Raw genomic sequence first — 62,897 nt, 5'->3', positions numbered from 1 at the left:
GACCTCTTCACATTCACAATAGTTTTAAATAACAAAATCTGCTGTAACCTCTTCATATTCACAACAGATTCACAATAAAGTTTACATAACTAAATCTATTGTGATCTCTTTATTTTCACAAAAGTGAATTTATCATGTAAAATTGATATTCTAGTCAGTGTTCAAAACATAAATTTAACAAAAACTTATCGTAAGCACAACAATTACTCGAAGCACTTTCATTTCTCACAAAATACCTAATTATATTAATAACACCAACTACTACTACAACCCTACTTGTTCTTAGTATTATGTTTCAACAACATATTTTAATTCACTCAAAACTTACTTATTATATTCAGCCATCGCTTTTATTAGGATACTATTACTTCTGGAGATGACGTAAATTTGACATTACTTTATCAAATAATTTGTCTAATACAAACATCATTGTCAGTCATTGGTAACCGATAAAATCGATACAATAATTTCCTTACATTCAATTTCATTACAATAAAGATATTGATAAGAATCAATTCTGTTGAACGATATTTTTATCATCAGACATAAATAAAAGTATTTCATATCCACTATTAAGACCAATAATAAAAAGAAAACTATTGTTAGTGTAAGTCAAGTATTTATTATGCACAGGGAAAATATATATGTAAAAAAGTCATATGTAATTTGACTATAAACATACTACTTTTAATATAAAAATTATAACAGTCCTAACAAGCAAGCTAAATTGTCGACATGACATAACATCGAAGTTTCAGATTTGTTACTTAAATTGAGACATATTGCGTTTTATGCTGTGCCAAAACGCAATCTTTTGTATTATGATAAACCCAAAGTGAATTACAGTCAAATACGACCCCCAAAAAAAAGCCATGAACAACTAGGCTCTGCTGAATGTTAACATACTGCAGAGTCCAATTCATCTGTAGTAAATCAAGTTTTTTTATCAGCAGTGCCAACTTTAAGTGCTGGGAGCAATATGTATGTAAAATTAGACTTCGGGAGGTTTTAGGTTTTAAGGGAAAATTATTCCCTTAAAACCTAAACTTGCGAATGCTTGCTTCCTTTTTAGTTTAAATCTCTAAGCACCACAAACAAAAAATGATAATAATAGTAATACCTCTTTTTGCAGTCTTACGGTGCCGTTGTCCTATAAGGTCATTTTTACATGTCATTTTAATCACCTTTGCAACCCTTGCTCACTTAAAACCACAAATACCATCAGCTTTCTAATAGTAACCTCTTGCAAGGTCCAGTGTAATGCAACACCCTTGGCCGAAGTATTGTCCACTTATTAATTCGCGGTAGAGGGCAAAGTGCACAGCCTATGACAGTAGGACAGTGCACAAATTACCAGGCCTTTAGTTCTGGTTTTTTTTTTGTTTTACCGTTCCCAGTTTGATCTTCTTTCAGGCCGTATTACGGGTAAAAACCTGTCGCTTAGCTCTATCTTAATTTCTGTACATGTTTTAAAACCAATCGCTAAACTTATTTGAAGAACCCAGCTACAAATAAGTATCTATATTTTCATTCCATTTCCTTATTAATGTTAATCTTTAATTAGATTTACAAATGAACGACTATTGAACGGTCAACTACTTTATGGACGTGTAATAACAAGTTCTATTAACGGTTGCCTATAATGAAAATAACTCCTCTTAATTTTCAAAACCAGAAAAATCTTTGAGACACTTAAAATATTTTCATTTTCCTTTTGAGGTTCTAGACATCAACTTTGATCTGAATCTTTATTCAAAGGAACACTACATTTGTCCAATCGGTTTTAAGAAATATGTTTTACGTTTTGACTAACGATCTGCTAGTTGTCTCGCCACGGATTTAATTTTGTAGCCTCTCCGTGAGATATACGTAAACAATAATTTATACCGTACACCGATGCTATTTTGCGGGAATGAAAATAATCGTGATATGCGTATGTCGTATAATGTCGTAGAGTCGTAATATCACTTAGTGACTTACTATAGACGACGTGATTGCGACGAGCACACATTCTTTGACAAATTGTCATAATTTTGTCCGGATTGAATTCTGGGACCAAGATCATATTTTAAAACTTCAATCTGTTATATTGTTTAAAATTTAATTTAAATAGAAAATCTTAACAATAAATATTAGTTTCCATCCATACTTGCCGAAATAACAACTAAATTCATATCTCGTATTCAAATTTCTCATCCACAAGACTTAAAAATCTTGATCGAAGTTCACTTACTACAGTCTAACCCATTGCAACAACTTAAATAGATTCTATCTTCATTTAGTTTAATAAACAATAAAATTAAAAAATATCTAATGACAAACTACTTAAACCAATTTCTTTTTGACACTGGAAGGAACTAGCGTCTAAGTTATAGGCTAGGCCTAATTTAAACGCTAGTGCTCATAGAAGCATATTATGTGTTAGGTTAACCAAAATGAATATTGTAGCTCAACGTTTCGTAGCCTATTGTATGTTTACAACCTTTAAAATGTAAGTACAAAATGTAATGTTTTTTTGTCTAATAAAGTAATTGTAATACTTAAAAAAAATGAATCAGCCGTTTGCTGTATTTTCACGGCTTGCATTATTCATGCAATCGTCGTTCGCGTGCCTTACTTTTGTGGCAACGCCTGCGTAATTATTCGATCTACTGCGGCTTTTGTGGTAAGGTTAACTTACGACTGCCCTATAGTCTGGCTCCTACTGCATTGGGAAGCGAGCTGCTTTAGTCTCACCAATGAAATAACCATGAGGTTCGACTCCTATGTGTCTCATCCTTAAAACCATTTCGTAACTCAGGACTAAAACCCTAGATTCTTTTTGCGTCTAGTCATACTACTGGAAACAAACGTTACACATAAGAAAAGCTACACCCGCCATCTGAATCTTAAAAGGATTGGCATCGATTCTAACAAAGATATTTTCTATTTAAATCAAACTATACTGTATTATGTTTCAATGTAATTTTCGTCTAACATAGTCATAATTTGATATTAATCTGACCTTGAAATCCTAAAAATGGTGAAAACTACTTACTGTTTAAAGTAGCTTATTATCCTAAGATTTTATAAAATTTGTAAAAAAAAATTAAAACAATTAATATAATTAAAAAAACTATAAAAATATTCACCTCGCCTAAAAACCTCTAAAAATGGTAAAATTATTATTATACACAAAAAATATAAATAAATGACTTCTGTAAGAACCTTGTTATAATATTAAAGAGACTTGTAACTTCTAAAAATAAAATATTATAGATTTAATTAAGGTAATGGTTAAATTTCATTAAATAAATTAAAGTCAATTATTTCTGTAATAAAAATAAACTTTATAAAAAATTTCAACTCACCCAAGAAGCTCTAAAAATGGTAAAAGTATTATTATAAAAAAAAATTAAAAGAAATTAGTCCGGTAAGAACCTTATTATAATATTAAACTGACTTTGTACTTAAAATTATTATATATTTAATTAAGGTCAGTATACAATAATGGTTAATATTAATAATAAATTAATTCTGTAAAAAAAATAAACTTTATAAAAATATATAACTCACCTAAGAGGCTCTAAAATGGTAAAATTAATATTAAAACACAATAAGTCCTGTAAGAACCTTATTATAATATTAAACTGACTTAGGACTTCTAAAATAATAAAAATATTATAGATTTAATTAAGCTAAATTTTAAAATAATGGTTAAAATTAATAATAAATTAAAATCCATTATTTCTGAAAAAAGTTTTATTATATTTTTACAAATTACTATGGCATTCAGTTCACACCCAAGGCGTGAAAAATACTATATATTAGTTCACATAACGCCTTTATGACTAGCTAAATAAACGCTTCACTACACTAGTAACCTCTTATAAATAAAGATTATAAACTTTCCTATAGACTTATTAAATTTATTTCGACTTCAAACAAATGGTAAGTATTGTAAAAATATATACCTAATGTAACAGCTCTTAAAAATAAAAAATAACGTAAAATGTTCTTTGCGTTCTAGAGCGTTAAAAGGAAATCGGACAATTAAAGATCATATCTACAATTAAACAAGAAATTGTACTAGTATACGACTTATTTTCTTTCATATATGTTAGGTAGGTATCAAGGCCTGCCGGCCTGTTGGGAAGCTTTGATTTTTATCGATATAATTAATACGACAAGACAGGGCCGAGAGGTTATAAAGGAAAAGGTTTAGAAATCCTAAAACATAGTACAGCTCCACGCTTCCTACGCAATAGCACAGTCTTAATAAATTAACAGAACTTTATACTCGTAAGCTACTTTTGATAGCATAACAAATGTATAGAGAAAACCTAAAATACGAAACCAACGTTACTTCGTAAAATAATTTCCTTCCTTAATATACTTCTGTACCACAAAGAACGGTTCTGTGGCAGTCGCTACACAATCTTATACTAGAATAATAAGTCCTGAGTACATACCTCGTTACAATATCTTCTTCCCAGGAAGAAAGGCACACAATATTATCAATAGTAAGGATTAGGAGAAATTCTATTAATTTTGGAACAAAGAGAGGTTAGACTGATGCTAATACCTTGCCTCTCGATAGTTCTCAAAAACGCACTAAACACTCACTATACAATTCTAAATAGTGGACGTAGCTATTATCAATTATAATTAACAAAAAGATATATCAAAATAAAAATCTGTCTAACGTAGCCCGAGTAAATCTCAACAATGACTCAACTAACAAATGTGACGGTCGGCCGAGAAAATATATTTGGGATCACCTTCATCAAAAATTATTAAATTTAAATTATGTATTTCGAACAACTTAAATTACCTATTTTACGGAATAATGAAGTCATACAATTGAATGATTTATGTATTAATTTAGATAATATTGCGATAAATAGCTAAAAGTTAATTCCTTTGTTCACTTTTTATACATACGGGTAGATAAAAAAAGATGCAATTTTGCATTAAATAACAAATTTACGTGCATAAAACTTGTCTAATAACACTTAATTTACTCAAATGTCGAACGATTTTGAATATTATAAAAAAAATAGTACCTACATCTTTAGGTTATAAAAATGGGGAAAAAAATATATTTCGCATACCTCGTGGGCGTAAATCTTTTACAACAAGGATATGATATACCGTATCAGTTTCTTCGCTGCATCCCGTTCTTGAATCTCTGAATTGTTAGCGGTAGTTGATTTAGTTCTTAGGGTAGGAAATTAAATACTTCAATGATGACTTAATTCACTATAATTTACTTCACTGATTTTACGTGAACTGTATAACTTCAAACTTGTACGAAGAAAAAGCCCGTGCGCATGTGTCACAACCTCTTTTATAATCACAACTCCCTCCTCCGACTCGACCATCCCACTTCGGGAAAATGGTCGAGTCAATTCGTAAGAACTCGTAAACAACCGAACGAGTCAAATGAGTAACTATTGCACATGCGCACTTGTAGCAAGATTCTTAAGAATAAGTTTCATGAAAAAGTTTAGAATTTAATTAAATTAATATTAGAAGCTAACAATAGTGTTGCAATAATCAAATTATTTTTCTTAGTAACATTTATAGTATTGAAAAACAAAGTCCATTTAAACGACAAGATATATAAACATGCCCTGTATTCTTTACTCTAAGCGTGTCGGTCATTGCGTAAATATTTTAATTGCATTCCAAATCATTTAATAGGATTTTACAAAACGAATCTTTCAATCACGTCACTTTCAATTATGCTTGTTGTTGTTGTGAAGATCATTTTAACAGAGTTACGCTATATCTATAAACATATTAGTCTGAAGTAGAAGTTTTGTATTTGCAGTTATGCAGTTAAGAAAATCGGATTATACCTACACAAAACACATCTAATGTTGTGTCAACTGTCAATTGACGTCACATTTCGTTTCAATCAATGGCGGCTCGATATATGAATATGATGATAAAAAGATTTGGAGGAACTCGAGGAATCTTACAGGTTTTTAATAAAAACAATTTTAGTTCGATATATTTATTTCAACAACATTAAAATACGTAATTTATTAACACGAAACTACAAACTATATTGAATTACGTAATTATTTTTTTGGTGACTGATGACCACCAGAAACATATAGAACCTCTCCATATATATCTCCATGCTCATTTTCAGCTTTACATCCGTAGTAGCCTGTGTCACTCTGCCTCAGCCCGACAATTGACAGATCTGAAGTGGTACTATTCCCGGCTGTTGTAGTTGCAATCTTTATATGCTCCGATGAAGATATAGGCTTAGAATTGAATGTCCACGATATTTTCGGAGCTGGAACACCTGTTGCGTTGCATGGGATAGTAACTTTTTCCCCGGTGGCTTTTACTTCCCCGGATGGAATGAGCTCAGGATGAGGGGCAGCTGTAAAAAAAAACAAAATTAACTGATAATTACTAGGAAAGGTTGGTTGAATAGTTATTTATGGATAGATCTTGGCAGAGTTATTAAACGCGTAGATGCTTTTTTAAATATGTATATAGAAATATATAGAGCAGTGTTGGCCTAGTGGATTCAGCGTGGCTCTCATTCCTGAGGTCGTAGGTTCGATCCCCGGCTGTGCACCAATGTATTTTCTATCTATGTGAGCATTTAACATACGCTCGAACGGTGAAGGAAAACATCGTGAGGATACCGGCTTGCCTTAGATCCAAAAAGTCGACGGTGTGTGACAGGCAAAGGAGGCTGATCACCTACTTGCCTATTCAATTCACAAACGATCATGAAACAGATACAGAAATCTGAGGCCCAGACCTAAAAGGTTGTAGCGCCATTTATTGTTTTTTTTTATATAGAATTATAAATACTTTGTATATATAAAAAATATCAAATTTTATTTTGAACATACGATTTAAAATCGGTATTAATCTTCGTCTTAAAAAAATATGTTTATTGATGTTTTTAAGTACAAATATATCTGGACGATTTTATTGACGCGAAAACTATTTCGCTCCCAGCGATGATTTCGTGGTAAGATTTTGCGATCTCAAAAAAACTTTTCCATCTTACTTAAAAATCTCACTATCTGGTATAGAAAAACTCCCAAATATTTGGTACTTTATAAGCTATATCGCGAGTATAAAACCAGTGGCGTAACTGTACCATCTTTGCCCGTGGCAATTTCTCTTGATTCCCTATCAGTAAAAATCGTCATGTTGTACTCAGTTTAATTTTAATTAACTTCGAGATTTTCATCGTACTCAATTACGTGTAAACGTTGTATATGTCCCACTACCATGGGAATGGTCTTTAGCCCGCCCGTTAGCCCAATGCGTATTGCATTCATCCATAGAACATAATTTATTCATAGACATAGACTTAACATTTATTACTAACAAAACACACACACAGAAACACATAAAATAACAATAATGAAAAAATAAAAAAGAATAATAATCGAGAGATAACAATTGTTTTTTAAGAAAAAGGTTGAATTGTAAAATGCGTGTGTGCTGTGGTCGTAATTGGTTCTGGCTCAGCATTATGCTGAGGGGCAGAGTTGTTCCACAGCGCTGGTAATTCTGCTCTGGCAGACCACAGCAGCTAGTTTGCGCCTCAGTCGCAAAAAACAAATAAGAATCTAATTGCAACGAAAATTTGATTTTAGTTGAAGATTTTTCAACGGAGGAGGAATATTATTCCAACATTTTGACGCGCTATATTTAAAACTCTTTCTGAGAACTCCTGAGAATACTCTTCACTTTATTCTTGTTACCATTACTACGCCAAAGGAGCTTTTTGTAAAGATATTCAGGTTGTTTAGTATATACTACATCAAATAAAACACATGGCAAATACGATTTTTGTCGACCTTTCATTGTTTAAATGTTTAGGTTGTTCAAATTTACATCATCTATTCGCTAGCTTTTCGGTGAAGGGAACGTGAGGGAACCTGCATACATTTACAACGAAAAAAAAAAAAATTGAGCTTGCGGCCTCTTGGGTCGGGGGCTTGAGGCATTTTGCCAGCCCTGCCACACTATTGTGACGCCACTGCATACAACCGTTATAGCGGAAGAAAGCTCTTTCTCCAACCTAAAGTGACATCGACTACTCTAACCAGTGACTGACTCGAAACCCTAGTGGCTAATGTCGAGAGGTCAAAATAACTTTGTTACAAGGTGTTATTTGAACTTTTACTTACCCACGACATTGAGTTTCATACTGTGTTCTTTCGATGCGCTAGCATTGTTGTGTGATACGCAAAGATAAGTTCCGGCATCTGTTAACCATGTGTCGCGAATGAGGAGGCGTTTCCCCCTGCTTCGGTTGTATGGGGTCACGCGAGATTTCGGAGGTCCATTACTATCTTCGCCGTCTTTGTAATAGTCCTGCATTGGTTGAGGGCTGCAAAAAATAACAAATTTATAAGCAGTTCGCTGTTCAGATTTCAATGGAATATTGACTGCTGACACGGCTCCGGTGGTTATTCCAAATTTTCACAGCTGACAGCTCACTAGAATAATATAATGTATATTTTTATGTAATAGGAGGCAAACGGCTTGTCTGATATTAAGTGATACTGCAGCCTATGATCACTCAAAAGTCCATTGGTGCATAGACAGGGATCGAACCTACGACCTCAGGGATGAGGGTCGGACGCTGAAGCCACTAGGCCAACACTGCTCAGCCAGAAAACCCAATATAAAAATGACACATTCTAAATTTAAATGTATTTCGTTAATTTTCAATTATAACAGTATTTATGGCCAGAATCAGTGAAATGCTGACGACAAAAAAAAATACTGAAAAGAAAAACCAGTGTACAGCTGGAGCATAAACTTTTATGTTCAGAATGACACGCAAAGTCTTATTTCATAGCTAATATATATATTTGAATCTATAAGATTTATTAATACTCCGTGAAATGTACATAGAAATTTCCGCTTTGAATACTTTAGATAAGAAGCAGCGATAATAGATATATGTTTATAAATACTTAACCATTACTTTCATATCAATGGTTTGGTATTTATTTCCTTGGAATGTTTAGTTTCCAACTAATATACCGAATAATAATGTAAGCTGCCATACGGAAAATTAGCTCGTGGTTAAAGCCGTCCGGTAAACTATTTTTTTTTATTTATCGCCAAGTTACAGTACTACCATGATTTTGACAAAACTTAACTAGTCTCGTTCAAGTATTTGTGTAAGAATCCGGACGTTGCGTAAAAAAGTATGGCGCGTAATAGACAAGAATTCTTTACAGAAATTTGACACATCTTGATGTGACGTGTCAGCTGTCAAACTGATAGACTGTCATTTTACCAATGCATGTCAATATACGTGACATCATCTATATACATATAAAATTAAGAAAATTGCGCGGAAAATTAGAAAATTTAAGAATACTTTTATTACAATAGCAATTTTTTGTTTCAGCGAATGGCGTCTTTACAATTCAAACGTCAATCGTCAAATCGTCAAAGAGGATGTAAGAAAAATGAATATCGTTTAAAACAAATGCTTCGATCAGAGTTATTATATTGATAAAATACATATAAAATAATTACAGTCGCTGATTGTTTGTGGCATTAATCTTAAAAATCCATGATTTTTACATGGCCAGTTATATGTCGGAACTATTTATATACGCGCCAGAAAAACCGACAAAGAATGTTGTATATCATAAAGCAGTTTTAGTTAATTATAATTTCGAACTCAATATTCATAGTTAACACCGCTAGTCTCATATAAAATGTCTACAAAAACTGTACTTCCTAGATCCTGCCTACTAGACTCTTAATTATGATTTGTTTCTCACATCAACAACTATGTTTACGAAAACCTGAGTTTTGTATCGAGCAGCTCGGTCATACGATCTCTATTAAAGCTCAGACTTGCTTAAGCTTTCGCGGAATATGCTTTATAATTTAGTCAAAGTCAAATCATTTATTTCAATTACACCTAATAAAAGGCACTTTTGAAAGCCAAAATTACAAGTACTAGCCCTCCAAAAGTAGTTTCATATAGAGAAGAATGGGCAAAAACTTCTTACTCCTTGTAAAAAGAATATCCACAGCGTTAAATCTTACATCATGAGCACACCTCACGTACAGATACCGGCAAACTTCTTGAGCATTAAATAAGGGAGGGGGAGAAAGTTTGCGCATGGCACACAGCGCGGGACGCAAACGTCAACTGATTTACCAATCACGCGATCGACACGTCACTCTAACAAGGCCCTTCCCAGTGATATCTAAAAATCGCTCCTGCGCAGGCAAGGGACATTTGTTCGATATGTTGGCCGGTATTAGGTATTACGTATTTATACATTTTTATTGATTTTTCCTTTCGTAGATGTTTGAACCGATTTTGAATATATGTATTCCATCTTTTTTTTATGTAGAAGGCAGACGGACAGGAGGCTCACCTGATGTTAAGTCATACCGCCGCCCATGGACACTGGCACTGTCAGAAGCCAGAAATTGCCTTATGAAACGCTCAGTTGTGAAACGACGGACGTCAAGGTGATACGTATGGTATTTTGTATTCTGCCTTGACGTGTTTTGGTATATTATATTATATATGTTTAGTATATCATTTCGTTAGCTGTAGGGTTTAAATAAATGTGTCATCCAAGTACTCACTCGCCACCAAAGATGCAGTGAATAAATACACGGTCGCCAACTTTCACAGTCATATCCTTGCTAGTGTAAAGTTCAACTATTTCACTCTCGCCCTTGTTGGGTGTTACTTGCTGTATAACATATTCAGCTATAGGAACATCTTTATCAGGAGAAGCCGGCGTTCGAGCCAGACACACATACTTGAAGTTCTTGTTTGCATCTTCCTTTTCGACACTGGTTATATATAGTGTGCCTAAAATGTAAAGAAATGTATAATTTAGCGGGAATAAGCGCCAATTATATGATATGTCAAAATCCAATCCCGTGTGTCAAATTTTGACGTTTCAAAATGTTTTTGACACATGCGAGTCACATCGTAAATTAATAGCTAATTATAAAACATAGTCAGTCATCCATCGTTATCAAGACACTTTTTGTTTAACGTTTATTTTGTAAATTGTATTGAGGTAAAATTATATTGAATAACAGTCCACAACGAAACTCAAGACAGTATAAGGATTCGACAGGCGAAAATGAGAGGGACTGTTATTTACTATATACGAGACTTCGGGACGCCCAAAAAGGGCATTTATCGCCCATGGACACATTTTAGTTGATGCGTTGCCCGCCTTTGAGAGAGGAGGTGGACAGTTGGAGGTGGCCCTCCAACGATTTAAAAAAATAGCACGCTTCTGTCAGTGGGTCCTGCCCTGGAATCATCAGGGAAGACCCCCGCCGGGAAGTGATTCCACAGTTCACTAGTTCGCAAAAGAAAATGTCTTGAAAAAGGTGAATCGACAAAATTTTCAGTGTCACGTGACCCACGTATAATCAGGTCCATTCTAATTCGTAGCTCATCTCATCTAGAGCGCGGTCAAATAAGCCGAACTAACATCTCGAACTCAACAATCTAGAGATTACATACGCCCCCAAATGGGCAGGAGGCTCACCTGATGTTAAGTGATACCCATGGACACTCTCAATGCCAGAGGGCTTGCGAGTGCATTGCCGGCCTTTTAAGAATTAGTAAGCTATTTTCTTGAAGGACCCTAAGTCGAATTGGTTCGGAAATACTTCAGTGGACAGCTGGTTCCACATAGTGGTGGTGTGCTGCAAAAACTGGTTTGAAAAACGCTCAGTTGTGATTAAAGTTTTAGAATATGGCCATTAGTATTTATCACGTCTTATACATATTCTTCACAATAACAGTGTCTTAATAATAGTAAATAATAGTTTCTTTTTACTACACTTTTCATCTCTATTCATCACAGCATTAACAACAATTGTACAGAAAGAACCAATCTGAACCCAAGGTTATATAATACATACCTTCAGGAGCGAACGTCATCCTCACATCGGAAACCTCAGTCGAAATCAACGGGTCGAAGATAGATGTTAATCTCCAAGAGATCTCGGGCTTCGGGTAGGAGTTCGACGCGTCGCAATTCAGTTTAAACGGCTTACCCTCAACTGCCTTGACATATTGGATAATGGGAGCCTCATTGTTAATGTATGCCTGATTCACATTTATAACTCTTGTACTGGCGATCCCGTATGGTGTTGAAGCAAAGCATTGGTAGCGACCGGCGGTCTCTGGTGTGGGCTTCAGGAAGACCAAGCTGCCTTCGTTAGGACGCTGGACAGCGTTGACATCGTTCAATGGCTGACCATTTTTGTGCCATTTAAATCTGTGACAAATAGGCCACAACTTAATTATGATATCTTAACAATTAACACTAATACGATAGAACTTCACTATACTACCTACCTATAATTCTACAAATAAAATACAATATAATGAAAGGCCGGCAACGCACTTGCGAGCTTTCTGGCAATGTGAGTGTCCATGGGCGGCGGTATCACTTAACATTAGGTGAGCCTCCTGCCCGTTTTACCTCCTATTACATAATATATATATATATATATAAACAAATAAATGAATCAATGGCGCTCCAACCTTTTTAGGTCTGGCCTCAGATTCTGTATCTGTTTCATGATCGTTTGTAAATGAATAGGCAAGTAGGTGATCAGCCTTCTCTGCCTGACACACACCGTCGACTTTTTGGGTCTAAGGCAACCCGATTTCCTCACGATGTTTTCCATCATCGTTCGAGCTAATGTTAAATACGCACATAGAAAGAAAGTCCATTGGTGCACAGCTTACCACCTCAGGGAGGAGAGTCACACGCTGAAGCCACTAGGCCAACACTATTCTATATATGTATACAGTTGTATATATATAAATAAGTCTACATCGATAGTTTTCTTTTTATATATGTATTTCGTAAGTGGCGCTTCGACAAGTTGGAGTATCCACGCGGTAGGTACATCCAAAAGTTGTGACTTCCACTTCAGGTTCTTGCTTGGAACCCGGACACCCAGTCTCTCCATAATGTACCCGACCCGAAGTAGGACAGAGACAAAGCAGCATCTCTTCTGATGCGTAGCTAGTAGCCCACCATACCCTACCTCATGAATCATTCCGCAATGGATTCCGCGCAGTAGTTTTTGGGTTTGACTTGTTTTTCATATAAAAGTTAGTCATGTCAATTTTGTAGACATAATCAAGCTCTCCAACTCGTGGCAATCTTAAATCTCTCATCGTTAAGGCAGCGTTCGTAAGAAACGTTTTCCTTCGACTGTCTGCAAATCAGACTATCACGAAAGTCGTTTCTTTCTGGTTAATATACAGACACAAAATGTGTGCGTGTACTAGTGTACACACGTTAGAAGTGAAACTTATTTATAATCTTATTTTTCGAAAAAAGATCTACTATATGCAACTTTACTGAAATTGGTTAAATAAGTTATTATATTGTAGACATAATGTATATAATAATACAATTATTTCATTTTACCTTACTACTACTAAGATTATTACAGAATTTCATTAATTGTAATAGATTTATTACAATCATTGTTATCGTAATTATATATTTTTGTTATTAATTGCTTCGAATCTCTTCGAATCAACCGTGGTAGGGACAGGAAAAAAAAGCACGTAACGGAAAAATGTGACGGTATTTTTTTCCAACGCCGATAAAGAAGTTTCACTTCAATTATATTGTAAAATAAATATAATATATAATATTGTATTATCTATACAGGGTATAGAAGTCAGAGTAATATTGAAAAGGTTTTGATTTTTATCAAGGTGACTTACGTGGTATTTCCATCTGGGTTCTCCGTAACACACTCCAATAAAAATGGTACCGACACACGGAACAACACTTCCTCCGGTGCTGGCTTCAAGATGGGATAGGCTTGATCTTCTGCTGAACCGCAACCTTACAAAGTAATATAAATATGAATTACTGTTCGTTTGCCTCGCTAAATCGAGAATGGCTGGACCGATTTGGCCAATTATGATCGGGGAAGGTTTGATCGGAAACATTATAATACTGTGAAAAATAAATAAAATCAGTTGCTACAACATTTCTAGGTCTATCGCTTTTCTGTATCTGTTTCATGATTTGTCAATCTAATAGGCAAGTAGGTGGTCAGCCTCCTGTGCCTGACACACTGTGGTTTGCGTCTAAGCCAAGCCGGTTTTCTCGCGATGTTTTCCTTCACCGTTCAAGAGAATTTTAAATGCGCAATAGAAAGTCCATTGGTTGGTACACAGCCCGGGATCGAACCTACGACCTCATGGATGAGAGTCGCACGCTGAAGCCTCTAGGTTGACACTGCTGAAAATCAGCTAACACAAATATAATTCCAAAAAAATTTCCATTTGTCGACATTACAGGAGACCAAAAGAATCTCTATCTTCGGAACCTTGTCTAAAGAGACTCCATTTAACATATGTTTTTCTAAAGATAGCATGTAACTTTTAATGTAGCTATAGCATTATGTATGCAATTAAATAACTAGCACGACTGAAAATAATATTTTGGAAATAAACAGGAAAATAAGAATGTTGAAAATGTTCCTCTCAAACAAAACAGAATCATTTAAAACATATATGTAGAGACATATATGTACAAAATACAAAAATATTAAGAATTAAAAGTGATAATTTTTGAGTGTGTTCCGATCCGATCTTGCCATAACTAGAGAAGCATATTCAGATCTATATCTTTTTATATATGCGTTTATACGTAAAGAACGTTGACTTACCAAATATGGCGCCGACGAAGCAGATTCCTAACACCGCTCTTAAACTAATCAGCATTGTGCCTGAAATTATTTTAAGTTGTTTATTTCTGAAAATCAAAAATACAAAATTATTTGTTTATTTTCAGAAAAAGGTTTGTATAAAAAAAATTGATTACGTGTGATTGAGATGACCAAAGAATATGCAGACAAATTGTATATGCATTGAGGTAAGTTATATGACATTCGAATGAAATAGCAGGGCACAACTGATTTATATCGTAATTCACGTTTATTTTATTAAAATTGCTGTATAACCTAGTAGGTACTCAAAGACTCCGGTTAATAAAAAACAATATTAAAATAAATTAATCAAATTTCTTATTAAAATACTATTTATCGAACTTATCTAATTTTATTGATAAATACAACTACCAAAGGGGATTTATTTTAATTTAATTAGTAAGAAAAAATATCTATAACGAAATTATAGATATTTTTTCTTATTATTGTAAATATTAATATCAAATATACTCTATGGGAAATTTTGATAATAATCGAAAATAATTATAATCTGTGACTTACCGTCTCCGTATTGGCGCGAAATGTAATAAACAATCGCACACATTCGCTGTATTTATATTTCACGATGCATCATCTTGTGAATTACCGCGGCAGGTGACACATATGTGTATAAAATAAGGCTTTTTATACATATTTAGTTAAGACGTTTTCCTGTATTGTATTTTTTACTTCGTTTTAAAATATTTGTTAAGTCGTTATGTAAAAATAATTTATTTTTAAAGTATTTTACAATTTATTTACCCGAGTTATAAACACGCTACTAAGCGCACGCTACGTAGTCAGGGCATGTAGCAAGATTGTCAGACGAGCGATGGATGGAAGAAACAATACAGAGGTAGACCGCTTACGAGATGCGGTTTGTCCATGACAGAGATACCTGGAGATCCTTGAACTCCTTACCTATGGAGGGGTTCTTGCAAACCAATTAGAAATTACATATTATTTAGAACAGATAAAAATATTGTATTTTTTTAAATTATAATCAGATTTACTTTACATTATTTTGTAAAATTTATTTTTTTATTTTATTGAAGTGATAACTACATATGGGAACGAAGCTTCGTTACGGAACGGCGCCAGTCTCTCACCCATACATTTTCAGTTTATTCCTACATTTAGATAGTGAAAAAAGTTTTTGAACTTTTAACATCACAACCAACTATCATTTCGATCTTTGTCCTTTCATTAAAGGAAAATAGTGTCTATCTACCCTTACGTTAATCTAGTTATTGCTTATTCACATTAGAAATGATTAGGTAAATTCAATTTTGTATTTTTATTTTCCTTTGAAGTCACTTTTCCGTAAGGATAAAGTAACAATGTCCGTTAAAATACCAGCGGTAATATATTACTGTATCTCTTACTTGTATGAAGTTTAGCTTCGTAAGATATTAGGCATAGTTGAGGAAAAACAAAAAAAGACAAAGACAAACACAAAGACAAAAAGAAAAAAAAACGAAACGAATTTGTATGGAAATGGTCTCGTTACTAAACGTAAGCTATACATTTTTTTATAGTTATTATTAAGTTCGGTGGAGGTTCTAGAGATTAAAAAAAATTAACTTATTTTTTAAAACTGGGTAACAACTGACTTTAATGGCTTAATAAATAAAATTATTAGGGTTCATAAATCTAAATTACACCTATGTTATTGAATAATATCGGGAATGTTAAAATACAATTTCTAAGTGTGGAAAAAACTACAACATTGCGTTCAGATGTATGGGTTATTTACATTTGGTTTACGCTTCTAATTATTGCCTAAAATAACTATGTTAACTTATATATATATACTATAAAATGTTAATTTAACTACAAGAAATAAAGATAGTAAATTTAGGTTAAGTAAAGTGCTCTGATCCCACTAGGATTCCCTGTGTTGTGGAGAGCCAGTCTATTCCTTTTAACATGTAAACTGTATTTACCTTTATGATCCTTTATAACACAAATTTATATTTAAAGTATTTGTGCACGATAAGAATATTTTCTTTATCAGCATAGGACAGGTTGAAATGATATTCTTTGAGATTTTTAGTAAGTGTACAGATACCGGCAAACTTCTTGAGCTTTAAACAAGGCAGTGGGGAAAGTTTGCGCATCGTACACAGCGCGGGACACAAACGTCAACTGATTTACCAATCACGCGATCGACACGTCACTTTCCCATGTGATACCTAAAACTGCTTCTGCGCAGTCAAGGACATTTGTTCAAAATGTTTGCCGGTATTAATGGAATTTTAAATAGAACTTTTTTTATAAAACTTCGCGGACACGGAATCGCGGACTTCATTGAAGATATTGATATCTTCTACAAAAAATTTATAATTTTGCTATATTGCCAATAGTTTCCGCATTCCATACCTTGCGTTACACTATAGTAATTTCATAAGGTACCCTCACTTTTTAAAAAATATTGCTGATAGTATTTTTCAATCTTTTTTCTAGTTATGGAGCATTTGCAAATAAACAATCAAATCGTGAATTTTGATTCAGTTTTGTCTTCGAAAGGGAAATACTTTAAAATCTTGGTCTTTTTTAGTAATAATATGATATTTGTTCTTTTTTAATCAGTTATTATTAAATAAAAATATTGAACAAACTTAAGTGCTCTGGTATGCCAGCGGCCGGAACAGTCAATGCCAAAATCATTTCCCATCCAAATCAAACCTAATTAATATATACCTAAAGCTTAATAATAATAGGGCGCAACTGTTTTATTATTACAAACCTAGGGAACAAGCAATCGAATTGGATATGAGACCTATTCCGATACCGACTGTTACTCTGAATGCTAGAGGGATCGCGAGTGCGTTGCCGGCCTTTAATAGTAAGTAGGTTATTGTTCATATATTGTTTATGATTGAATAGTCATAATATCGGTGACTTGTTTTCCATTGAAGTACATGATAATATAAGGAAAGTGATAGTTTTCCTTAAAGTACATAACTGCTAAGTAACAGTGATAATTAATTACAATTTATTAGATTATACCTATTAGTGCAAACATTGCGAAATCAGGGTAAAATTAACGACTGCCTTCTCCATTTTATACGAAATTAGGGTATGATTCAGAAATCAGACTTAACGAACAATGACATTCGTATATCAAAATAACATTTTGCAGTGCCTCGGGCGCGAACGAACTTACTTAGAGAAGCACCATTTACGCGTGTCTTGCGCACCCTAAGTATTATTGCTTGTGAGACAGATGTTTTTATTTTCACACTAGCTGAATTCACAAGAGTTGCATTACTTATAATTAGTTATGAAATGGTTTAGATTTTAAGTTTTTACTTATGTTTAAATAATGTTTTTAGTTTAGTTTTCTATTGCATTAGTATTAAGTTACTGTAAAAATAGGAAATAATTTTTTTTGACAAGTGACAGCGCTAAGTCTCGTTGTACTTTTGCTACACAAACTCTAACTGTATACATTTAAAAATTAATAAAAAGTGAGTGTACTTATGTACACGCGTTACCAGTTATACTTCTTTGACGTAAACAGATTAAAGTCTTTTCAAAATGTTTAGCTTTCGCCTTTGTAGAAAAATCGACACTAACTATAGAAAAAAGGTAATTTTTATTTGCATTATCTAGCTAAATAAAGTTTATTTAAATATCACAATATAAAATGTTGACTATAGATAACTTCAGGATGTCGTTTTTTGTGACTGTGCGCGCGCATCGTAAAAATTTACTCTCATCATCTTTGCCTAAGGCGCCAAAAGTATAACTTCAAAAACTAAAATGTTGACTATAGCTAACTTCAGGGTGTCGTTTTTTGTGACAGTGTGCGCACGCATCGTAAAAATTTACTCTCATTATTTTTCCCTAATAATAATTAAAAATTGAGACAGAAAATTATTAAAACATATTTAAAAAGTTTGGTCCCTTTGTCAGTCAGTGTCTTAATGCTGGCAACTTTTCCTCGCTGTATTACGAAAGTAACAAACGGATTATAAATAAGTCTTTCTCCCAACTTTCACTTTGGAGTAGGGACTCTAGGGCCATAGGGTTCAGGTGAGCAGGCGCTAATTAAAGTTTAGTTGGCGCCTGGCCAATGTTAAAGGTTTGCCACAGGGACCTAACTTTTTAAATTTGTTTTAATTTTCTATTTATCAATTTTTAATTGTTATTACTATTAGGTTAAGAATATTGTGAATACTGTATGTTTTTGTGTTGTAAATAAATACTTTAGTATTGTCTTTTGTCAAAATAGCTTTTACACATTAAGAAAACACTTTTTAAACGGATTGAAGCTATGTATTATTATTATAAACTTAATATAATTAACATAATTTATATATAATATAATTTAATTTATATATAATAATAAATAATTATAAGTTTATAGTAATAATACATAGCTTCAATCCGTTTAAAAAGTGTTTTCTTAATAAATGCTTTATTATATTATAGTCATGGTAAGAATGTCAAAATATTCAGAAATTATCTTATCGAAGGACAAGAACAAAATTCATATACCAACAAAGCGGGAAAATCTCAACACTAAACACAAGCCACATTCATCTATGACTTCAATTAAATTGTGTTATTGATATGTAAATTTCAAAGGACAATTTTCCTTATTTACGATTTGTAATCTTAACTGATATTCTAAACGCATGACACTCGTCACGTGGATGAGACTCCGAGTATTTGTGATGAAAATTATGATTGTTTCGACGCAAGCAAGAACAAAAACTCATCTGCATTTTAGCCTATTTTTGTATTATTCAACATAGAATTCTTGTTTTATCTTGTGATATTTTTTTACTCGAAAAATGTTGCTCAAATTTTTCAACGTATAAAAAGACATTTACAATGATTTTTAAAAAAGTAGTGGATTCTGACATTTACATTTGTCATTGTGCAATGTGCAAATTGTCGAGCAATTTGGGCGCGTCAGCTGTTATAAACAAAGACATCAGTTACTTGACCGTTGTATAAAACTTGACTGAAGTTTCCTTTTGTATCATACGATTGATCTTATATTCCTCGACAGTGGCAATTCTCAAATATTTATGGACTTCGGCATTTCGTGTTAACCACGGCGCACCGCTCATATATTAATGTTTGTTGTTTTAGTGGAGGGTGAATATTTTTTATATATTTCTTGCATAATAGGAAAAACCTCAGGTTGCCAGCGTCATTTACTATTGTATTTAAACTATGGCTGGCGCACGGTAACTTAAAAAACGCGGAGACTTAGATCCAGCAATTTTTTTTATGACCATTATTCTTACCGCGCATATTTGACCCATTATCATAGCCTTGTCCACTTAAGTTGTTTATGTCCAATTCTAATTCGTTTAGTTTTTCTATTTTAAATGACGTTAATCCAGCGCCAGTTTTATATATAATTGGACAGTTAGCACTACTCTCTTATTTCCTTCTCTTATTATCCTACTTATTTGCTCTATCAATGAAACGTCAGGAGTAGAATCTAGTATTATTGGAAATATTTATTATGTCCACATAAATTTAAAACACAGTGTTGAATTTGTTTTAACCCCGTATGTAAATTATTTCATTTTGGATTTTATCAAGGTATGTCGCAATATTATTAAAATCATAAGACATAAAATAGAATAAGAAATTGACATAAAAGTGTAACATAAATAATATCGATGGCGGCGTGGCCCCATTGATTTAGCGCCTATGTGCACCGCACATTTCACACGCATGAGCGATGTGGCCGTGATAATGGAATCACTACTTATATGGACTATCAAATAGTAGTTAATTTGTCAATATATTGGCTAATAGAATAAACAACAAGCTTTAACAGTTATAAACTGATTAGACTTTGACGTAGTTAATTTACGAGCTCTGTGACATATAGTGACAGTGGCAGCTGATAGTTGATATCAACACCTTTGAACTGAGTCTGACATATTATACATAACTAACCGCATCTAATAGTTAATTATACCTACTAAGTATTGTTTTGGGTTAAACTTTCCAATATGGACCGTCGATATTTGAGGTTTATTTTGTGTTTGAACTAAGGTTTGTTTGTTTGTGTTGGAAAGAAATTGTATTTTAATGTTAACACTTTTCTCAGTCCTTTTTTAATGTAGGGTCTGCAATGCCACTTGGTATTAACTGAAGTTTTAAAGTATCCTTAATAAAGAGAATAATACACACACCCATATACTATAATAATACATATTCATAGATGTAATCAAAGGATTTTAAGACTACATACACCCATTGTTTATGTGCCCACAGCCCAAGTTCTCTTTTCCATTTATTACCCATGGTTAATGTTTTTCGTTCTCCATCTTGCTTGTTAAGCATTTGTGGCTTTATCTGCTGATCTCTCTCGATCAATTGAATCTCTTGAGGATGGCATTACCTAGTCAAGTGTATCTAGAAGGGTAATTATAGGCTTTGGTGGTTTCAGTTTGATACAGAAGCCTGACAGACTTCTAAGTCCATCCTTAAAGTCCCTACAGAAAAGAACAACAAATTTATTTTTTAGGTGGAATTGTGAATTTAAGATTTGGTAGACAAATATCCACCAAGGTACATGGTAAATGTTTCAAACAGTTTTTTGAGAATAAGTAGTTTTACTGTTACAACTAATTAAACACAAATTGATTGACATTTTGTGCATTTATCAGTAAAGATTCAGCCGTTCCTCCCCATGCAGGTAGACAGTATGTTAGAATGGACTGACAAAATGTTAAATAAATTATTCAAATAACTTCGTCCTCATACTTGCTTTAGTCAATTGAAGATATACATTAGCTTTCAGATCCTAGAAGACTGTGCATGAATGTGCATTTCCCAAGTGAGCTTTTTTATCCATATAGTATTTTCCGTGTATCCATTGGCGTAGATGTTGATAATATGTGTGGAGTTTAATGACTGGTAGGATCATTGGATAGTAGCTATCTGTTATGCTTAAAACTAGAGATGTAACGGAAGTGTCTCAGCGGAACTAGAAACTGAAACAAGCTCACAAATAGATGCATAACAGTAAATTTTTTGTTTTATTTTTTATTACATTTTTAATTTTACTTTAATAACCTTTTAAGTTTTCGTGCTTTTTAGTATCTTCTTTCTTTTTTCCTTTCCTGAGCCCTTCTTTTTTTCTCATTCTCTAATTCAGCCCTTTTCGTCTCTTTGTTTTCATGTTATCTTTGCCATTCTAAAGATGATACAACAGATGGCACTTTTTCTTTCCTTCTTCCTTTTGAGTTTTGTTTAGGAGTTGGCAAAACAATGCTCTTTTAAATGGACTAGGTATTACCATATTATCTGAATTCTTTGAACAACTTTCTTGTGGTCTATAATGACTTGATATAGGTGGTTCTATCAATGATCCTGTGTTTATTGTGCCTTCGATATTTTGAATCGTGCTTTCTTGGACTTCTTTGCAGGGAGTTTAAGGGTCTTCTTAGGGAAACTCCAAAGTTGTAGCTTGTGATGTGGATGGCATTGTCAATAAATCGCTACTGGGGACTGTATTAAGTGGTGGTAATATTGAGTTGTACTGCCTTATTCTGATGCAGAATTATTCAAGGTAGAGAGATTTTCAGTTGTTTGATTTGCGTGATTTTTGTTACTAAGTCTGTAATATTTTTATAAAATTGAAACAATCCAATTTTTTTCGTCAATTTTTTCTGAAGCAATATATTTGTTCAGGAATCTAAGGCCCATTTCCAGTTCTTTAATTTTCGCCCACAGCACACTGCACAGCACACTTCATCAGGATTCCAGGATGAGAGTCCACACTTACGAAACCCGTTTTGAAACATCTCAGGTGATAATGTGTTTTTAAGTACTTTGTTTAGCAAAGGACAACTTTTCTCAAAATGGGGAAATCTATGTGTTCTTAAAGCCAAGACTGCACAGCAGTTTTCCAGGCGCTCTTTATGCTTCTGAAAATAGCTGCATCTATGGGCTGTGAAAGATGAGTGGCATTAGGAAAGAGAGCAATTAGGTCTATCCCAGTTTCCGAATAAAACTTGCTCACGTGGAATGACATATTATGTGGTGTGCCCAACCATAAACAGTATGACTGGTTTTTGAATACCATTGTCATTCAACCATTTATCAAATATATTGGAGATAAATGTCTCCATCGTCATCCAACCATTGTCGGGCCGTCCAATACCCCAAGTCACAGGAATAGACAAGCTCAATTCTCTGGGTATTCTTAAATACTTAAAAATAACCATGGGTGGTAGAACTTGACCAGCAGTATTACCACCTAAAAGAACTGTGAAACATTCTTTTTCGTCCAAGTTAACTTGCTGGTAGAGATTTTTCGCCTTTAGCTGTTAGTACCTGTTAGTACCTAGCTGTTCCCTTTCGGGTTCAAAAAATGCAGTCTCATCCATATGAAAAATTCGATGAGATTCAACGAAAATATTTGTGTAATAGTTTTCTTCAAGATAAGTGCTGCCTTCTTTAAACCAATTCTTTAACTGTGACGTTGTGACTGAAGCTCTGGATAAAGTTAAATTATGCGGCTGTCCAGGGATAAGCCCTGTGTGCCGTTTTAAAGAACTGCTGTACCATCTTTTACCAGAATCTTTAAAAGAAGTTCTCAATCCAAATAATCAATAATTTTTTCACACTATCTTGTAAATTCTCTTTGCCTATTGGGAATCCTTGCTTCACAATTGCTTTAGCCCACTTTACAAGCAAAGCTTCAGTATCCTTTGAGATGTAGCATGTTCCTCCCATTTTTCGTTTCATTGGTATCTTACCCTTTACTTGACTCAGCAGAGGTACCCCAATTTTTTGCCGCAGTTGACGTCGGAACTACTCGTCTGCATTTTTCAAAAGCGGCTTCCATATCAGCCTCAAAGTAACGAAACATCTTTTATTGGCGGCAAGATTATCAGTCTAGAGGTATGGTGAACTCAATTTCCGCACTTAGACGCGTAGTTGGTCCGTTGTGCGTCATCAGTGTAGAACAATAGAACCAATAATTGGCGTTATGTATACGCGGCGTTGTGGCAGATTTAGGCAACTCGTGGGCGTTTCGCGTGCGATCAGCTGTACGGTTTACGTTATTCAACGAGTTGAATGCTTAATGATGATGGTTTCTTGTGCATAGAACCAGAGGATACGGTTTTATCCGACAAAGGTTTTCCTTAGATCTGAACTGCTCAAACGCAATGCCCTCTTGGTGACGGAGGTACCGTTCGTGTTCGAACAGTTTATTAACTCCGAAATAGACGAAACGTACAAAATCGCTTCAGTTAGAATACGTGTCGAACGTGCTATTCAAAGAATAAAACTCTGCAATATTATAAAATTAATTCCCATTAGACTTTAACCATATATTGATGCAATTATGCACATGTCCTGCGTTATTGCCAATAATGTTTAAGGAACTTTATTTCTCATTACCAAATTATATTTTATTTACATGAGAAACTAAATAATATATATACACGTCCCAATTTCAGTCCACTACATTCACTCTGACATGCAATGCCCCTTTGAATCTGTCAAACACGCTAATATTGTAATAGCAAGTGGTGACTTATAAAAAATACTGCAGCGTCCAATTAAGCAACGGAAATTTTCAGGAATTTTGGGGAGAGACGGGTTGTAAAAAAGTAAAGGACGCTGTACGTGAAACAAATACGTTTATAAATAAAAATACTGAAGCAGATACAAGTGTATTATTCTATTGAATGCCTAGGATATTAGTGGAAGATAATGTTGAAAATAAAACCACTCAATTTTGGTAATTAACTCTTCCAAAAAATGTTCATCCCTTTCAACTATGAGCTCTACGTTATGGTGGTTCGTAAACAAAGAAATGACACTTTAACGTTGAGTGTATACATCGATACCTGAATTTGGGTTTAATAATTGTCGCTTTTCTTCAAATAAATTTCATTATTGTCGTCTTTTTTCAAATACGCGACATTCGAAACTTTATAGTCACGGTTCACGATTTGCTGACTCTTACAGGTAAATGGGCATTTAATTTCCAGTAAACTTGAATCGCTTAATATTGTTACGAGCTAGGGGATCGGATAGAAAATGCCGTAGATTTATTCAAGGGTTTATTTCTTGGTAAATCAATGAGGAGTTTATGGGCACAAATTAATTGCAGAAATGCACTTATAGCACACAAAAACAATCACTTATTACTTCACTTATACACACTTCACACAGTACTTTATCACTTGTATTCACTTTATTCGCACTTTATCGCTTCGGTGTTTCACTCTTGTTATCGCATTCAAAACTAAAGTAACAGGTCGTTTCCGTAAATATTCTGAAATCCACACTTAATAATAGTTTGGCTCATGATATCGATAATTATGTTATAATAAACAAACATCCAAAACGTGCAGGGACTTATGCGAATCATATGTTCACGTCTATGAGAAAAACAACCTCGAGTTGCCGCCGTTAACCAACAGATGGCGTAACGTAGCTTCGTCACGATGTTCAAGAGGCGTATAAACACCATGTCTACCTTTACATATATATATATATATATATATATATATATATATATATATCTATAGAATTATGGGGGTGTAGTATTGGTAGAAATGAAACCCCATATATTTAAACACACATGTATTTTTATACTTATTAAATCAATACAATGTATCGTTTAAGACTAGGTCTAGCATTAACTCGTGTCGCGATACGTGGCATAGGTGCGATCGTACGACCTGCCAGCGACGAAGCTAGGTAATGACTAACGTCTCCCGCGCAGTGTTGCCCCCACAGAATAGAGTTCAAAATCGTACCGAACCTAACATAAAAGTTTAATATCATGAAAGACCAATGGATGACACGCCTGTCATCTATCATATATTATTTATTTTTGGAACTAATAGTAGACAAATATCAGAAAAAATATTAGGCAAACACGAGAAAAGCACGTTTATCACGTTACCTGATTCACAACGACTGATAGCCCAGTCATATTAGGGGTTTCACCTCGGAATGAAAGATAATAAGCTGTAAATTGGTATACACCTTTGTTTTGTCGTTCTAAATGTTGTCACAACTGCTTTTTCGTGAATATCTCGCTTTCTATTGTTAAAATGAGATTTGCACTTGTAGAGTATAAAATTCTCTACAACTTTAGTTTGAATTTTTTTTTCATACGATCAACCGCAAGATTGCGTCGCGTACATATATGGCAAGGTCAAGCGTGTAAAGTTGCGGTAATCAGTACGTAGTATAAAGTTAATTATTTACTAAAAAAATATAATACCAAACAATTATTTTAATAACTGGAATGTATATTTTAAATTAAAAGACAGTAAGGCAATATATTTTATACATATGTGTATTTATCATTAAATAAAGCATTTATTGAAACGTGAGTTCAAATATTAGACGTTTTTTGTTGATTTTAATTATAATAAAATTGTAAATGGCAGCTAGTTTTCTTCTTCGTCGTCGTCGAAAATGTTCAATTCATTGACATCATCCTCATTATAGGTCTCCAAATCTTCCAGAATTTGGGTTGAGTTATCATTGAAATGTAAGAAACGTTTCTTCAAATCGATTACAGGACATAAACGAATTCACTTTAGGATGTCCTAATACCGGACTCCAATGATCTCTGGTCGAAGGTTGAATAATGGACATCATCAGGCATATACCAACAAACTGTTTTATATCCGCACTAACTATCATTAGCTTTACCGGGCGTTTTTCAACTGCATACTAGAGCGTTTCTTGTGTAATGTAGAGAAACATATCATCGGTGAACAAATATTTGAAAAAATCGTTCACAGTGTCTCTAATTCCATTATATCAGCAGGCAACTGGTATGGCCTAAGAACTGAATTTCTGTTTTCTCTAAAAAACCGTCCCTACATCTAGGTTTTGCGTTTCTGTTAGCACGTGAACTGGTAATTATAATGGATTGTCGTCTTTCGTGTCAGAATCTGATTCAGGTGGTATTATAGGTGGCCAATTTCTAGCCCGTTTTCTGTAGTTATCATCATCAGAAAAGCTCTTCATCTGTGCTTCCGTTAGGAAATTCTTGAATGATGGTATGTAGAAGTAGTGGGTATATCCGGAAATATATTTTCAAAAAAAATCTCAAATATTTTCACGCTCAAGGGTGACCAAACCTAAAAATCATGACTGAACAAAACTAAAAAAAAAGTTTGTACTCTATTCCCACTAAACAGGGTGTGCCGATAGCACTCACAGCCGAACTGATATCTCTAACCGTTTCAAAGTTATCTTTCCCAAAACCATAGCTAATTACTTATCACCACCTTATCAGCTCCTATTTCCTGCACGAAATTCCCAGTCATTATCTTTTGAATGCCTCAGTACGAATGCATCGCGTTATCTACTTTCCTACATTCACTAACCCAATCTATGGCTCTAAAAGAAAAATAATAAAACTATATCTACCCTAACCTATATTAACACCAGTACCTATAATATAATTAGATGTAAGGGTTACATGGTAAAATAAAACATTTTTATTCCGGGTATCATTTTTTATTTATATGTTCATTATATTTCTATACAAATTTACTAGCACCATATCATTATTCACTGAGTCACATATGAAATTTCTAAGGAAGTATTCTAATCTCCTCCCCCTGAACTTGAAATATACATATACCAAACAGTACTCTCCCCACACCGCCGATAGTCCTGAACCGTAACGCTATTGTACCTCCACATGCAAAAAAACCTCCTTAAAAACCCTTCTATTACCTCAAAAGGTTTACGTCCAAATGAATCAAAATATTCACCAACTCTTTCGACGATTATATGAATAGCCACCCAATGAGACCCCGGCTGTGAATCAGGGTCAAGATTGCATATGATAAGTGCTGGCACCTGAGCATACATCGGCAATCGATTTGAAGGATATACGTTGCTCTGGAGGCTGGGATGTATTCTACGAAGACTCATTTGCACTTCTAGTGTGTTCATACTTTAATACGCGTTTACTCCGCTACTCTTTTGCTCTTTAACTGACTACATTAACTATCAATTCATATTTGTACCAATGAATTCATTTAAACCCACATAATATCTCAACAGAAGTAATGAGTCTTTTTATAAAACAAGTAATGAAGGTTAAACCATGTCATATTCGTTTAGGTTATATTTTATTATTCTTAATATCATAATTACATAAGTGATTGCTCAACCACATTTTCACAGTATTTCAATATTTTCTGATAGTTTTGTTGCTATTCAATAAAATTAAGTTAATTTATAATAAACCTATTTATCTCGGATTTTGTATATTAGATATATCTAAAACGCTGATGTATGATTTCCACTATAATTACATGCAAGAGAAATTTACTTCCAATCTGAAACTACTGTACACAGATACCGACAGTCTCATTTATCAAATATTTCTGACTATGATGAAAATAATATTTTTGATTTCCCAAAATTAAACAAAAAAGTTAGGGTACTGTAAAGATGAGAATATCGGAAGAATTTTACAGAGTTCGTAGAGTTAAGATCTATAATGTATGCATTACAAGTTGACGACAAGGTGGTGACGAAAGCGAAGGGAATTACGAATTTGACAGCCCGGACTCCCAAAAAAAAACCAATAATTATATAACTACTTTATTAATTAACTTATAATTAGGTTACAAAAACTACATCCGTTATCGATGCTAGATACGAAAATAATGCTAACATATTTTATTGAATTATAATTTATAAAATGCGGTAAATGTTGAAACAGCAGAATGATTCCTCGAAGCCGGCACATTGATCATACACGTGCCGCGACGTCAGCGATATTCTTTAGGGTACCGTATGTAATTCCTCCATCCTCAGAACAGCAACTATTTGAGCACTTTGAGGGAAAAAGTTGCTGGTACTCCAGGGTTTTCAGAACAATCAGGAACAGCATATATAGGGTTGCTTCTTGGTTCTCCTTCTGGTGTAGTAAGGTTCTTTCGTAGGTATCGTCGGAGAATATAGACAAGGAAAATTATAACTATACCAGATACAAGTGCATAGAGAGGCAACGTTGTATGGTATAGTGAAGAATCAAAGCGGGCAAGACGTATGGGATTCTGTAGCATAATTCTATTTTCCAGGTGATGTAACTTATCAAGATTTAAAGAATTTAGAGTAATATGTGATATCTCATCATTTTGAATTTCAGTGAAATTACTTTGTATCTCGGTAATCTTCAGCGGCTGTCCCTTGACTTCATCTTCACTATTGGTTATCTTAAAGATATCTGTTCGTAGTGAACATTCATGGGGAATGGTTGCTAGGTAGCTGCCTGATAAAGATACATATTCGCGCCGTTCACATCGAAGTTCGACTTTCGTAGGCTTTGGGAAGACAATAGTATAGTGTCTATCATCTAGTTGTTCCATAGCTTGTCTTGTGATGGAGACTTCAGTATGGCTACATGATTTATCTAAAGATTGATGAATGATGATACTCTGGATACAATCTGCGTGCTCTCGTGGCTGATAATAATTTGAACTTTCCTCACAGAGAAGGTATTCGCCAATCTTCGATCATTCGGTTTGCAAGTACATGAAAAATTTCCCATTGGTTGCTATGAAAGGATGTATAGGTATAAAGGTCTGGTGGAATTTATTAGGAACAATGGAAAGCCTAAATAAGTCGTAACTATCTTTAGATATTATAGGAATTCTAAAAATTATAACAATTCTCTTACCTATAAAATAACTACCTGGTTTTATAAGATTATAATATTCTCTCAAATCAATATCTAAAATTTCATTGTTACTATATATTTCTCGTAATCTACTAATCATATATTCTAAGTTATCTATGCTTATCATACTATGATGCGTGCTCGCTGCACGTATAAATCCTAAGATATTCTCTATTCTGATTAACTCTAAATATAAATCATCTGTATTTTCAGTAATAATATCTAATAAGCGAGCGAATTTAGCAAACTTAGCTTCCAAAAAATAATGCTTATCCACAACTAATCGCAATGTTTCATTAATTTTAATTTGGTTTTCAGCTAAATTACTAATAAGTTGCGAATATTGGGTCGTCCAATTTTTATTAATACTGATATGGTTATTTAACTCCGAAACTAATTTATTTTCATTTGGTTCTAACAATTGTATAGCTTTATTAAATCTTTCAGCATCTGCATGATCCAAGTTTCCTGTAAGACCTTTAATTAGTGATCCTAATCCATTAATAAGTCCTCTTTTTACCCTAGACGGTTCCAAAGTATTTAATTGAGAATCTATTTTTGACAATTTAGTATAAAGATAATCAATCTGAATTTCATATATAGGCAAAGTAGTATTGTCTAGTTGAATTTTAAAATAGTCTAACTGCTCATTTATAGAATTAATACGATTTTCTAGTTCCGAAAGTTCTAAATATTGTATAAAGGTATGATAATGGGATATTAACTTAGCTTGACCAAGTTTAAAAGGTAAAAGTCCAGGTCCATTGTCAAGAGTCTCAAGCTTTATGTCTGCTGCCTTCGTCATTGTCAGTATCAGTATTAGTCGGTACCTGTAACAATTTCGATGACTTTGGTACTCGTTTCAAACGAGATTTAGCAACAGGTCCCTTTTTCTTTGAAGTGTAAATGTGTATGGGAAGGTCTGCAAGGACTGTGTCGTGAGTGTATCGCGGTGCTAATTTCTGTCTACTAGCTAGGGGGTTCTTAATAAAAACTTGCTGATCGGGTACATATTCAGTTTCTGGCTCGCGATTTTTATTTCTATTAGTCATTAAATTCGTACGGTCAGTATTTGTAGCTTCACTAATTATTTCATATACTGTCTTCATTTGGTCTCTATGCGTTATAATGTACTGTTGCATAAGGTGTTCGGCTAAATTAAGATCTAAAGGGTCTCTAGGATCAAAATGACCTCTAATAATATCGTGTGGTCTACATTTGGTGAAACTATGTACTGAACTGTTATAAGCTAGGATTGCATAAGGTATTTGATTGTCCGTTGTCATTAGGCGAATGAGCTAGTGTTCTATGATGATTAATTTTATGTAGCCTAACAAATTCTGCAAAGAGTTGATTAGTGAACTCAGTCCCGTTATCTGTCACAATAGTCAAAGGTAGTCCATGATGAGTGCTGAAATTTAATAGACCTTGGATGATACTTATAGCTGTACCATCTCGTAAGTGGTATGCTTGGCCGTATTTTGAGAAGGAATCTACAAAGTTAAGGTATTTTTCAGCTTGCGCTGTGAATAGGTCCATATGAACTATCTCAAAGGGCTTTGTTGCAGGTGGTACTACGTTAAACTGTGGTCTAATTGGATTTCTGTCATATTTAGTCTGTCCGCAAATTGTACATTCATTTATGTATTTAGTAATTTCTTCCCTCATTTTAGGCCAGTAATAACGACGTGACAAGGCCTCATTGACGTCATTGATGCCTCTATGGTTAGTTTTTCCTTCATGATAGTGTTTAATTATTTCTTGCTGCCGTAAGTACTCCTTAACATCTTCTAGCTCGGTTTTTACTAAAACCAGATGCATAGAATTACATTTAAAGTTATTTTGTAAAATTGGAATTATCGAATACATACCTAATGGTGGAGTTATTTTAATGGCAGTCTTTATTTTAGGATTGATGAATTCTTTTACTGCATTTATAACGTCTTGTTCTAATGAAGATTCTGAAACTTATATATAACTTATATACGTATATGTGTACGTGTGTGAGTATCAAAAGGTTTCGTTACATGCGGTCTTCTTTTAATGTCACCTACTATAGTCAAGCAAACCTGTCTATGGAATTTGTTCAGAGGTTCATCTGTGATGGGTATTTCAAGAATAGGATTTTCAGCGAATGTATGTGCTGTTGCAGTAGTAGATCCTAGTGGTTCAGGTCTTACAGACACATCTATACCACATTCTTTGAGAAGTGATTCTATTTCCTCATTATTAATTTGTACACGGGATAAAGCGTCAGCGTTATTATTAAACTTTCCTTTTTTATAAATCACAGTATAGTCAAATTCACTCAATTTTAGTCGCCATTGTGTCAGTCTCGAGTTCGGTTCCTTCAAATTCATAATCCACTGGAGTGGTTTATGGTCAGTTATAATTTTGAATTTCCTACCAAACAAATAGGGTCTAAAATACTTAGTTGCCCATACTATTGCCAAAAGTTCTTTCTCAATTGTACTGTAATTTGATTCACTATCACTTAATGTTCTAGAAGCATAGCAGATCGGTTTGTCAGAGCCTACTGTGCCTTGTGAGAGTACTGCTCCTAAAGCTACGTTGGAGGCGTCTGTTGTCAGAATGAACTCTTTATTGAAGTCAGGATATTGTAGTATATCCTATACTTAATTAATAAGGATTTGCATTTCTCAAAACATTTTATATATTCAGAATCTAAAGTTATTTTGTTAGTCTTTTTAAGACATTTTGTCATTGGTTTCGTCAGTCGTGCAAAATCAGGTATGAATTTCCTATAATAACCTAATAGTCCTAAATTTTTTAAATTTCTTTTGTTGTTTTAGGTAAAGGATAATTTTCTATGGCTCTAATTTTATCAGGATTCGGTTTAATACCTTCATTACTGATAATATGACCAAGGTAAGCTGTTTCAAGTTTCAAAAATTCCGATTTGTCCATCTGGATCTTGAAATTGGAGTCTCTCAATCTATCAAATACTTTTTCTAAATTAATTATGTGTTCTTGCAAAGATGTACTAAAGACTATGATGTCATCAAGATACACTAGACATATCTCATTTTGTAAACCCTTAAGGATGTTATCCATTACACGTTGAAATGTCGAAGGTGAATTCTTAGGTCCCATTGGCATACGTAGTAATTCAAAATGACCGTGTTCTACGTTAAATGCTGTCTTCGATATGCCTTCGGGATTCATTTCGACTTGGTAAAAGCCAGATGCAAGGTCAAGAGTCGTGAAATACTGACATCTACCTAATTTATCTAAAACGTCCGTGATATTTGGTATTGGGTATTTATCGTCAATAGTCTTGTCATTTAACTTTCTAAAGTCCACTACAAATCGCCATTTCTGTCTACCAGAAGCATCAGCTTTCTTTGGGACTACCCAAATGGGTGAGCTCCAAGCAGAGTCAGAGGGTCGTATGATACTTGTTCAAGCATTTTACCTATCTGTTCCCTAACTACTTGACGGTGTACAAAAGGATATCGATAACTTTTGGTGTATACTGGGGTTTCGTCATAAGTCCTAATGCTATGTTTGATTTTATTAGTGAAAGTTAGTGGTTCACCTTCAATGTAAAATAAGTCAGCGTAGCGCTTGCAAAGAGTTTCTAAATTTACTCGTTCTTCGCTATTCAAATGGTCAGTTCTAAGTCTGTCTAAAACTTGGTTTACTCTGTCTGAGTCTGGTTCACTGTAAGAACTTTCAAAGTTAAATAAGTCAAGTTGTAATGGTCTGTCAATTGGAATAACTGTGTCTTCGTCCGTCATGTTTTCGACTTCTACTATACCATTTTGATCAGTCACATTAGTAATACATTCATGGATAATACAATTACTTATTAATTGTTCTAGTATAAATACGTCACCATCGTCATTATGTATCGGAATACCAACTAAACGAGATGATTTTGCTGGTATTATTTGATATTTGTATTTCTTACATTGATAACGTAATAAAGGAATTTTTGCATTCTAAGTAATTAATACATCATCTCTGAAATCAATTCTACAATTTTCTAACAAATCTAACCCTATTAAACCATCAAAATAATTATGAAATTTATAGATAAATAGTTTAATATTTTTACAATCATTAAATTCAGAAAAACTAGGAATAGATATTGAATGTTCATGAATGCTTGTTACTCTAGAATTAGTTACTTCAAAAGGATCATGAGTTTTCGGAATATTTGGAGAGGATTGCCAAATTTCTGCCAATCATGACCAGGAATTTTAGGTGGTAATGGTTTTGTCACAAAATGACTCACCCCACTCATAGGCTTAGGGCCAGAATTATTTTGTGAAGGATATCTGTAAGGTATCCTAAAACCACTGTTATGGTTAGGCAACGGTGCTCAGAAAATTTGCTGAGTACGTGTTGGATGCATAGGCATGCGCTGATGATTATTAAATTGAGGATTAAAATTAGGTTTTTGCCAACTTGGTCCTGGTAAAAATTTAGAAGGATTAAAATTATTATTTATAGGAGGAAATCTAGGCTGTGTAAGTTGTTGGTGTGAGTTGTATGGTGTCAATGATGATGATGGTTTTCTTAGATCTGTTGCTAAATTATTTCGCTGTTCGCTTGAACAAATTCCAAAGCCTTCTCAATTGTTTCAGGTCTCATACATCTTATGCGGGACCCGAGAGGATCTTTTAAACCTCTTACAAATGCTTGTAAAGTTAACTTACGATATAAAACTCTTTTAGCTTCTATAGTTGTCTCTAATGTCTCGTGTAACGATACATAAGACATTATAGTGCTAAAAAGATTTTGGCATTTGTCATAAAATTCCTGCGGAGTCTCGCTAGATTGTGTCGCTAATGCTAAGTCATTGCAAAGAGCGGTCTCATCCCTTTGGTCAGAAAAATTATTAATTAAAGTATTCCTAATTCCTAACCAATTTTCAGGAATTCCGTTTGAGTTTATTGTACGAGCTGCTGGACCAGTAATTTTATTTAAGATGCCATTAATGACACATAAATTCGATAATTTGTATCCTAACTCGTCTTTCACGCATTGGATTACGATCTGATCACAAATTCTAATAAATCTAGGAAGAATATGTGGGTTGCCATCAAATTTAGGAACTGGGCGAAGGGCCTTATACACTGTATCAGGATCCATTTTATATTCTAAATTACTTAAATTTAACTTTAAACTTTGAGGGCAATTCAAGCTCTCAGGAAAATTATTTAAACCTACTGAAGGGCGATTCGAGCCTTCACTTAATTGACGATTCAAGTCTACTAAACTACCCCTACGAATTTTATGCCTGGAGGACACAGGACTATTTTTCATAGGATGGAAAATTGTGACGAGGAGAAAGCAACACTGATGGAAAAATAATTCAATATACTTACATAACTGACTGAAGTTTGAGTACGCCCCGGCTGCTTCTTAGAGATCTTTGATGCTTCGGTGAACGCTTGAGAGCGACAGCTAGAACGACCGCGCGCGGTGTCGAATCTAGACCCCGGATATCTTCTTTATAACGATCGTAGTAGCCCCGAAACTATCCTACCGACTGCGCCAATTACGAATTCGACAGTCCGGACTCCCAAAAAAAAACAAATAATTATATAACTACTTTATTAATTAACTTATAATTAGGTTACAAAAACTATATCCGTTATCGATGCTAGATACGAATATAATGCTAACATATTTTATTGAATTATAATTTATAAAATGCGGTAAATGTTGAAACAGCAGAATGATTCGAAGCCGGCACATTGATCATACACGTGCCGCGATGTCAGCGATATTCTTTAGGGTACCGTATGTAATTAGGGTGTAAATAAATGTATTACAAAAAAATTAACATTAAATAATTATAAGTCGTGCAACGTACAGCATTGTAAAATGTATCGGTTTAGATCATTAAAACATACAGTTTTTGCACAGGAAATAAATAAGCTGTTTATCTTTTAATGACACTAAGCGGTACATTTTACCAAACAAACTCGATACGTTACATAATGGCCATATACGCTACGAGAAATCGTTACGATCAGACTGTACAGTTCGAACGGTAGCAATAAATCGCTACGTGTATGTTATAAAACTGTACAGTTTCGTCCGGTTTTTTAAGACTCTGCAGTCGAACGGAACAATACGAAAATTTCAATTGATTTATCGGAATCGGGCGAACTGTGCCGACTGATCGAAACGTGTATGCGCTCGTTCCGTTTTCGTGTTCAGTTTTATCGTCGATCGACATTCGGGTAGACGTGCGCACGCGTCATGGCGTCTCAAACTAATCGCGAATGACTTGAAGAATTTATTGAGTTATATCGCAGTGAACCTTGTCTTTGGAATATTAAAGGCAAAGAGTATCACAATCGTGACTTAAAACGTTCAGCATATACTAAGCTGGTTGAAAAATTGAAAACAGTAGACCCTAAACATTCGCTCTACTTACAAAAAAGAGCGTAAGAAGATCGCTGATTCAAAAAAATCAGGAGCAGGAACCCAAGAAGTGTATAAACCAAAACTATGGTATTACTCTATGTTGCTGTTTTTGGATGACCAAGAAGAACCAAGGCGTTCATGCTCAATATGGACGACGAATCAACAGACAACGAGGTAAGTCATTTGCGTGTTATTATACTGTGGTGCCAGCAGAGTAGAATAGCACTAATATGGTTATGTGAATATGATAAGTAAATCCGGCCATATTGAGAATGCTTCATAGTTATTTATATTATAACATGAATTAATAATAAATAAAAGTAATTAACTTTTTTTATCAAATCGTTTATTCTCAAAGAGTTAACGTATAAAATTATTTTGCCACGGAACGCTGCCTTCACTTGCAAAATATTCCATGTACTCTTCTCTGACTTTTTTGCGGCAATCGAAGTATTACCAAGATTTCTTCGTTGCAAATTAACTATCGCTGAATTCATTGTATCAAATCCTTGGGTTATTGACCCGTCATCAACATTTTCTACGTCGAAGCATTCTTGTTGACAGTAAGAACTTTCTGAAGTCTTCATTAAATAATTATGTAAAGCACAACTGGCCATCACGACAGACTCTATTCTTTTCGGATCAATAATAATTTTTGTGTGAAAAATTCTAAATCGAGATACAAAGATCCCAAACGCATTTTCGGTCAAGTCTGCTTGTCGAAATGGCTTAATTAAATCTGTTCTAAGTGGAAACGCATCGTCAGCCACAAACACATAAGGCAACTTTCTAGTGCTATTTGCGACAACTGTGTCGGTTGGAATACACAACTGATTATTATCAAATTTTTCAAAAAACTTAGTGTTTGTGAGTACGCCACCATCTGAAATTCTTCCATTTGTTACAAAATCACATAAAAGAAATCGATAATTTCCATCAACGATTGCCAATAACACCATGCTATGATGGTTTTTATAGTTGAAATACTCTGAGCCACATCCATCAGGAAGAAAAATTGCTATATGCTTTCCATCCATCGCGCCTAGACAGTGCGGAAAGTTCCATCTCTTTTCGAACACTTTGGTCACATCCTTTCATTCTTTTTCCGAGCGTGGGAACAGTAAAAAATATTAATTGTTTCAGGAAATTGAAAGTGAAGCATCTCCAGCCGCCCAGTCAACTCCACACTCACCTCCAGCCACGCAGTCAACTCAACAGTCACCTCCAGCCACACAAACAACTTCACAGTCAACTCCCGATACTCGTTCCATTACAAACACATTGTTTAATAGGAGTCGGCCAAAAAGGAATGCAAATGAAAACCTAACTACTCAAGTTTTACAGTCTGTTCAAAACCATTTTAAAAGGCCTGCAATTACTAATGATCGATTTGATATTTATGGAGCAAACGTCGCAGCTAAGCTGAGAGACCTCACAAAACGTATTTTGGCCGAAAAAATAATTAACGAAACATTATTTCTGGCAGAGATGGAAAATTTGACTATTTCACACCAAGTGATGGATTCAACCAGTTTGCGTTTTAATAATTATGGTTACAACGTTCCCAGCCCCGTTGCACATACTCCCAGCCCTGTAGGAAACAATCCTAGCCCAGTACCTTATCAGAATTCAAATTATGATTTCCAAACACATCCAGGCTCCCAGTCAATTCTCCAAACACCAATAATGCAAACTTCTCAACAAGATCAGTCCCCACAAGTGCAAAATTCAGCGGCTACTTTTTTGTCTAATTTTACTTTACTTATTTTTATACCATATCCACCATAATTATAAGTACAAATTAATAAACATTACATTCTAAGTAATTAGTAGTTTTTTATTTCTTACCTTAAAATAGTCTTTGCGGAGAACCTTATATATTGCTTTACAGGTTTCCGGTATTATGCGACCCAAGGCTTGAGATGAAATTATGCTAGAGAATTTTAAATCTTCATAATTTCTTCCTGTTGATAAAAACCTCAAAGTAGCTACAAGCCTGTCGTGGGGTGGAACAGTATTTATCATAATAGTGTCTTGCTTCTCGATAATTGGTGCTACCAAATTCAGTAGATGTAAGTACGTATCGTGATCCATTCTTAGAAAATTATGCCAGTCTTTTGGAAAAAACTTTAATTCCGACAACAAATTGACATGAGAATGAACTCTTCTTTTCATTAGCCATTCTTTACACCAAATGCTACGATTTTTCCGCTTCACATTTTTTTCCTTCAGGGCGAATATTATTAATCCAATAATTGCTAAACCGTCGTCCGTCGAAGCCACCACTGACACGTGTGCGTCGGCGCCGCTTATTGTACCGTCTGATCGCAACGATTTCTCGTAGCGTGTATAGCTTGTATGAATATTTTAAAATTCCCGCCACTCTGAAGTTAGTCGTAGAATGCGGTGTGGTATGTAAAGAAAGACTGTCAACGTTGACAATTGACAATGCCTAGTCTGTGTGATCTACCAAATGTCAGTGGCGCGACTGTTTCGTGGCAGTAATTGAATTCTTTAGCCACTTGAGTTTCGAACGTCGCCTGCGCCGGACGTGCGCACTGACTGTGTTTAAATATTAAGTTATAATGTCGGACGATGGTAGTACCACCAATTATGCAATTATTATGCAATTATCTGCGACATATATATATACTACAAAACATAAATATGTTGCACCGTGCTCTGTTATCCCGATGTCTAGAAGCGTAGGTTTGGCTAATCCGTCCGTTCGCGATTTCATGGAAAACTATTATGAAATTCTTAAAGTAACTGAAGTATATAATATATAGCTTTATCTATAAAACTTAAAGAGGTGTTGGTGGACTCAGCTTAACTAATTAATATTAATTAATAATCATTAAAATGTCAAATAATATCGCTAAAAAATTATCGCTAACAAAGCAAAATGTAGCTATTGCTTGAACATTATATGTTTCAGTGGCGGTGCTTCTGGTAATTCAATGCGACATTGAAATACAAAGCACCCTACTTTACTAACGGAAAAGACGCATTATCAAAAAGAGAGTTGAAATCCCAATGAACTATACCTACAATTACTAAGTTCATCCCACATTATGACTGAAACTGAAGCCGCTTTATCAACTCCAACCACTTCAACCGTCCCACACAGTGTCGTTCATTCTAAATCGATATTGGTAATTTCAGTACTGTGAAAAGGCAATTAACGAGCAGTTAGTGGCTTTACTTGTTAAAGCCTATTTGCCTTTTAATATAGTAGAAAATCCCAAGTTTAAGAAGGTCGTCCATTTATTAAATATATGTCGGAGGAAGCCATTCAACGAGTTGCTTGTTGATTGTACAATAACACATTAAATTCTCTTTATCATTTAAACACGTTGCATTAATCTTAATTTAACTTAATACGCGATTTTACGATATTGTAAAACCTAAAACATATTTCTATTAACAAATTAGTGATTTTAGTTAAAATTAGTTACGTTTTTCTAATTTATAAGATTGTAATCGTTATTAAACAAACGACCAATGAGAGCAGAGCACTTTGCTCGAGTGGGGTCGAAGCGCCATCTATATATAGGCCAGGCCGTTGGTTGTTACGGGGCCTTTTTTGAAGTGGAGACGGATCGAGTTGAATCCCTGAGTTTTGGTCGCTAGATTGGTGCATTGAACTCACTGCTCGGTCTTAAATCTTATAATTTATTATTAATAACTACCATAAAATATCAGTGTATCATCAGTGTAAATAAAATATTGTGAAAACTACAATCGTCGTGTTTTGTGCTCGCGCTTTATTTATTTATTTTTATTTATTTACACTTCGTTACACTACAAAATAAAAATAAAAAATTAACATAATTAAATCAAAAGGAGGGCAACTGGCGGCCTTATCGCTTACGAGCGATCTCTTCCAGGCAACCACTGTGAGTAAAGAAAAAAGAAATGTATTAAATAAGATAGGCAAGTAGTGCAAAATACATGTAATAAACAGTTATTAAAACAAAAACTAAACAGGAATAAAATATTAAAGATACATTAAAGATGAGAGAAGTAAAAAGACACATAAATCACGATAATTTAAGATAAGTCTCACGTCAGTTAGTAGTTAGTAAGAAAGTTAGGGATACGATGTGGACAGGTAATGTTTGTACAGAAGAAATTTAAAGGAAGATAAAGAAGGAGCTGAGCCAATAGGGACGGGAAGTGAATTCCATAGCCTAACTGCGGAGACCTTAAAGGAACCGCCAAGAAAGAAGGAGTTATGAGATGGGATTTCAAGGGTATAGTTTTCGGAAGAGCGTAAGCTATAGTTATGGGCTCCCAAAAAATTGAAATCATTTTTGAGATAGGAAGGAGTTTTAGGGTTGAACAGGATGGAATATAGGAGATGAAGAACATGAGCATCACGTCGCTGACGAATTGGCAACCAGCCTAGCCGCTTACGGAACGCAGAGATATCGTACTTTCTTAGACCGAATATAAATCTGATACAGAAATTTTGGAGACGATCCAGTCTATTTAGCAATTCCTCGTTAAGATCGGAGGAGCAAGAATCGGCGTAATCCAGTAAAGGCAGGAGGAGAGCTTGCGCCAGTGAGGTCTTGGTACTAAAGGGAAGAAAATTACTAAGACGTCGAAGGATACTGGAGGCACCGTATAATTTTCGGCTAACTTCTTTAACATGCTGCTCCCAGGATAAATTTTGATCAAATAAAACCCCCAATTTTTTTACTGTACGGCTAAAAATTAAAATTACACCATCGATATGGATAGGGGGTATCCTGGCCCAATCAATTCTCGTCGTGAAATAGGGGCTGCAAATAATTAATACCTTACTCTTTTTGGGATTGATTAGAAGACCAAAATTTTTACTCCAGTCAAATCCAGTCCATCTTTGCCAGCTCATTGTTAGTAGAATGTATGGCTTGCGGGAGATCATCGAGACTTGATTGTACGTAGATTTGAAGATCGTCAGCGTATAAATGAAAATTAGTTGAAAGTCGGAAAGTTAAGGAGTTAATATATATAGCAAAAAGAAGAGGAGAAAGTACGCTACCTTGCGGAACGCCAGATTCAATCAAACTCCACTGAGATATGCAATCGCTTGTCTTAATACACTGGCGGCGCCCATTAAGATAGTTAGAGAACCAGTTAACAGCATGAGAAGAAATATTAATAGATCTAAGCAACCCCATTAGAATTTTAAAATTAAAAGCGTTGCTGAAATCTAGCAGTGTGAGAATTGTGAGTTTTTTGTGGTCCATGCCTTCGCGAATATCATCGGCTACTCTGACCAGAGCAGTAGTCGTGCTATGTCCAGGTCGAAACCCAGACTGAAGTGGATTCAGTATGGAATTTTTGTTTAGGAAATAATTTAATTGCTCATGTATGAGGCGTTCAAGTACCTTGGATAGAAATGGCAGAATCGAGATGGGTCGAAAATCAGAAAAAGTACTAGGATTAGCCTTTTTGGGGATAGGGATGATAAGTCCATCCTTCCAGCAAGAAGGAAATTCACCTATAGAAATGGAAAAATTAAAAATATGTGTGATTACAGGAAGTATAAGAGAGAGAATAGGTATGATCATAGCACGACCAATCAGGTCAGAAACAACAGCATTGGAATGAATAGACGAAATACTCGATTCAACTTTCTGACTAGAGAATTCAGCGAAAGAGAAAGATGGAAAACTAGGACGAGGGAGAGATGATATATACTCAAGTGTTAAGTCCAGATCGATATTACTTTAAGTGGAGTGAGAGGTAAAATGGGCGTTTAGCTGTTTACGTCGATATCGGGAGTCATGGCAGTACGTGGTGGCTTACCGATACCCAGAGATTTTAAAAATTTCCATATTTTTGAGGGATCCCCATTAGACACTGAATCGTGAATGTGTCGTCTCTGCGCATCCCGACAACGCGTGTTGCAACGGTTGCGCAAGGTTTTGTAAAATACATGTTCCTTATCCGTTTTGGCTGTTCTCATCCTCAGCCTTAGCACGGTTTTTTTGTTTAATCAAAGATTTGATTTCATCGTTGAGCCAAGGAGCAGGTAAATGCTTGAGTTTAGCGGGCCTCAAAGGAGCATGTATATCAAAAAGATTAGTGATGGAGGCATTTAGTAAATCAACTTTACCATTGAGGGTGGGAGACTCGTAAATCGTGCTAAAGTCAATTCTGGCCGCATCTATAAGCAGACGCTCGGTGTCGATCCCAGCAAAATTGCGCCTAAGGACTACGGTGGGTTTTAGTTTAGGAGGTTTAAGATTGAGAGACAAATAAATGAGGTCGTGATGAGAAAAAGCAACAGCAGGAAGTTGGCCATGGTTGGTAACTAGGTCAGGAGAAGAGGTAAATATAAGGTCCAATAAGGAAGGAGTGGAGCCTGGGACTTTGTGCGTGGCATTAAGTGGCAGGTTAGGCATTAACACTCCAAGGAGAATTTTAGTCTTACTGAGCATGACCTCGACCAGAAGATGCTCGCATTCATTAGGTGTTGGTGGTTGAGGAGACATAATGATAATAGTGTAAGGGATGTGCGATCGTAGGTAAATATCGACGCCACCTCCACGCATTCCAATTCGATCATTTCTTATTAAGTTGAAGCCGGGGATAGAATAGCTGAGGGAGGACAGGGTTGGACACAGCCAAGATTGATACAAATGTTGTCAACAAGTCCAAATGGTGAGTAGGAACGCTTTGAGCATTAATATGGATGACATTAAAGTGTCGCGATTGGTCTTTGAATAAAGCTGTGATGATACTATGCAAGGGAGGGAGGATATCTCAGCGCTATGGAATGATTCGAAATCTGACGAAGAGACCGATGCAAATTCAAGAGCTTCACTATCGTGATTCATGTGTTAGCCAATAATATTTATGTATAAGTCTACTAAGTATATAAATTTTTAATTTATGTACAAAAATGATCCTGTGTTCACACTCAATCGCTAATATTAGTGAACAGATAATATAGTCACACACTTTAAGAAAATAATAACAAATTAACTTAAAGGGGTTCAATAAACTAATTGTAACTATTTCTAAAAAAACAATTTAACAAGGGAATTTATATATCGTTTGCAGTGATAAATTACTGTAGAAGCTTATTATAAGAGAATAATTTTATGAACTGTGGAAATAGATACAATCTATCATTAATTGACAATCACAACCTTTGTCAGTGTCACATCACTTTTGCTAGTTATTAGTTATAATCTGTCAGTGGGCTTTAAAAACACTAAGTAAACAAAAGTTAAGGTTATGAGATACTAAATAATCATTTTTTAAAACAAAAGGAAAACAAAAAAGAACTGTTTAACACTTAAAATTAATGACATCAAACCAGTTGACAACAAAGTCGATTATAACCCCGGAACCATGGAACACCTACACTGAAGTTAATGACCCTTCTTTGGAACCTTCTTATTACGGGTCATGTCTCTTGTTCGCTTTGCATCATCAGCTGCGGTCGATGACGGGATGCTGCCCGGGACTGAATCAAGTTCCTTCAACGAAGAGATGCGGCGAAGTTTCCCATCAGCCCCAATCACTTGTACACGTCCATCCTGGGTCCAACATTTTGAGACACCAAACCGCTTTCTCGCCTCCATAAATAGTGAGTGCCTTGTTTTTGTTAGGAACTCAGACAAGGTTATACCAGTGCCTTTAAGGCTAGTCTTGGCAGCCCAGATCCTTAACTTATCTGCATGTTGACGAAACTTTAATAATATAGGCCTAGGCTTTTCATTGGATCTTAATCCTACTCCATGGCAACGGGTAAGGCACTGCTCCGTGACATTTGGACACTTTAAAAGGATGGATATCATATTTGCAATGGAGACCGGGCTTTCATCCTTCGCTTCATTTACTCCATGCAGCAACAGACACTTTCGCCTACTACGCATCTCTTGCTCATCCTGCACTCTAAACAGAATCGCCATCTGAGACTGGAGATTCTCTAGGCAGAATAGAACAGAACTTTTAAACGTTTCAAACTCCCTAGCAATTGGAGTTTGTTCCAGCAATGGGGACCTATTCTGAGCTGCAATAAGGCGCTGCTGGAACTCATCCATTCTGGTAGACACCATTTCGGATACATCCCTTAAAGACTTTTTAAGATCCTCCATAATAAGGTGCAAGTGAAAAATTAATAGTTCAAATGAAGGTACTTGTGAAGAAGTGATTATCAAACTTTAAGTTAATTTTAGTTAAATAAAGGATATTATTAAGGAAAAATTGCGATTAATGTGTAGTGGAACATTAATTCATCAATGGAACTGTAAGTAACAAAGTTCAAACCCAAATACTATTTTATTTTAGTACAAATCACAAGACACACTAATACACGTTGCACTACCCACTTTTTGAGAGGCGCTTTACCCTCATGACGCCCACCAAATCTGCAACGACTGTTGATGACGGCGGTCTGCTTGACGACCGATTGCTGAATTTCAGTAACCAACCAAAGTTACGTCGCTATAACAGCGCATTTTATAAATAAAGATTGAGACCGCAGAGTTGGAGACCAATACCTTCCAATAGATGAACGATACAACAAAATCGAAATCTTGCCGATTTAATGATGGAAGAAGTCGATGGGACTTAATTCATAAGGTATCCGCTATTGTAAAGGACATGACAATGCGGCCAATATTGTGGCTCCTATTAAGATGACTAACTAGAGGCACTTTCCATGTTTTGACCATACATTAAATCTTATTGTGCAAGACAGTCTGAAAAGTTTATCAGAGCAATTGAAAAAAGTGAAGACTATTGTTGAATATTTTATACTTTAAGCTTTAGCTAGGCTTCGTGAGATGCAAAGTCAATTAAGCATTCCAGTAATAAAATTGAAACAACTTGGAATATTATATGCTTCGGAGGATAAGCGATATAAAAGACGCTGTTGAGAGTACCTTTGCTATTGTTAAGATTCATATAACAGAGAACGGGAACGGGCTAAACTCAGAAAACAATATGTGTACTTTAAATTATTGTCATTTTTACAACCTTTGACCGAAATCAGACCGCCAAGTCGACCTACAGTTACCGAGGAAAACGACTCTGAAGACTGTTTGGAATCTTTCGTAATACCAAAACCAAAGAAGCTTAAGACACATGATGATGCCCAAAACAAATTATACGAAATTCTGACTGAAAAATTCAACAAAGTCACGTTATAAACCTGTTCATGATTAATTATTTTTAATGTGGACAACACCACATACGGTTAATAAGTTTTTTTTGTGATAAAAATTCTTATCGTGATTATCACAACTTTCAGTACAACTGTGCAAGAATCATTAAAAGATATTAATATAATATTTGGTTTTTCTTACCTTAAAGTTATGGTTAGTCGTTCCTCAGCTGATATACAGTCTCATCATTGTATTTCTGGGCGTCAACTATGGTTATACAATGGAAAACAATACACAAAACGTCAAATACGACATTCTATAACAACTTCTGAATTTAAGATTATAGTTTTTGAGTATTCTGAATGTTGCTACATGATGTCCACAAAGTAATATCTGGTTATTTAATGGATGCAACCAATATTGACGCTGCTTCCGTTGCCTACGCTTCGGTTGCTTACGTAAAAGCAGCACTAAAGACAACGTAACTAATGTTGCCTCAACGGAGTCCATCTTGCAACTGTACTAATCCGAGGTATTTTTGTATCGTAACTGTATTCGTGACTGAATCGCGTTAGCATCGCGACAGAATCTGGTTCCCGTTGCCGTGGGTACACAGCTTGCGACCGCATCGCGTCTGTATCGATGCTACGCGCGACAGTATCGCGACTGCACCGCTACAAAAAGACGCCCGTGGGCGAGGGGCTTTAAATACAATAAACAACGGTGATTGGATAATAATTCAACATGCAATACATATACTGAATTTTTTTAATGAAATTACTATAGAAATAAGCGCAGAAAAACACGTTACGTTTTCTAAAATTATCCTTTTTGTAAAAGCTATGACTATGATCATATAAATAGCTCACAAAATACAGAATCGAATGCAATTAATTACAGAAATACGGGAATTACTTACAACATTGAACAATGGCATCGTTTCAAAAAGTATGAGATAAGATCTCAACTTATATAGACGCAGGATTAGAAACTACCACATCAACCTGAAAGCGAATCTTGTAGTGGCTCGATGATTTGGAACTCTTTTGATTCCAAAGTTAAGCAGCATTTAGAAGTCAGCGGTTGCTAACATAGAGACAGACAAATACCTCAATGAACCATCATTAAAAAGAACGGTAAATGGTGGAATGCGCGCAAGCATATATATCCTCGCCTTTTTACTTTGATGAACTTCGCAGTAGGCTCAAACCCGAAAAGGAAGCTCAACTGATATTTCTAAATATTATTTTAAAAAGTAAACATAATTATTTCATTGATATTTCTAATGATTAATTGAATATAAATCTATTTTTATAAGCATGGCTGAGTTATATAACCTAATGTTGGTTAAGTTACATATATATATATGTAATTTATGTATATATATGTAACTAGCTAGGGCTTGAGACTGGGCTCGAGTCGCGATTCGAGCTCTGTTTTAAAGGCTCTCTACACAACATTGTGCTCCAAAATAAATCTAATAAATATGTTAATAAAATAATGTATTTTTATTTACTTCACTGCTTAATAACATATTTTTATTACAATTTTGTACCTCGTCCTATATTTTATTAGAACAACCCACATTACTATTAATATTATTGTAATAATTACTTGTTTACGCCATTAGTGTCAAAATCCGTGTGCAGTTTAAATAAAAGCCCGGTTTAAATGAAAATACGTTTCTATCGAAATTTTTACCGGTAAAAGATTGTTAAATATACAAAATGACTGAAAAAGATCAGAAACCATCGAGTTTAATACTACTAATACTTCGCTTTCAGAAAAGGATGCTTTACCTTAACTAGTGACGTGTAGTCTCACAGACGTCACGTGTTTTGCAAATTCTCAGAATTGACCACTTCCCCTCACTTGCCGCGACCCCGCGTCTCAGTAGCTTTTGTTTTAGTGCTTTAACGACCGCGGAAGGAAGCAGATGTATCGTCCGTTGTTTAATAGGTAAGTAATACTAATTAGAAAATCGGCCGTAGCCTGTAAGGCTACATGTCCCTAGTTGTCATACAAATATTTTTTTCATTTTAGGGCAAAATGACTGAAAACGCTAAGAAACATCAACTCCAGCCCACGAATTCATTAAAGAGAAAAATATTACGATTAGACAGTCCATCATTTGAAGAGGAATTCAATGCCCTCATGCTGGCTTCAGACCAATCTGCCAGTGAAGATGATATTGACGAGTTGTTGGTTTCTGATCGTGATCTACAGTTTCGTGACCAAGATGAAGATTTAGAGGAGAATATTACAGAAGTGGATAGCAGCAATGAGAGTGGCACTGATAGTTCAGATGAAGGTAGCATCGATAGTTCTGATGATGCCAGGCCTCTTTCGGAATTACTACGGTCAAATTTTTATTACGGAAAAAATCGTTATAAATGGTCAAAGACTCCTCCTAATGCGAGGGTTCACTTCAACATAATATCATAACTCATGCATGTGCCTCGAAATTGACAGACGCGGATGCTATCCCTATCAGCATTTGGCATAAATTATTTGACGAAGAAATGCTTCAACAAATATTAACTTGGGCAAACAAAAAAATCTCCAGTTATAGAATAAAGTTTGCTCGTCAGAATAAACCTGAACTGAAAGACATAGATATGACTGAGCTGAAGGCTTTTGTTGGTCTTTTACTATATTCAGCTGTTTTGAAATCTAACCACGAACGCACAAGTTACTTATTTGCTGGGGATGGCACAGGCTGTGAAATATTTAGATGCGGCATGTCAGAAAATAGATTTGTCATTTTGTTACTGTGTTTGCGTTTCGATAATCCAGATGATCGCACTGAAAGGCAAAACTTTTATTTTCAACAAGTTTGTCAACAATTCTCAACAGCTATACGAATTGAGTGAATGCGTCACCATAGATGAAATGTTAGTGAAGTTTCGAGGAAGAAGTCACATGATTTCTTATATGCCGAAAAAAGCAGGTAAATATGGACTGGTCATACTTAATATGGGCCTTATGTGATGCAAAAAATGCTTATTTTTATAATGGATATATTGTTGTAAATCTTGTTAGGGCACGAAAATATACACACAGTATCCGTAATAAAGAAATATATTCACTGTTTAACTTGGAAGTGATATGTCTGCTTCCTACCACGATACAAATTGGAATGAATCAGAAATAACCTGGAGCAGAGTGAGGTAAAGATAATTTGGCGCCTCGACAAGATGGCGGCTCGATCGCTCATTCAAATGACAGGAAATAGTCAATACAATGATTAATTTTTGCAATCTTACTCAAATAAATCAACATATATTTATAGCGGCAAAGGCTCTGATGGTATTGGTTTGACCACACAAGATCAAAAACTTCTCGTGCCAACTCAGTGTGTCCTACGGTTGATACGACCAATTGAAGGAAGCAATAAAAATGTGACGGCTGATAACTGGTTTTCTTCTATAGAACTGATTGATGAGCTGGCAAAACGTAAGCTTACTTATGTGGGCACTATGAAAAAAAAATAAACGCGAAATACCAAGCGAATTTTAACCGCATTAAAATAGAGATGTCCAGTCAACTTTGTTTGGATTTACAAACCAAAAAACTATTTGCTCATATGTGCCTAAGAAGAACAGAGCTGTGATACTTGTGTCCTCAATGCATCATGGAAAAGTAATTGATGAGGATACTAAAAAGCCAGAATTTATTCTGTATTATAACACAACAAAAGGAGGCGTTGATGAAGCAGATAAAAAATGCTCCTTTTTTCCAGCAGCCGCCGAACGAGAAGGTGGCCAATGGTGATATTCTACCGCACTGTGGACTTGAGTGGCATAAATGCCTATATATTATACAATATGCATCAGTCTCAGATTATAGACAGAGGAGAATTTTAAAGCCGTTAGCCCGTTCGCTAGTGCTACCCCAAATGCAAAGACGTGTTTTGTGCAGTCAATTACCAAGGGAGCTACGGCTAGTGATAAAGCGAGTACTGGATGAAGATATGGTTGAAGAAGATATCCAAAGTCCTGAAACTAGTCAGGGCAAGCGAAGGGCATGCAGTATTTGTCCGCCCAAACTGCACAGAATGACAGTGTACACATGTGTCGGGTGTTGCAATCCCATATGTCTGCAATGTTCTCGCCCCTTGTGCAAAAATTGCCAATGATTTATGCCAAATTGAGTAGGTGTTAGAATTTTTATTTTTTGATTTCAGAAGTAGCTTATGTGATTTTTTTTGTTTTTTCTTGATTAGATTTTAAGTAAAAAATGTTAAATTTGTGATATTATTTATGAAAGGTCTATTAAAATGCTAAACAAGGATCTCATGTCAACTAAGGCTGAAAAGTACCACAAATTATTAATTAATATATAAAAAAAACTGATTAAATTCATTTAAATTTGTTTCATTACATTACAATAGTAATCATCAACACAATTTTAAATCATTTAGATTCAATTTTATGAAAAAAAATTAGTTTGAAAGTAGTAGCCTGTGAGACGTCATATCCCTTATAGTGTTATAAATTTATCATGTCACTAGTTAAAGGTTTAGCATCTTCTATGGTGTCGAAAAAGCCGCGTATTAGTTGGAAATGGTGTCATTTTAAGAAAGAAACCAACAAACTAGATTGTTCTGCAAGGTATGCCGTCATACATTATCTATTAAAACATCGGACCCCATTTTGAAAAGGCATCAATCACGTCATGGTGATGGTGATTTTATACACAGTGAAACGAAAAGGCGTCATCTAGGTCCTTATTAAAACATAAAATTTAACAAGTGTACATGGCCAGCATTCTTTCCGAATAGTGGTAGAGTTTGTAAAAAAATTATCAGCACTTAATAACACTTATCGTTTTCCAAGTAGAATTCAAATTACATCTTCCATACAAAAAATATACAAAGAAAAAAAAGCAGCAAATTGTAAATACGATCAAGACGATGAAGCATAAGATCGCTTTGACATTTGATTTTTGGACATCTATAACTAACAAGCCATTGCTAATTGTAACTGCCCACTATACATCGAATATATGAAACATGCCTATGTACCTGGTGCCTCGAATCAACGGAGATTTATGAATTAAATGTTTTAATAATTTTGCTAACATAGTTATAAGTATTACTCTACAAACAGTATATGGACTTATAATGGTCTGAATTAAATGATTTTTATTCATAAATAGCATTTGAAGTTTTGTCTATACTAGCGACAAGCGTTCAATTTAATAACAAAAAAAAGACACAGACTAAGCAACAAAAATATCTACGCATCAATGTACTTATCGTTATGGTTAAAAATCGAATAATCCTTCATTATATAATAAAGTTTTCTTATTTTATATCTTTTTTATTTCATTTTATACGTACTTACCACAATTAAATAGTATTTTTGAAGGTTGTCTTTTGTTTTCCAAACATTCTAAACGGGGTAGTATTTCGCTGCTTGCTTGACAACCTTATGTAATTCTGAATTATTAATTATTTACCACTTTAGCCTTTTACTTTATAAGATTCAGTTTGTTGAGTTATACAAAATAACGGCAACGTTTTCTTAGGTTTATTTTTTTGATCAAAATCCTTTTTCACTTTAATAGCTTAAGAGCATTGTTTCTCCGTCAGAGTCTATCGTGTAACTATGTAGTACACTATGATTCTCTAACCTAGCGACAGCAGTACGGCAGAAGCGCTGGAAACGCGCGGCACTTTGCAGAAAATTTGAAGGCGCCCCCAATCCAAGACAAGTCGTAACAAGAGGTGGCGGCGCAAAGGGATTTTAAAATAAAACTTCAGTTCGTCTCTAAGCACTACTACCATCCTACACGCAAGAGCAATGAATATTCTGGAGGTAAATCAGAAAAACCAATCCTAAAGAAAAAAAGGAATATAACGTTCAGATTATTTTGTTTAGTTTATTGTAAAAACAACTTGTAGAGAGCTAAAGTAAAGGATATAATTGAGGAGGCGATATTAGTGAACTTTAAATGTATTTTACGAGAGATTTAAGAATAATTGTCATAGTTACAACAATAATTATTATTGTAACATTGTCATGATAAATAAAACAAATCTTTGCATTTTCAGAGAAACAATTTGTGGTTTATGTTCAAAATCTATATCTGCAAAAACAACTCAACTATATTCGAGAGCCCATACAACTATTTCAATCAACATCGAGAACCGGCAGCAGAACTACGACAAACTTCGACGGGATGTTTATATTATCTATACTCAAAGTAATAAATATTCTGTACGTATTTGGTCACATTTACATTAACTTGATTATTCGGTTTTGTAGGTTCAATCTATATTTTCCTTTGTGTGTACCTATAACATATAAATATTAAAATGGAAAGCCGACCACCAACCCCGGGTGGTACCAAACCCGAAGTCTGCATTACAGATAAGGAAGATGAAAACCTTCTACTTCTCCCTGTTGGACTACATAAAAAAGAGACTCTTACCCAAAATTACAAAGTAGAACTGAATTAGAAACATAAATTTCAAAAATCAAATCATTCGATGGCTCCAAAAATAAACTAAACTCAGTTTTATCACATTGTGAACGCAAGTGAAGCCACCCAAGTCACAAGAGTTCTTTTTAAAAGAAACAATAAGGAATAATATTAAACTTATTCTTGAGAATTCTGGTACCTCTCATAAAGATAAACAACTGCGAGTAATGACACCTTGGAATGCAACAATAAGTCAAGTATAATGGAGCATCGAAGCATTATGGAAATGACACCAGTGACCACCGGCATCTTACCCCGCAGACGTCGCATCCTCAGTATATAACCAGGAGACTCGCGATAGAGATTCATTCACGTCACTACATAGCATTAAGCTCTAGTTGATTAACACAATATTGATTTACAAAGATCTGAACTCACGTAGTAAAATGGATGTGCTAAAAGGCCACGAAATAATCATTAAACGATTACTGAGCCTCCAAACGCTTACTCCTTCAGCAGATCTACCTACACCGCGTTCTTCTAGGTCCAGTAAATCAATTGAGCAGTCTGGAACTTCTAGACTCAGCCATTTCCTAACAAAAATACCCAGACTTAACCGAAAACGTTCCTCTGGTTGCTACAAAATTTTAATTGAATCAGGCCGTACACCAAAGGAAGCAGCTAAAAACTAAAAAAACAGATATGGAGTGTCTAGCGTGCCAAAAAGCTTTTGTCTTAATTGTTTCAATAGTTCCCATTTAATTAAATATAATAAAATAAACCAAGCCAACCCGTGGGTCATGCACGTACGATGAGCAACTCGGTATGACCCACCGGTGAGGCAAGCACAGTGAACGTGTTAAGATCAATCACAATCTTTCAGCTTGTGACTTTTAACAACATCAAACACTCATATGTTTCAATTTCAGGCAAAGTTATACAGCAATATGTTTATAATCAATACGAATCAATGGCAGAATTGTTGGTTATTGGGAGATCCATGAGATTTAGTAGCAAAATTACCATATGAACGAGGAGCTTTTAGGCATATTTCCAAAATACAATAGAGTTAAATTATTTTTCATAAAGCATTTTTTATTTATTATGATAATCAATATGATAATTATCACAATAATTATATTTCATTTTAAAGAGGTATTTAGCTAAACCCATTACTTCAATGACTGACCCACTGTGTTAACCACAAAACACATACCAAAGGTAAACAAATATACTAGTCTTCGACAAGTGAGACAGCGGATGGCAAATCTGATTAGTTCACTTTTGCAGAAAAGGTGGGTACTTGCAATAAAATATTTTTATTACCAGTATTATTTGTTAGTTTTACCAGACATGGATTTACAATTTTTTTTTTATATTATACCTAAACCAAGGGTAAAAGTGATGTGCAAGTGATGCCAGAGAGTGATGAAAAGGAGTCAACTAAACATACAAAGAATCAAACGGAAAATAAATACAGGAATAAGGGAAACAACATAAATAATAGACGCTTTAGAATATTCTCAAAAACAAAAATTGAACTGGGCGGGTCATATTGCACTCATAGACAAGAACCAACAAATAAAAGACTAAGAGGTAGACCAAATGAAATCGTATTGATGAAATAAAAAGAAAAGCTGGATCACCAATAAAAGACAGACGGATGTGGAGCAAAACGGAGGAGGCCTTTACCATGCCATGATTTATGAATTTTGATACTTTTTAATTTATTTATCATTTAAAATTTATATACATTGAAATTATATAATAATTAATCATATGATATACTTATTTAGAATAAATTATTCATTATGGAAGTACAGAGGCTAAAATAATAATTAGTTGTTAGTGGTTTCAACTAACATCCTCCATTTCCTCACAGCTTTATTGTCGACACATTGTTTGTTTCTCGATTTATTGTTCTATCCGATGTGTTACGTAGCCCTATACCATGGAATCTGCATTTCGCAATATATAGAGAATAACACGTCCCTAACATGTTGTCAGCGGAATTCGTATGTCGCAACTTACACGAGCCTCACGTTGCATAGTGTCAGCAATTGGTGCCTCTTCGAGCCTTATTATTTCCACATTTACTGTGCATTCAATTTTCTTACTTCGGGTTGTTTAGCCGTATTTTAATTATAGTTTAAATCGTAATTTTATTTTTAAATAAATTAGTTTAAAACATTTGGTTTTTTTTAAACCTTCGGCTGTGGCCTTCGTAATTGGCGCAGTCGGTAGGATTAGTTCGTAGAATCAGTGAATCGATCATAGACCGGGAAATCCAGAAACCTACAAGAGCCTGCAGCCAGAGGGAAATCAAGACATAGATTTATCAAAGAGATGTGGTGAGTACCTAGTTTTTATCTAGACTTGCCAAATAATCATATAATTTTTCTTTATAATCCCATACCAAGATTTTCCATCCTAGAGAATCACGGACCCCTAGGTTAGGTATTACACGTAGAAATTTAGATTTTGATTTAGGTAGAGACTTAACAGGAAATATGTCGGAGCTTCTAGTTGACAACATATTTAAAGCCTTACGTTTAGTTCCCGAGTTTGATGGTAACCCAAATGTCCTCACTGGGTTCATTAATTTATGTGATCAATTGGTGGCAAAATTTATAACAGCGGAACCGGGTTATGAATTAAGTAATCTATCACTTATTAATGGCATTCTCAATAACGTACTATTACTCTAAGCTCTAATGGAATTTCTGAGAATTGGATCAGTATACGTAGTTCTTTAATAAACAATTTTGCAGACCACCGTGATGAGACCTCTCTGTATAATGATTTATCACTCATAAGTAAAGATTGAGGGACACCTCAAGAGTTTTATGAGCGTTGCCAAAATCTTTTTAGTATAAATGACTTATGTTAATTTGCACGATTCGGTACAGAGTACAGTCGAGGCCAAAAGAGCGCTATATAAAAAGTTAACTTTACAAGCATACTTGCGTGGCCTTCGTGATCCACTTGGGTCTCGAATTCGATGTTTGCGACCCGAATCAATAGAACAAGCCCTCGAATGGGAAACATGAGTACATGTACATTGTACATGAGAAACAAAATACTTTATACATTCAGCAGCGTAATCAAAGCTGTCTCGATAGAAAATTATATAATAACAGTAATAATCAACATAATATGACCAATGCTCAACGTTTATACCTAATTTTAATCCAGGCCCCTCTAGATTTTTAAATCCGCAACCTAATAGGCCTATGCCCATGCCTATGGCTGTTTGGAAGCCTCAATTGCCTTTAAATCGTGTTCCTTCTAGAACACAACAGATGTTTGGTGCTCCTCCACCAAATTACCGTCCATAAAGTAATGTATTTAGAGTGCCTCATGATTGGTCAAGATATGGGAACCCACCACCTTCAAACTATTTCAAATTTAAGGATGTAAATTTTAATGAGGTCCAAGACCAATACGACTATGACTATGACCCATATTACCAACATTACTATTCTGAGCCAGTTTATGACATGACAGAGTAGAAAGTCGTTAACGAAGACTCACCTCCTAGTATTGAAGGGACACAAGAGAGTTCAACTTCAAATCAGGATTTTCAGACAACTCACAAACAGACAAGCAAAAATAGAAATAAATTTACAAACACAAATAAAACTTCCGTACATACAGATTACAAATCAACCCTTAAAATTATTGGTTGATACAGGGGCGAATCAATCATTTATAAGCCCCGAGGCAGTAGAAAAATTGTATCCCAATACACAGTGTAATTACGACCCTTTTGAGGTTACTAATATTCATGCGACCACTCGAAATAATTATTCCATAACTATACCATGTTTTCGCGAATTTGGTGAAGATTGTGATATTACCTTGTTCATATATAAATTTCACAATTATTTCGATGGCTTAATTGGGCTAGATTTGCTGGAAAAACTGGAATCTAGCATTGATTTAAAAAATAAAGTCCTAGTTACACGGAGCTCTACCAACCCCCTGCGAATGTATGATTCACGGAACTGTAATCTTTATGAGGAAATAATACCGGCCAATACATCTAAAATAATTCGAGTTCCAATTAACTTTCATGACGGTGACGCATTTGTGATTGAACAGACAATATCTAACTGCACTATTCATGACTGTCTTACTAATGTAAAGAACAACCGAGGTTTTATTGAAATTACCAACCCGACTAAACATGTAGTATTTTGGATGGACCGACCAGTTAGTGCGGAATTATTTAATACTCAGTGCACGCGCACTCAACAACATACCGATCGCACATACAAAGTACTTTCGCGATTACGTACGGACCATCTGAATCCTGAAGAACGAGCCAACCTAGAGTCACTCTGTTCTCGATACGCTGACATGTTCTATCTTGATTGCGAACCATTAACTTTCACCAATAAGATAAAACATAGTATTCGTACTTCAGATGAATTACCTGTGTATACCAAAAGTTACAGATACCACCCCTTCGTTCATAGACAGGAAGTTCAAGATCAAATCTCGAAAATGCTCGATCAGGGAATTATCCGTCCTTCTCAGTCAGCATGGAGTTCTCCCATATGGATTGACCCCAAGAAGGCTGATGCTTCTGGCAATCGATTTTAGGAAAGTTAATGAAAAGACTATTGATGTTAAATATTCTATTCCTAATATAAATGATGTATTAGTCAAATTATGTAACTGTCATTATTTCACCACTTTAGATTTAGCAAGTGGATTTTACCAGGTAGAAATGGACCCTCAGGATATCCATAAGACAGCTTTTAATGTAGAACATGAGCACTTTGAATTTTTAAGAATGCTCATGGGTTTAAAGAATAGCCCTTCAACTTTTCAGAGGGATATGGACATGTTCTTAGAGATCTTCAAAAGTGTTGTGTTGTGTGTGTTTAGTGTACCTTGATGATATAATAGTTTTTAGTGTTTCATTGCAGGAACACATGGTAAATTTAGAAAAAGTATTTAAAAGGTTAAGAGAATCAAATTTCAAGATACAAATGGACAAGTCTGAATTTTTAAAACTAGAAACTTCATATTTAGAGCATATAATAAGTAAAGATGGTATTAAGCCAAACTCTGATAAGATAAAAACTATTCAAAAATTACCTTTGCCTAAAACCGCCACTGAAATAATACGTTTCCTTGGTTTAGTAGGTTATTATCGAAAATTTATTCCTGATTTTGCTCGTATAACGAAACCAATGACACTGTTTGAAAAAAGGTTCTAAAATAACTTTTCATGATTCTAATTATGTTAATTGCTTTGAGAAATGTAAATTATTATTAATTAAGGATCTTACGGTATTCTGATTTTAATAAAGATTTTGTTCTTGCAACCGATGCATCTAATTTTGCTATTGGCGCCGTACTTTCTAAAGGAACTATAGGTAGTGATAAACCTATAGCATATGCATCAAGAACACTTAATACGAGTGAAATTAATTATAGTACTATTGAAAAGGAACTTTTAGCTATAGTGTGGGCGACTAAATATTTTAGACCATATCTATATCAGAAAATTTAAGATTGTAACAGATCATAGGCCACTTCAGTGGGTAATGAATCTTTTTTCGATTTTTTTTCTTCGAATGTAAGCAAGGAAAAATGAATACCAATGCCGATGCTTTATCTCGCGTCGGAATCAATAATGAGGACGTGAGTTCCATCGCTGTAAATACATCTGAAAAACCTTTATCTCAGTCTGGTTCTGCAACTGAAACAATTCATACCAGTGATGAGAACCCGATTTTAGTAGTACCTATATCTGACGAACCACTTAATAGATTTAGTCGACAAATTTGTTTCGTTTTAGTAGGTGACATAAAAAAACGACCGACAGTGACAAAACCTTTCGAAACTCATACCAGAACGACTGTACAACTCTCTGAATCTAACTTAACCAATGACGTTATTAACGCAATTAAAGAATATGTTAACCACAAGGTTAAAACCGGAATTACCATTTATCCCCCTCTCGCCATGTATTAGGTCCTTACCTATGAAACTGGCGTTTTGTCGTACTGGCACTTTGACCTCAAATACCTCCTCTTTGGTTAGGAATTTCAAATTCAAATTTGTACAGCTATTTACTCATGTATTTGTGCTTCGATGACCGTTATTCATTTGTTTTTTTCTTCTGTTTTTTTCTGTTTGCGTCACTCAACTCATTTTACAAAATGGAAAACTTGAAAGTATCGCATTATTTACGAGTACGAGTTCCGCCGTGGCACTAGTGCTGCGGAAACGACTCGAAGGGTAATTGATGTGTATGGCGGTCATGTTGCAACAGAAAACACAGTTCGTTTTTGGTTCCAACGTTTTCGTTCTGGAAATTTCGACCTGCAGAACAAGCCCCGTGGACGGCCTGAGACCCAAGTTGATAATGAAATATTGAAGCCTATTGTGGAAGCGGATCCATCGCAAAGCACGTCCGAGTTAGCTGCAGGGTGCGGTGTTAGTGATAAAACTGTTTTAATTCACTTGAAGCTTAATTCACTTGAAGAGGGAAGATTAAAAAGCTTGGAAGGTGGGTACCTCATGAATTGACTGAAGCAAACCGACAAACGCGCGTCGACTGCTGCGTTACATTACTGAACCGGCACAATAATGAAGGTATTTTAAACCGAATCATTACCTGTGATGAAAAATTAATTGTTTACGATAATCGGAAGCGCTCAGCACAATGGTTGGATCCTGGCCAGCCAGCCAAATCCTGCCCCAAGCGAAAATTAACCCCAAAAAAAGTTACTTGTAAGCGTTTGGTAGACTAGTGCCGGTATTGTTCATTGCAGTTTTCTCAAATCTGGCCAGACTATTACGGCTGATGTCTATTGTCAGCAATTGCAATCCATGATGGAAAAGCTAGCGGCTTAACAAACTAGGCTGATCAATCGCTCCACGCCACTGCTACTTCACAACAACGCTAGACCACACACTGCACAACAGACGGCTACCAAATTAGAAGACCTTCAATTGGAATGTCTAAGACATCCTCCGTACTCCCCGGACCTCGCTCCAACAGATTACCATTTTTTTCGAAATTTGGACAACTTCTTGCAAGGGAAAAAATTTAACTCTGATGGGGCAGTCCAAATTCCCTTCACAGATTTTATTGATAAAGGGATCAATGAACTACCTATGAGATGGCAAAAGTGCATAGAAAACAATGGTTCATACTTTGATTAATTAAATATATTATATTTAAAAATATTCGACTTTTTGTTCCTCCCATACAAAACGCCAATTTCATATGTAAGGACCTAATATAAGATTATCCCGATTATACAAGACAATTTTAAAAGTTCAACTATGACTCTTGTTTTAACAAAGACTGAATTAGAAAACGTTAAAGAATACCTACGACAGCAGGAAATTATAAAAAAATATCACGAGGGTAAAACAAACCACCGCGGTATCACTGAATGTTACCTCTCTTTATCCTCAAGATACTACTGGCCTAAAATGAAAGAAAGCATCGCGAAATATATAAGTGGATGCAGTATTTGCGGCCAGGCCAAATAAGACCGAAATCCGATTAAACAGAGATTTTCAATTGTACCAATTGTACCCCCCACCTTCAAAGCCTTTCCTAATAGTTCATCTTGATCTTTTTACAGTACAAAACGAAAAATACCTTACAATAGTAGATGCCTTTTGTTTGTGTGTGTTTACTTGCGCTCCGCGTTCTAATAAAATCCCTTGAGGGCTTTTTTGGTGTTGGAGATCAGCGAAAGGTTTCATAGGATTCGCACTGGTGTGCTGAGTCTTGTGATAATTGAGAAGAGAGGAGATATTGATGTTAGCATCTTTTATGATCAGTGATATACAATATTGACGTCATCTTGTTGTTGACAAGTTTGGTGCCAAGTGCGGGATATCGCCGTGAAGCGTCGGTCGACGGACATCTGGTGTGAAGTGGATTGGGACAATAGTCTTAGTTTTAATTTATTTGATAATTTGAATTTAAGTTAGAATTATGATTTTGTTTTGTGTATTTGTCTAGTCATTCATATATTTATTTATATATTTATATGTTCAGGCAGAGTTGGGGGTAGAGTCTACGATAGTTTTTCGACTCTACCGTAGAGTTTTTGGTAGAGTCGGAGGTAGAGTCAGTTAGTAGAGACTGGCTGTTATGAAAAAAAGCAGGGAAAAGCCTCTGCTGTCCTCGGACAGCGAGGGCGAAGATGAGGTCAGGGTCCGCTCGAATTTAAGGAAGCGGGCCTTTTTAAAAAACCCAGTTAGAGGTGGAGACGAGGACGTGTCGACGAAGAAAGCGGCTTCCCATAAGGAAGGACTGGAGGAGGCAGAGGGAGAGTTGTGTGCTTTTGAGGCGAGCTCTCTCCCTGGTGAGAAAAAAAGTATTGGTGGGGGCCATTCGCAAGGTCGGGCCTCCACAAGTGCAGCTGTGGTCCCGAATAGGCCCCCGTGGAAAGCTCCTGGCCCGGATGGTGTACATGCGCGTGTCCTAGCAGTAGTCCTCCCTCATATGGAGGTCCCCGGAGCTGTACACTGCGTGCTTACGCAGTGGACGGTTCCCGGTGGCTTGGAAGACGGGACGACTGTGTCTCGTGCGGTGTGGGGTTCCTCAAGGCTGTCCTTGGGCCGCTTCTGTGGGACATGGCCTACGATTGGGTATTGAGGGGCGCGTTTATTTCGGGATTGCGCGTCTTCTGCTATGCAGACGACACCTTCGTAGTGGCCAACGGGGCAAGTTATGGGGAGGTGGCTCGACTCGCAACGGTCGGCACCTCCCTTGTTGTGAGACGGATAAGGACCCTGGGCCTTAGGGTGTCTCTTGAAAAAACGGACGCCCTATTGTTCCATGGCCCTAGGAATGGTCCACCTCCTGGGGCGGTCTTGATGGTGGAAGGTTGGCATATACGGAATGCGGGTAAGGGTCCAAGGGGAGGGAGAAGCGGCACGCATGTTTAATCGTGTTCCCCACATTGTGTCAGCTAGCGCGCGACGCTAACGTATGCAGGAATCTGCATTGTTTTTAAATAGTGAAAAGTAAGTTTTTTTGATGAATATCTTTTAATATTTACTGTTATTTGTATACAGATAGATTATATCTTATATTTTTTTTGTTATAAGTTGAATATTAGTAGTTAATTAAGAGTGATTAGGTTTTACGTAGGTTACTTGGCCCAGTCGTGGCGATTATTTGTTTTCGAAAGTATGCAGTGGGTACGGTTGTTACAAATGTTGTGGGTACGGTTGTGACATATTGTTTTTTTATACTTTTTCATTTTAGATGCCCAGAAGACGCTTGTGGAAGACTGAAAGAGCGCGGTCTGACATAAGTAAATATAAGCATGCTTATGAAGAAGTGAAGCGCGGAACTTCTTTACGCAGAGCTGCGGAAATGCATAACATTAACCGCATGTCGTTGTTGCGATACATCCTCAAACGTGATGAAATGGGTGCGAATCACGATGAAGATAGCATCAGTATGGAGTACGTTGCTCATAATAAAGTATTTTCAAAGGAGAATATATCATACGATGTGCGGATATATATTTTGGCCTTGCTACAAAAGAGGTACGGAAGCTGGCATTTGAACTGACAACTAAATACAACATAAAACGACCTGCTACTTGGGTTGAAAATAATATGGCTGGTGAAGAATGGTTCCGTTCGTTTATGAATAGAAACCCATCACTGTCTGTACGTGTAGCTCAGGCTACAAGCCTTTCAAGAGCTACAAGTTTTAACAAAACTAATGTGAAAGCTTTTTATGATAATTTGCAAACTGTTTTAGACAGACACACACATGAGCCACAGGATATATACAATGTTGATGAGACGAAGAGAGGATTTTCTCGATTTCACAAAATACAACATCACAAAATATTAGCTCATTCTCCAAAAGATAATGGTATTGTAGAGAGATTTCATTCCACTATCCTCGAGCATCTTAGAATACTGAAGCTCGAGAAGCGAAATGAACCAGCAATTAATCTAATGCCCTATGCAATTTTAGCTTATAATAGCTCGAATCAGTTTTACTAAATGGTCTACATTTGGACTTGATAACTGGACATTTTGACCCACGCGACCCAATAAATATCGACCAATCAGAGCACTTACTCCAACAATATTCACAAGACCACAAGAAACGTATGAACCAAGTATATGACTAATAATAAATGAGTCTTCGTTACATGAACGAACCCAAAATTGACTGAAAATAGGAATAAAGACCGTGAGCCTGAAAAAGATTATTGTCCTGACGAGCAAGTGTTTATTCGTAATACTTTAGCATCCCGACAAAAATTAGCTCCTCGTTTTACCTAGGACACTGTCCTTGCTGACCTTCCTATCCATATTTATATAAAGAAAATCGAACGAAATCCTATTGCAAAGTCACGCCTTAAGCGAAGTCCTAAAGATCCCACTTTGTTACAGGATGCCAATTTTGTTAACCATCCATCTACATAAGACTCAAGGAAAAGATATGACACTTGAATCTTTGGACAATGGACCCGGACTACTACCATTCCAAGTAGGACCCGCTAAGATTATTTCTCACTATCATTCCTTTTTTAATTACATAAATCTAGATAATTTACAATCCCAGATAGAATTAGTTGAAGTTCAAATTGGCAATTTGAGTACTCAGTTAAGTAATAAGACATTATCTATGTTTAATACTCATGTAGAACATTTGAAAGGTAAACTTATGAAAATACATGACCAGCTTCGTACTTTTCAATTTCATTGCAGTAAAAGGAACTCATTAACGGCCTTGGATCTATAATTAAGTCTATATCTGGTAATTTAGATTATACTAATGCAATTAAATATGAAGATGCTATTAATTTGTTACAAGAAAACGATGCAACATTAGAGTCTGAAATCAATACCCGAATAAGTTTAAATAAAGAGTGGATTGCACAAAGTTCCAAAGTTATAGAAGACATTATTGTTTATATGTGCATCAGGCACTCCTTATTCGTTAATCGATTTAGAAGAGGTTAAGCATATATTAGATAAGTTAAGGGTTTTATATTCAAAAGATGAAATCCTTGATAGACTTTAGGAATTTTTATTTAGACAGGCAAATATTAATAGTAATAAAAGTCCCAATTATCGTATCCTATACCTATGACCTTTATAAATTAGCAGTTGTCCTGAATAAGAACCATAAAGTCCTTATTCCCACCTCTCCATATTTGGCAATTTCTGGAAAAGACTCTAGGTATGTAGAGACAGAATGTCCGAAGTTAAATTCATGGTTTCTCTGCAACTCAAAACCAGATTATAAGAAAGATAAATATGATTGTATCCAGCAGCTGATCACCCAACAGGAACGCAACCAGTCCTGTCCCTTAACTTCAGTCGTCCTACAAAATGAAGCATTAGAACAACTTGATGATAAGCATTATACAATGAGCTTTCCGACTTTAATGAAAGTTAAATTATTCTGTGGACAAGAACAATATAGGACACTACAAGGCAGCTATTTAGCAGTCATTCCACTTAACTGTTACCTCAAGGCACCAGGATTTACCATTACT

At 35.2% G+C, this 62,897-nt stretch overlaps 1 protein-coding gene across 1 annotated transcript; it reads right to left on the bottom strand.

The window, feature by feature from the left end:
* Positions 1–5,985: 5,985 nt before the first annotated feature.
* LOC123718178 (hemolin-like) lies at positions 5,986–15,378 on the bottom strand. Its single transcript, XM_045674617.1, has 7 exons — positions 15,268–15,378; positions 14,707–14,792; positions 13,751–13,874; positions 11,917–12,275; positions 10,609–10,840; positions 8,163–8,365; positions 5,986–6,382 (listed from the first exon to the last, which is right to left on the bottom strand). The coding sequence occupies exons 2-7, from the start codon at positions 14,759–14,761 to the stop codon at positions 6,069–6,071; spliced, it is 1,287 nt and encodes a 428-aa protein (XP_045530573.1). The 5' UTR covers positions 14,762–14,792; positions 15,268–15,378; the 3' UTR covers positions 5,986–6,068.
* Between the last annotated feature and the right edge of the window lie 47,519 nt (positions 15,379–62,897).

This window comes from Pieris brassicae, chromosome 14 (assembly GCF_905147105.1).
Source record: "Pieris brassicae chromosome 14, ilPieBrab1.1, whole genome shotgun sequence".
In the NCBI taxonomy this organism is placed as follows: domain Eukaryota; kingdom Metazoa; phylum Arthropoda; class Insecta; order Lepidoptera; family Pieridae; genus Pieris; species Pieris brassicae.
This window is presented reverse-complemented; position numbering and strand designations above follow the sequence as displayed.

Bases quoted from the DNA above. Each gene is read 5' to 3' on its own strand.
- LOC123718178 (XM_045674617.1), bottom strand. From the start codon at position 14,761: ATGCTGATTAGTTTAAGAGCGGTGTTAGGAATCTGCTTCGTCGGCGCC. The intron at 12,276-13,750 runs GTAAGTCACCTT...TATTTGTCACAG, and splicing joins AACCCAGATGGAAATACCAC to ATTTAAATGGCACAAAAATG. The intron at 8,366-10,608 runs GTGAGTACTTGG...TATTTTTTGCAG, and splicing joins CACTGCATCTTTGGTGGCGA to CCCTCAACCAATGCAGGACT.